Source organism: Dromiciops gliroides, chromosome 1, assembly GCF_019393635.1.
Source record: "Dromiciops gliroides isolate mDroGli1 chromosome 1, mDroGli1.pri, whole genome shotgun sequence".
In the NCBI taxonomy this organism is placed as follows: domain Eukaryota; kingdom Metazoa; phylum Chordata; class Mammalia; order Microbiotheria; family Microbiotheriidae; genus Dromiciops; species Dromiciops gliroides.
In genome coordinates, this window is record NC_057861.1 from 544,900,570 (window position 1) to 544,961,517 (window position 60,948).

The following is a 60,948-nucleotide window of genomic DNA, read 5'->3' on the forward strand; positions in this document are numbered from 1 at the left end:
ATCTTAGGTTATAGGATCATAGATATTGGGCAGGAAGAGACTTTGGAAGTCACTGAGTCCTATCCCCTCACTTTACAGATGGATAAACTGAAGCCCAAAGGGTTACATAATTTGCCTCAGGTCACACAAGTGATGCTTGACAGAGATGAGATTTGAACCCAGGTCTTCAGATTCTGGATGACTAATGTAGCTCTGTGGATAGAATGCTAGGCCTGGAGTCAGGAAAACTCATCTTCCTGCGTTCAAATCTGGCTTCTGACACTAACTAGGTATGTGACCTTCGGCAAGTCACTTCATCCTGTTGACCTCAGTTTCCTCACCTGTAAAAATGAGCTGGAGAAGAAAATGGCAAACCAGTCCAGTATCTTTGCCAAGAAAACCCCAAATGGGGTCATGAAGAGTCAGACATGACTGAAAATAACCAAAAAAATAACTTCAGATTCTAAATCCTACACTCATTCTGGCCATTAGAATGAAAGGAAATCTTACCAAAAAAAATTTATAGCCAGGGACCATTTGTGGTGGCTTTAGCATGTTGGATATATACTATGTGGAGAAGTAATATAAAGCCATGAACAAGAATCATACAGGATAAAGAAATGTAGTGGGGTTGCAATCTGAACCAATGGGAGAAGTATCTACATGAGAGAAATCTATTAAAGTCAAAGTCATCTTCAGATTTGGTGAACTTGCCATCTATAACTTGATCTGAGTTATTGATTAAAATGTTCAATACCACAGGTCCAATCACAGAGAACTGAGTTACTGGATGGTCTCTCTCCTGGTTATTACTATGGAGAGGCATTCTTTGACACTTATTCCCTGTGTGAACTTGGGCAGGCCCTTAATTTCCCTGGGCCTTATTTTCCTCATCTTGAAAACAAGAGTGTTCACTGACTGAAGTCCCTTCTAGATTTAGAGCTATGATACTATGACCATCCAAGAAAGAGACTGGCCTACACTTGGGAACACAGATGATCATTCAGCTGTAGTAGTAATAGTCTATAACTTACTGCACAGTACTCTCCATAATAGTTCAGATTTCAGTCTTGTTTTGTTTTGTTGTTTTAATGGCTTGTGAGTGCTTACTCCTCAACTCTAAGCACCTGTTTAAAATTTTTCCAGCCATTTAATGCCACTCAACTTCCTCTGTGTGTGTGTGTGTGGTGTAATGAATGGGGTTAAGTGACTTGCCTAGGGTCACACAGCTAGTAAGTGCAAAAGTCTGAGGTCAAATTTGAACTCAGGTCCTCCTGAATCCAGGACCATATCTCTTTTCATTGTACCACCTAGCTACTTCAACTTCCTTTCCTAAGTATCAACAACTTCATAGCCATATCTCCCTCCTTTTTATCCTTGCACCAACCTTCTATAGGTTTCACTAACTTTCCCCACCCACTGATCCTCTCTATTAATTTGCTTTACTCTCTAATTGTTCCACTAACCTTTTCTAACTTCCCTTTCCTCATCTTGAAACTACTTCCTTAGGGGCAGCTAGATGGGTACAGTGGATAAAGCACCTGCTCTGGATTCAGGAGGACCTGAGTTCAAATCTAGCCTCAGACACTTGACACTAGCTGTGTGACCCTGGGTAAGTCACTTAACCCACACACAAAAAAGAAACTACTTTTTCCTTATCCTTTTTAAATTTGATAATTCTTCAGATTTTACTACCTAATCTTATGCCACTGCTAAGTGGCATGGGGGATAGACTAGTGTCCTTGGAGTCAGGAATACCTAAGTTCAAATCTAGCCTCAAACAGTAATTAGCTAAGCAATCATGGGCATCACTTAATTTCTGTCTGCCTCAGTTTCTTTATCTGTAAAACGGGAATAACAAAAGCACCTATATCCCAGGAGGACAGCTAGGTGACAAAGTGGATAAAGTGCTAGACCTGAAGTCAGAAAAACCTGAGTTCAAATTCAGCCTCAGGCACTCACCAGCTATGTGATCCTGGGCAAATCACTTAACCCTGTTGACCTATTTCCTCATCTGTAAAATGAGCTGGAGAAAGAAATGGCAAACCACTCCAGTGTCTTTGCCAAGGAAACCCTAAATGGTGTCAAGAAGAGTAAGACACAACTGAAATGACTGAACAACAAACCTTCCAAGGTTATTGTGAGGATGAAACATATTTTGCAAACCTTAAAACACTATATAAATCCTAGCAATTATTAGTAGCATTATCATTATCATATCCTATTTAACTGTCCTTGACCATGCTCTTTTTTTCAACCCAGAAATAGAATGTGGATCAGCATGTAGGCTTGGAGACTATTCTTAAAGCTTTCCTTATTTTATCCCATTTCACAAATTTTTTTCTTGCCAAATTTAACCTCTGACATATCTCAGTGGTCAAAACCCTTTCAAGACACCTGACCAATGTTCCCCTCCTCATCTGGATTCAATTCTTCTCTCTTCTTACACTTTTCTCATAGAAGCAAAAAGTAGCCCTGTCTTTGGTATCTTCCCTGCCTATAGATACTCAGTGAATTGCTCACATACTGTCTTCATAATTGTGTCACTTACAGCATAAATTTCCTCTATGTATATTTGATCCAATCCAGTTACTTTTCCCACCTTGCTTCTCTTTAGTACCATTTCTACCTCCCCTATGAGTACAAGTGTGATGGTTCTCCTATCGTTATTGATGGAAACACGTTATAAAAAAATCCTGATACGGGATGACCCTGGGCAAGTCATTTAATCCTCATTGTGCTGCAAAACAAAACAAAACAAAACAAACAATCCTTATAAATTGTTTCCATTTTCTTATTTGTTGTTCTCTATCCTTTTTCATCTCTAAATTTTCTTGGGATGAATTTGATTAGATCTATTGTCAAACTTTCTTTAAATTGGTTCTAGTCTATATTGTTTCTCTCCCATAACCTTCACCGTTTCTCTCTGATTTATCAGTGGATACTGCTTATAATCTTCCATCATCCCTCTACACAAGGTTTTACAAATGAGTTTTATTTTGTTGGTGTTTCCTTTGACTCCTATTTCCTTCTCTTTGGTGAAAAAAATCAAGAGTTTGCTGACTACAGCACCTTTTAGGCTCTTTGAGTCTCCATTTTGTCATTAATTTGTATGAATTAAACTAATGTATGAAGTGCCTGTCTGAGACAATGCCCTCTCTACCATTATCACCCCTTTCTCGTTATCAATAACTTGTTTGTATAGGTCAGGATTAAATTGTTTCAATTGTATACCATATATTTTATTTCATTTTATTCTTTCTTCTTGCTTTGTATTAATTTTTGTCTTTGTTCTCACAAGTCCATAGTCTGACTGGGCAGGGATGACTCACACACTCAAAATGAATCATTTCTAGATGTTAAAAAGATAATCAATTTTTTGTGTTGCTGTGTGGTGCTCGGCATGTCTAGAGCTTAATAATTCTTTCACTTAAGAAAATAATCTTGGCATGTAGGCTTAAGGCTTCTTTGGATTCTCTCATTCTTTTTTGTTGGTCCATTTTCCCCCCAATGTATTTCTTGCTATTGTTACCTAGTCCTACCTTTGCATTGAAGTGATTAAGTGTCCAAGTGTGTGCTGATTTAATTTGGAAGATCTTATCAAGTTCATCATATAATTTTTCTACCTTTTCATTCCACACAATAAATATTAGTATATGTTATGATTATTTTCATAGTGGTCTTTTTGAAAATACATATCATGAGCATCATATTAGATGACTAAATATTCTATGTATTGATGTTTCTTATCGTTTTGGGATGCCTAATAAAACCAACTGCCGGTTCCTTTGTCTTTCCAAGGAATGCCTATGAACCATCCTTCTATTTAGCTGCAATTTATTTCGATTTTGTTTATAGTAAGCTTGTCAAGATAGATACTATTCAGTTCTATATTTAAATATGCAATGGTGGCCATCCCATGGAACATGCATGTAGCTGAGCTGAGCTCCCTTGGGACATCTCTGTTGGGCCACATATGCTGGGTTGGTGATAGGACTTAATTGTTTGGGATGATAAAACAATCTCATTATTGGTCCCTTGGTCCATCAGACAGTGGCAAGGGCTGCCTGCATCAAAAAGGGTTGGGCACTGAGCCACATTCATGTTTTCCAGCACATTATAGAAGAACCAAGAATCTACTTATTCAATTCTGAGGCTGAAAAGGAAAACCTTCAAGGCCATCTAGTTTAACCCCTTGCTTCTAGGAAAGATTATACATAAATTATCCTGGGCAGCTGTTTCTACAATTTTTTTTGTTTGTTTTTTTGTTTCTATAATTCTTAAAGATCTCTGTGGAGTGAAATTTAGAGTGTGTTTTTTCTCTTCCCTTTTTTACATTCCTTTCCTTCCCCATTCCCATCTCTCCACTACAACTCCCCATGTTAATCCCAACCCTGTCATGTATTGTACTGAGACTGGCAGCTTTTGAAAGTATCTGGCTTAGGTTCCAACTCTTTTCCCCTAGTTTTCTTCTCTGACCTGAATAACATCATGAAAGAGCATCTTCCCCATTCCTACCAATCATCCCATAGCACCCTTCACTCAATCTGACAGAATTATGCTGTGTTGGCTAACCAGTGTTCTGATATTTTGGCAAGGTCTCCTTTCTTTTTCTAAGTGAATAATCCTTTTTGGCAGAGACTGGCTTTTGAACCTTGTTCTATTATTCACTGAGAATTAGTGAGCTTCTTGAGTAAAATGCAAGGGATTCTGTGGTAACCTTACCTTGAGTAGCCATATGATTCTTTTCTGCACTTGGAGTAGGGTAGATAAACTGGATTCTGAAGAAATTATTGATGGCATTCTGCTCAAGGTTAACCCTATATGTAAATAAGTAGGTAGGCACCATCCTACAGGCATATGGAACGCTCACTGCCTAAAACTATTCTTACCTTTCGGGTTTGTAATCACCACCTGTGGATTATAAATGGAGTAGAGGACAAAATTGGAAAGGGCTACCATTAAGGTAGTTTACCTGGGAATGACTTTCAAGCCCTCATCCATGAACACATTGGGTAAAGCTAGTTTATTAGATCATCTTTGAACCTAATGAGAAATGGTAAGTAAATTTCAAAGAGAAGATAAGTAGAGAAAGTTTAGGGGTGAGGGAGTCAGGGAACAGCAGGAGAGTAGCAAACTAGGGGAGAATTTTCCCCATAATTGGGACCTGGGGAAGGGGGTGTTGATGTCAAAGTTGAATAGAACACATTAAATTTTGCTAACTTCACAACTCTGTCTAGGGACTGGCCTTGACCCTGACATTCCCCATAATAAGCATCTTTTCCATTTCCTTCCTCCTTTTCTGCTTATGCCTTCTCTCTACCTCTCTCCCACCCCTTTATTCCACACCCCCACCTCCACATTTCTTAGTCCTATTAATGGTCCTCAGTATTAAGCAGATTACTAATGCCTCAATTAGAGCAAAGAGAGATCATTGTTTAGACCTATGTTGGATGAAGCATTTCCATAGTCAGGTAAACTCAAAATCCTAGCTATAGCTTATTAAACTACAGCTCATAAATAAGCTTATGGCCCAACCTTGAAACTTGGTCTTACTACAGTGATAGGGAACCAGATCTTCAAGGAAAAAAAAACCCTTCATGCTGAGATTTCATAGGTGAAGAGAAAAGAAAAATTCTATAAACTGGAATTTATATTGGTAATATTCTTGGAAATAGAACTTCTTAAAGGTTGAGCATTTACTTTGGGGTAAAGGATTCATAAAATAATAGAATCACTTCTCCCCTACCCCCAATTCCCACCCATTTAAACTGCATTTTAAAACCATGCCAAATACATGGAATTGGTCCACTTGAAAATCTTCAACAAAGATGATTATGCATTTATCCTTAGCAACCCATTCCAATGTCTCTAGCTTATAATAGTCAGAAACTTATTTTTTGTTTTTCTTTCCATTTTAACCCAGGTCATCCTGCTCCATGCTAAATGGCAAAAAAACAAAAACAAAAACAAAACAAAACAAAACAAAAAAACCCCTAGTGTCAGCTCATTGGTTTTTTAAAAAAACAACAACCCTGCATTTCTGTATCTATCTATCTATCTATCTATGTCTATTATTATCATCATGCTCATTATTATTGAGATAGGCCTGTCATTCAGTATCGTACAACACAAGGAAGGGGTGCTAACTATAGGATTTCCTTTTTTCCCAAGGAGATAATTGTTTAAAGACTTCAGGAAAAAGCCATAGGATTTGCCCTGAGTGCCATTCACATTACTTCCCTATGAAAAAAATTCCCCAGGTAACTTGGCCTTTCTCACAATCTATAGCCTAAACTTACCCCCTGCTACAGATGATCTCCAGGGCTTCCAAGTTGCCATGGTAGGCTGCCAGGAGTGTGGGGGTCATGCCATCTTCATCAGAAAGATTGAGATCCCTCTTGGTAGCCTCTTTCAGAATTTCCAGGTAGCCATCAGTTGTGGCCTGGTGGTACCGGGTTGACATTTTAAATTAAGCTCTTCCCTTACCCCACTCAGCACTCATAGAGTGTCCTAAGTGTTCTGCCAGGCAAAATAGCCTACCCAGCAGCCCTGCCTCAATGGAGAGGGTTAATCAGTGACTATAAGCTGCTGTTCCACCTTCAACAAGGTAGAAATCTGAGGGCAAAGCTCATCACCTGTCAGCGTCCCTGGGAGGAAACCAGGAAAGTGCTTAGATCTGAAAGTGGACATTTTTATTTCCAGAATGGCTGTGCTATTGGTTATTTTATTTCCCTCATACTCCCAAGTATTTCACAGTTGGGGGGGTGGCACGGGAATGGGAACTGAAACAGTAGATAAGTCACTAGCTAATTATCATAAAGGTGACATAGGCAATATAGTCACTGAACAATAGAAGACAGTCATCATCATCATATAATCGAGCACTACTCTCCAGATTTTATTGGGAAAGTGTCCTTTTAAAGTCTATAACTATGCTTTCCTCTCTCCTGTCATCTCTGCCCCCAGATTTCATTGTCACAAAGAAGACTTATTCTAAGGGGCTGCTTCTAGACTTCACGTATCTTCCATTCTCAGCTACCTCCCAACAATAATTAGAGATGAAAGCTGCCCTTTGATACCTTTCCTGGTTGCCATGTAAATAGTAGGAGGAGTAGCTAAAATGATTGAGTCATTTAGTTGCAAAGAGGAATAAATTCTGCTAGGGCAGGGTAAATTTATTAGGACTAACTTAGGAATGAAGGAGGAATCCAGGAAAAATGTTGATTCATTTATGAAAAAACTTAATCTGTAGAATGTTAAACTTGGTATCTTTCTGATTTTGACTTCTTTTTTCTCTAGATAATGCCTCTTTGTCTCTCAACCAATGTAAAGTTTTTTAAAGACAAAAACAGGGGCGGCTAGGTGGCACAGTGGATAAAGCAATGGCCCTGGATTCAGGAGGGCCTGAGTTCAATTCTGGCCTCAGACCCTTGAAACTTACTATCTGTGTGACCCTGGACAAGTCACTTAAACCCTCATTGCCCTGCTCCCTCCCCCCAAAAAGACAAAAACAATATCTGAATCTTGCCCCCAAACCACGAGTATGTAAATAACATGGATTTCTTTGTTCTTGTATTTACTTTTCTTGCATTTCCCCTATTTGAAGTATTTATCAACCAAACAACCTGTTTGTCTCTAGTTTCTTATGAAAGAATGATGAAAATATCTTTCTTTGGGAAGGCTTTGAAAGGGAAAGGGTTGGAGAAGGAAATATCCTGAAATGAATGTAATGAAACAACAGAAAAGCATCTATAGTAGTTTTTTTACAGTCTCTTTTTATTTTTCTCTGTTAGAAGTCTATCTTTCTTATTGATGAATATGCTCCACGTTGCAGGATATGTTATTTGGGGGTGAATCCTAATGATTGCCTTTTGTGGGGGGTGGGGAGGGTATAGCATATTTCAGAGGTTATTTGAATAGATTTTTCTTAGCAACTAAAAACTTCTCTCTTTTCTGACTGCAATATCTGTTGTTGGACATTGAAATATTGGTGTTTAACTACTATGTTGCCCAGTGATTAAAGATTGAATTTTCTGTGCTCCAAGATTTTTTATTGATCAGAGCTCTGCCATCCATTTTCACTATTTCTAGATAACTTTAATGCATTCTTTCTACAGTGCTGTATTCAGACTTTTCTAATCAATAATAGTTTTCCAGGATATCAATGATCCTCACATTATCTGAGTCCTTTTCTCAAGGTCAGCTTGACTTTTACAAAATATGAATTCTGCCAATGATGGTGTCCTTTGACTCAAAATTTCCCTATCTATATTTTTGAATTCCAAATCTTTCATTCCTCTTTTTACAGCTTCTATTGCTTTATGGAAATTTTTTTATTGTCTGTGGTTTTGTATTGTAGGATAGTCTAAATGAAAAGCATCATCCCACACAAAGCTAATTTTAATAAACTTTACTGCTACTCATAAGGGAAGGAAGAAAATAGTTGATTCCAGGGAAGTCTTGATGTAGAAACTCTATGCCTGAAGTAGGCAGCACTAAGCAGAAGGGAGAGGAGGAAAGATTCATACTTCAGTTGACAGAAACCCTCAGGCTCAAACTTATAGATTTGTTTGAGAAAAGAACCAATATGATACCTTGTAAGGCTACCTTGTTATCTATAGAATTCGTAAAATGAGAGTATTTACAAAATTGCCCAATGAGGAAGGATAAACAGAGAACAGGGAACCAGAAATGAGAAGAGAAAGGGGAAATTTAATTCCATTTTTTACTTAATAGTATTTTTTCCAATTACATGTAAAGATAGTTTTCAACATTCATTTTTATAAGATTTTGAGTTCCAAATTTTTCCTCCCCATTCCTCCCTTTCCCTTTCCCTAAGATAGCAAGCAATCTGATATAGGTTCTACATATACAATCATGTTAAACATATTTTCACATTAGTCGTGTTGTGAAAGAAGAGTCAGAACAAAAGAGAAAAACTATGAAAAAGAAAAAAAGTAAAAATAATACACTTCAATCTGCATTCAGACTCTATAGTTCTTTATCTGCATGGGAATAGCATTTTCCATCATGAGTCTTTTGGAATTGTCTTTGATCATTATAGTGCTGAGAACAGCTAAATCTATCATAGTTGATCACTGCACCGTGTTGCTGTACAATGTTCTCCTGGTTCTGGTCACTTCACTCAGCATCAGTTCATCTAAGTCTTAGGAAAATTTAATTCTAACAGTACCATTTCAGGAAAAGGCTGAAGAGGGAATGTTCAATGTCTGGGGTTTTTTGTATACTTGCATCCTGGCGGGGGGGAGGGGGGGATATATAGGGCCTTATCTATCAAACTGGATTTTACCAGTAAACATTTATTAATTACCTACTTGCTCATTTGTTTTACTGAATTCTTCATTTAGAAGCTCTGGTTTATTCGCTAATCTCAGACCTATTTTCTATCCTTATTTCCATTCTAAATTTTCTTATTTCTTTTTTTTTTAATTTGTGTAGTTTCTTGTTGTTATTCCAATATTTCTCCTTTTTCTTTCTTTCTTTCTTTCTTTCTTTCTTTCTTTCTTTCTTTCTTTCTTTCTTTCTTTCTTTCTTTCTTTTCCCTTTAGTGAGGCAATTGGGGTTAAGTGACTTGCCCAGGGTCACACAGCTAGTAAGTGTTAAGTGTCTGAGGCCAAATTTGAACTCAGGTCCTCCTGACTCCAGAGCCAGTGCTCTATCCACTGCACCACCTAGCTGCCCCCATTTCTCCTTTTTCAAACAATTAAAATGTCAGAATTTCTTTTGCATTTCTTCTTTCAAAAATAAATTTTATTGGTATCTTTTTTTACACTACTCCTCCCCTTCACAGAGAGCCATCCCTTATAACAAAAATTTTTGTAAAGCTAGAGAGACATCAGTTCAACAAAGCAACACAATGGGGAAAAGTCCAACATCAGTATTATTTCTAACCCATAATCCCCCACTTCTTCAAAAAAGGTAAGGAAATGCCCTTGTTATATCTCTTCTTTGGAGTCAAGCTTGGTTGTTATAATTTTATAGCATTCAATTTCTTTCTGGATCTTTAGTTAGACTGAGTCTTTTATTTGGTCAGTATTCTGCTATCTCTTCCTAGTTCTGATATTCACTTACCTCCTCTGTGCTTTGAAAAGCTGTTCTAGGATTCTTTTGAGTCATCTGGGTGGCATGGTAGATAAAACTCTGAGCCTGGAGTCAGGAAGACTTGAGTTCAAATCTTGCCTCAGATGCTTACTGTGTGACCTTGGGTAGGTAAATCACTTGACTTCTCTTTGCCTCAGTTTCTTCAACTGTAAAATGGGGATCATGATAGTGCCTACCACCTGGTTTTGTTGACAGGATCAAATGAGTTAATATTTGTAAAGAATATAGGACAGTGCCTGGCACAAAATAGGTGCTATATAAATGCTATTCTTGTTGTTCTTGTTTTTATTATCATAGCTTGGCCAACCCTGCCTGATGGGATAGGTTGTTAATATTCTTCATGCCACTTCTGGCCATAGAGAGGGGTTTAAAAAAAAAGAGGATCAGTTGTCCTTAAGTGATCCCATCTTGGTAGGTTCTAAAATTTCCTCGGTTGGTACCTCCTCCATTGTGCCAGCAATAACTTTTTTCAATTCAGGGTTTGGTTTGCAGGGGGTTTTATTCCCACAGATTTGCAGTTCCTCCTGCAAATATAACTAAATGAAAGACAGCAGGTCTGAGCATGTACATTCTGGGTCAGATATACGAAAGAGTCCAATTCTAATTGACTGAAAGTAGCAGCAGTAAAATTATTTGATTAGGAACTGCAAGATATTCTATTCCTGTGTGGTCATTTAGGTGGAGGGTGAGAAGGGCAGAGAGAAGAAAACAAGGGGCATTACAAATTCACGTGTGTACAAATTTCTAATCCATCCTGAGAAAAACTTGCTAGCAAACTTCCAACTAGACTTTTCCCTCTTTGTTCTCTAAAGCCATTCACTGCTAATTGCAAGAGAAATTTAGTGGCTTGGGTGGCCCAGAAACACATATATTCATGTAATAAGTAGACTCTCTCTTCCCCTCAAGAGATCTGGTTTTCAACAAGCAGTTTTTCTCTGGTCTCTAAAACTATTCATTTCTAATTATAAAAGAAACTTGCTTGCATGGAGTAGAAACCCACACATATTTTCTTAATAAGGAAAAAGGTGATGGGAAGAGATCTGCCTTTCACAAACCATTTTCAATGAATGTTGTCTTGGTTTTGTATTTTATTTAAGGCAAAAACCAACAAGGAAATAAGGGAGTTTCAAAAAACTCCCTGTTACAACTTGACCCACAGGAACCTTGGAAAGCCCAAACAATACATCTCTTTTCTACCTTACAATCTGTTGTGAACTTGTGCATGGTCCTATAAAATCTCATTATCTGTTCAGATAAGCACATTGTTATCAAATGAACTCTCCAGAAAATGACTGCTAGATCTCTTTTTTCCTTTTTACCAATGGACCAAAACTGTTTCAGCCAACTTGAATAAGACTTTTCTTGCTCACAAGATTTCAGACACTAGGAATAACTGGCTTGTTTTCCTATTAAAAGGATGTAAAAAGACACTTTTTCCTCCCATCATTACCATTGCCTACCCATTCTTTTTTTCCCTTTCATATTAAAAAAATTTTTAAAAAACTAGGTGGGTAGATTGGTGGAATTTTAATGCCTCTGAAAGGCTCGTGGGACTTAATTTGTTCACATAAGTTTCAAACTATTCACAGTCCTATTTTCCTGCCAGAATAAAAAAGACAAAGTTGCTATTGTACCATCTGGTTTGCATGAGGTATTATTTGGCATCTCTCAACTGCACATTTTTAAAAATGCTAAATCCCAGACGGTATTACAGTCTAATTAGAACTGGAAACAATGAAGAGGGGCTTTTGTTTTTTGTTTTTTAAGCCCAGCCAAAAAAAAGAAAAGAAGAGAGAGAAATGAACCCTCTCATGATTTAGATGTGCTTTACGATGAAGGATAATGGAGAGGATGTGGAGAGGGGAGGCACTCACAGTAGATGCTATGAATTTTAATTCTACTTTTACAACTAATTGGCTTTTGTGATCTATGGAAAGTTCTCTTTCTTGCCTATTTTTCTGATTCCATACCTATAAATTATTCTGACCTGAAAGTCTCAATCAGGGTAATCATATACTTGTTACCCCTTTTTAAATAAAGGTCATAAAAAAAATGTAAAATTACAAAAGAGATGCCTACTTGAAAACTTTTATTGACTGCCATTTTCTTTCAGGATGGCAGACTGAATTATAAATCAAACTTAAAATGATACAGAAATGATCAATAGAAAAGGATGATAATGACTTGATCAGCTTCCTTGGCTTTTCTCCTAAGCAAATTTTCCTAGTGAATCATCTACTCACATGGTTTCAATTGCCATTTTTACCTCCACAGTCTCACATGTTATCTTCTCTTTGGTCCCTCATTCCTTCCTGTATACAAGACAACTTATGGTAGAGTGGAAAGCACACTGAATTTTAAGTTGGATGACCTGGTTTGGAATCCTAGCTGTGTTTAAATAGCTGTGACCTTCAACAAGTCACTTTCCCTTTCTAATTCTCTATTCCTTCATCTATAAAACTGCTGTAGGCTTTAGGGGTAGGTAAGAGGACCTCTAAAGTCCCTACCAACTATAAATCCTATGAACTATTCTACAAAGTAGATCCTTCTACCTAAATCAAAGTGTAGAAGAAATAGAGCTCATTAGAGTCTCTTCTAAGTTTTCTTCTCTAGGGATATGAAAGATGGATACATTAATGAACTGTTGGTAGAACTCTGAATTTTGAAACTATGCCTCTAAAGTCAATAAACTATGCATACCTTTTGATCAAGACATACCACTAGTAGACGTTTACCCCCTAACGAGATCAAAGACAGAGGGAAAGGACTCAACTGTATGAAAGCAGCTTCTTTTATTGTAGCAAAGAACCAGAAACCAAAGGAGTACTCATCAATTGTGGAATGGCTCAGCAAATTATGGTATAATAATGTAATGGAATATTATTGCATCATAAAAGTGATAAAATGGTTAAATTTAGAGAATCTTGAGAAGACTGTGAAAAAAAAATTCTCCTCTATTTCCTCTCCAAAATCTCTCATATTTAGTAGAGGAGAGTTCCAAAATTGCTCGGACAAATTACTTGACTACTCTTCTAAGCCATGTCTGTGCCACACCAACCATCATTTCCCACCAGAACCTTGTATTCTGCCTCTGGAATGACCCCCAATTCTAACAGGTGAATTGTTTCCTTATCTTGCTAGGGCCCAGGTCTCTACCTCACCTCCCCTAGGCCATGGCTCCTACACTTCTACCATCTGTATATGTATGTGTATACATATGTGTAATAAGTATATGTGTACACTTATTCCCCAAGCTATTTTCTATTTCCCATTTGCATGCTATCTTCCCTCATTAGAAAGTGATCTCCTTGAGGGCAAGGTTCGGTTGCCTGCTTGCATTCGTACATGCAGAGGTATCAAACATGCATTCCACAATGCTCCCAAGTGCTGCATGGACCAGATTAAAAAGTAACTGGGAAATATTTTAACAAAATAAATAAAATATAATAAAACATAAATAAAATTAATATGTGGTTTTCTAAATCAATAGGAGGCCTTCAAGGATCCTTATATATGAGTTAGTGGCCTCCATTTCTATTTAGGTTTGTCATGACTGCTCTGCTTTTTTTTTTTTTACGGGGCAATGGGGGTTAAGTGACTTGCCCAGGGTCACACAGCTGGTAAGTGTCAAGTGTCTGAGGCCAGATTTGAACTCAGGTACTCTGAATCCAGGGCCAGTGTTTTATCCACTTTGCCACCTAGCCGCCCCCTGACTGCTCTGCTTTTTAGGGAAAAACTAGGCCAGCCTACATGATAGGACCTTAGTGGTTGCTATGCCTACCACAGCCCTGAAGGGTTAATGTTTTACAATTATCTACTAGCATAGTTTGCTGGGTATTAGACATTAATTTTCATTGCATGGGGCAGGGCACTGGCCCTGGATTCAGGAGGACCTGAGTTCAAGTCTGGCCTCACACACTTGACACTTACTAACTAGTTGTGTGACCCTGGCAAGTCACTTAACCCTCATTGCCCTGCACCAAAAAAAAAAAAGAAATTCATTGCAGAGAACATATATGATTCATGACCCCAGTCACTCCTGTCTGGAATGACATGGAGCCTCAATTCATCCTGGGGGTGACCTGATCCCCCCAAAAAAGAATACAGGCATTTCTTTCCCTGGTTCATTATACTTTTATTCATTCCCAAAGTAGAACACTTGGGGGCAGCTAGGTGGTGCAGTGGATAAAGCACAGGCCCTGGATTCAGGAGGACCTGAGTTCAAATATGACCTCAGACACTTGACAATTACCACCTGTGTGACCCTGGGCAAGTCACTTAACCCTCATTACCCCGACAAAAAAAAAATGGAGAATACTAGGGAAAATTTCTAAACAAAGCTTAGGTATGACTCATTTCTCAAGTCTCCTCAAAAGGGATTAACAGGGCCCCTTCTAGAAAAGCTACTCAATGTACAAAATAGATATCAGATAGAGGACAGCTATTTATTTCCTCTACCACATACCGCCAAAATGCTTAAAAACATAAAAGACTTCTACTTAGCACAGTGTCCAACACACACTAAGCACTTAATACAAGCTATATGTATTTGTCTATTGTTGTTGTTGTTCAGTAGTGTCTAGCTTTTTGTGACCCCATTTAGGGTTTTCTTGGCAAAGATACTAGAGTAGTTTGTTATTTCCTTCTCCAGCTCATTTTATGTATAAGGAGCTGAGGCAAACAGGGTTAAGTGACTTGCCCAGAGTCACATGACTAGTAGATGTCTGAAGCTGAATTTGAACTCACAAAGATGAGTCTTCCTGACTCCAGGCTCTATCCACTACGCTGCCTAACTGCGCCTATTTATCTATGAACATATACTTAAAATACAAACAAGAACCCATCACATCCTTATAATTTCCCTTCAGATATAAAGGCATTTTGTGAGATTGCTGAACAGACACTTGACTTTCATTTCAGAACTGAACCATCTGAGTTACTCACGAAGTTGAGTTCTCCTGAGTAGCCAGACAGATAGCTCTTTCTTTAGTTGTTGGGTTTTTTTGTTTGTTTTGTTTTGTTTTTAGGTGCAGAATGATTCTTTCAGTAGTCATCTTCAAGAAGTGGTTCAAGTTTCAAGGAAGACCTCTCACCAGGCAGCCAGAACCAACTCAGGGACCCTGAAGGCTTGTGGAGTAATTACCAAAATTAAAACATCCATCTCTCAGGATTGCTGCCTGCTGCTTACAGACCTGTGCTCAAGGCACAAGGGGCACAAGGGGCACAAGGGGCAACCTTCCAGATAAGCACAAGTCCTCGATTACCATGAGCATAGAGCCTCAATTTCTGCTGGAGGGATAGGAAAAGAAATCCATTCCCTCACTCTCTGGAACTCTAAGGGAAAGCTGACAAAGTGATGTGATCATGAAACAAGAGAGCAGAACCACCCTTCAGCTATTTTATAACCTACTGGGGATTGGAGATTCTTTGAGACTCAGACATTCTGTTGAAGATTATTCACCATAGAGCCAGTCATTGGGACCAAAGGATCAAAACTTTTCTGTTTACCATGGGCCCAGCTCTATGCAGAGTGTCCCAGCCTGTCCTATTACATAGCATCTTTTCCCCCAAGTTAACTGGATGTAGCAAGAGTGAAAGGTCCCCAGGTGTAGAGAGACCCCATGTGTGACAAGGGGTGTAGTTGTGTGATTCAAAGGGAGGCCTTTGAACCTCTTTGAATCCTGACCCTTCTCCAAGGGAGACTTTAATTTCTGCCAGGAGGGGAAGCAGGAAGTTGTGGCTGGAGGCCACTCTGAAAGGGTGTCCCAGGCTAGCAGTATATCTATCTATTCCCTTAAATATTATTAGTCTAAGGTTCCATCCAACTTCTGATCACTTTGTCATTTTGGGAGGAAGGGGAACTCCAAGCTCCATTAGACAAGGCTTGACCCCTGTCCCACCAAATACCAAATAAAAAAAACACACATAAAGAATAGCAAGGAAAACCCAACTATCCAAATTGATAGCAAAACAAAAAGCAGAGGCATTATACACAGGAGAATATGTACCAGACAATGCAGAGTGAAGGCTCTCTCTAGCTGGGAACAAGATAATGCAGCTTAACCGAGAGAGAATGTCCTGGATCTCATCCAAGGGGAAACTCCCTGAAGTTTCTAGCATACCAAGCTGGGGACAGGAACATGACAGAGACTGTCAGCTCTTCTCATGTCTTCCCAGAATCTTCTTCTTCAGCAATCTGAAGTGGAGTTGGTCTCTTCCATCTTCTCTCTCAAAGCTGAAAGTCAGAAGTGCCCGAAGCAACTCACCCCTTTTTGAGCCCTCAAAGAGGACCTAAAGGAGACTGGCCAAGGCTAGAATTCTCCCTGCTTTTGACAACATCACCCTGCCTCTCATGAAAGTCAGGGTATTCATCTCCACCAATATATAAGAAGAGAATCCCATACCAATAGGTATTAGGAGAAGGGCTACATCAATTTCTTATTTATTTGTTTGTTTGTTTTGCAGGTCGATAAGGGTTAAGTGACTTGCCCAGGGTCACACAGCTAGTCGAGTGTCTGAGGCCAGATTTGAACTCAGGCTCTCCCGAATCCAGGGCCAGTGCTTTATCCACTGTACCACCTAGCTGCCCTGAGCTACATCAGTTTCATAGGATCATAGAAAAAGTGCCGGAAAAGACCCAAGGCCATCTAGTTCAACCTCCTCATTTGACAGATTAAAAAAAAAAAATCACAACTGAGGCCCAGAGACTTAAATGACTTGTCTGAGGTAGTAATAAGTGATAGGCTGGATTTGAACCTAGATCCTCTGCTGCCCAAGTTTTCCTTTTTGGTTCATGCTATTTTATACTATTTTATTCATGGCTGGTTACCTTTTCCATATTTCAAATTAATCATAGAATGTCTCAACTAGAAGAAAGGTTAGAGGTTATCTCAATTCTCTCATCTTACCCATGAGGATACTGGACCCAGAAAGGTAACATAACTTGAACAAAATCCCATGGCAAATTAGTGTCAGAATCCAAGTTTCTTTATTCCAAGTGCTGACTGTGGAATATTTCTAATTAATCTTTGCACTAGGAAGCAAAGTGGATTGTACACAAAGGCGGGCTGGATCAAGACCAGCTTGAGTTACACTGCTGACTGTGTGCGAAGCATTTAGGACTTTTGGCACAGTCCAATTTTGTAATATTGTTGGTATGGGGAATTCCCAATGAGAAAAAAAAATCGCTCTACTGATACAGATCAAAACCTGTTCTGCAACTTGCACTCTTGGTTTAGGGGCATGGAGGGGCAAAGTGTCTTGCCCAGGGTGACACAGTCACTGCTTGTCAAAGGCTAGACTAGAACTCAGGTCTTCCCAGCTCTGAGGACCACCTCCTGACTCATTACAGCAAGCTTCCCCCTGCAAGTGAAGTGTAGATTGTATACAAATGTACATACATTCAATTATTCTAGATCATTCAGTCAATCTGGTTTCTAGCTCCTTGTTTCATGAAGCAACAAGCCAGGTTGTTTCCATCTCTTTGGATCTCAGTTTCCTCATTTGTTTCTTTCTTTTTTTTTTTTTTGGTGAAGCAATTGGGGTTAAATGACTTGCCCAGGGTCACACAGCTAGTAAGTGTTAAGTGTCTGAGGTCAGATTTGAACTCAGGTCCTCCTGAATCCAGGGCCAGTGCTTTATCCACTGTGCCACCTAGCTGCCCCAGTTTCCTCATTTGTAAAATGAAACAGACTAGATGATCTCTAAGATCCTTCCTTCTAACTCTAAAACTGTCGGATGCTTAAGATATTACACATGCCAAGGATATTTTAATGGTAACAGAACATTCTTCAAGCTAAAAAAATTTTTAATCCCAAGGAAAAACTATCTAATGATGACGGTGTCTGGTATCATGGCAGGCCTGTTGGGGAGATTTTGGAGCAGAGGCTCTCAAATGAGACTAAACAAGCAACTGCCCACATAAAAGACCATTCTTGTTTAAAAAAAGAGGGGGGACTACCCTTAGATGCCAAATCCAGGGAAAGTCCATAGCGACTCAGCAGTAGCTAAATAGTCCTGAACTGCATCTGAAGGGATTTTTGGCTATATCTTTTCAGCAGCCGCCCATGAAATTTACGCATAAGCCAAAAAATTTTAAAAAATAAAAAGGCCAGCTGTTCACAGCATCCATATATAGAGAAAGAATCCTGGATTTGGAATCAGAAGCCCTGAGTTTGAATTTGGGTTCAACTGTATGACTTTGGGGCAGCCACTTATTCTCTCTAGGCTCAGTTTCCTCAGTTGTAAAATGATAGTTTATGACTAAATGATCTTATAGGTCTCTTCTGCATCCAAATCCTTTGATCCTACTGTAGTCATAGAAGAGCTAAGAGGCATCACACTCAACTTGTTTTCCTCTTATTTCTTTTCTTAAGCAGTCCATTTCCTTTCTTTCTAAATATTACCTCACTTGATCTTCACCACAACCCTAGAAGGTAGGTGCTATTATTATTGCCACTTACAGATGAGGAAACTGAGGCAGACAGAGGTTTAGTGACACACATATACTATCTAAGACTGAGGATTTTAACTCAGGTATTCCTTAGTCCAAAGGCATCGGGATATTATCTACTAGCCACCTCGCTCTTTGAAAACCATTCCCTAAAAAAAAAAAAAGTGGGGGGCAGCTAGGTGGCACAGTGGATAAAGCAGCGGCTCTGGATTCAGGAAGACCTGAGTTCAAAGCTGGCCTCAGAAACTTGACACTTACTAGCTGTGTGACCCTGGGCAAGTCACTTAACCCTCATTGCCCTAGGGGGTTTGGGGGGGGCACGAAAGTCATTCCCTTTCAACTGTGGTTAACATCATAGCTACCAGGTGCTAAAGACTGGCATTTTCTTCAGCTATTGCAAAGGCTTCCAAGCCACTTAATGTGGTCCCTCTTGGGCAACCTCTGGCTAATAGAGGCTTGCTGGGTGTGAAGGGGTTGGGGAATGCCTCAGATAAACTGCTGAACTGTGCAGATTCCCAACCTCCTTGCAACAGAAGCACTAGGCCTACTTTTCCCTTCTGAGAGGGCCCTGGACCCCACCTTCCACTTCTCTCTAGAAGGATTCTGTTCACCCTTGCCCCATGCTCTGCTTGAGCCAGGTGTTCTCAATGAGACTCAGAAGCCACGATATGAGTCCAGGCACCAGCTGTGGGGGATGGGGGTGGAGGAACAGGAGGAAGCCATCCCTACATAAATTCAGGCTTGAAGGGAGGTTTCTGTGGTTTGTTTTCTGTGAACAATGGGGAAAAAGGTCTTTGGGGTCAAGCTAACCGGGGCTGCTAAAGGGACAAGGTGAGTAGCACTAGATGTGTGGATTCTTAACTTGTGGTCTGAGAGTGGATTTTATGAGGTCTGTGAACTTGGATGGAAGGTGGGGAGCAGAGGGAAAGGGGGGAACCCTAACCACATCTATGCTTTCCTCAGTCCTCATTTTCCTTCGAAATCTGTTGTATTTTTATTTTATGCATTTAAAATGATCATTCTGGGCAATGGAGTCATAGACTTCACCACCATGCTAAAGGGGTAAGGACCCCTGAGCTAAGTGAAGATGGCAGAGATGCCCTCACTAAACCCAAGCCTCTGTCTGTCTCTGTCTGTCTCTGTCTGTCTCTGTCTGTCCTCCCCAGCTTGGAACCACAGCTTCCCTTGCTCTTCTGCCTTGTGACCCTGGTAACCTCCGCGGTGGCTGGTAACTTCTCAACTACCAGCTTCCCAGGTATGTCAGCAGATGTTTTTCCTTTCTCCTGTCAGTGGAGAGGCCCCTAATAAGCCTAGGGTTGGGTAAGGTAATCCCCTTCACTTTCTCCCATGTCAGAGTAGACATTCTCCCCCTTGAACCTGAGGATGGAGAAGAAACATCTGTTTGTTATTCATTCCCCTTTGGTTTCTAGGCATAGTCACTTGCTATGATGATGAAATGAAGATTGGATTTCCTGAAGATCTTGGTAACAAGTCTTGGCAAGCATATGTGGTTGGTAGGTCTCCCCGATTAGCTAATCGGACCCACCTTACTGACGGCTCTTGGTTTGGGCTCATCAAGATTGAACTTCTAACAAACATTATTTCGGTGACTACTAGTACATTGGGCTAGGATTCTTAGATAGGAAAATGGCAAGCCCTGACTTGAATGAGTTCACTGGGTTGTAAATGTCTCAGTAATTTGTAACTATTGAAATGTGAGCAGGGTAGGACAGCCTCTTAAAAAGCTGAGGAAGGTTGGTAATAGGGGAGCATCTGTTCCCAGGGTGGAGATAATCCTTTGTGCTTTTCCTGGAAAGAATAATTTGCTTCACAAGCCTCCACATGCTTTGCCTCTGGATTGGTTGACTTCTTTTTTTTTTTTTTTTTTTTTTTTTTTTTTTTGGTGAGGCAATTGGGGTTAAGTGACTTGCCCAGGGTCACACAGCTAGTAAGTGTTAAGTGTCTGAGGTTGGATTTGAACTCAGCTCCTCCTGAATCCAGGGCCAGTGCTCTATCCACTGCACCACCTAGCTGCCCCACTCTTAAAAACAAAACAAAACTACATAATCAATTTAAGAAAACAATTGGATTGGGAGTCATTTTATAGGGCAAATTCTACATTGAATACTAGCCAAAGTTAGGTACTTTGCTGAAACTTCTGCCATGCTCTGGGCCTTTTTCTGATTGCCTCATTGTTGCCTCTAGATTCCTTTGGCAATGAAATCTTGAATTGTACCCCTGTTATCAACTTGGAAAACTTCATCTTGAAAGCTGCGTATAAGAGTTGTTCTAAAATAGTGGTAAGTGTTTATTTTGGAGGGAAAATTGAGCCACTTCTGATTGGGGAGGCTATTTTGGTTGTGGCAAATGGGAAATCACTGTACCATGAGAACAGCTGTCAGAACTTCTCTGCCACCTGTAATGTTTATCTCCTAATAGACTAAGCCAGTGATATTGATCCCTTCTATAGCGAATGCTCCGTGATTTATTAGTGATTACCATCACTAATAAAAAACTAAGGAAGCCTTGGAAACCATGTATCCAAGGTATCCATGCTATAGGCCATTTTAAAAACTTGTGAGTAGCATGCCAAGAATTAACTGGAAAGTGGTAGGTTTGGCATAGTGATTCTAATTCCTCCATTCACTGAAACTGTGGGCAATTAAATTCCCTTTTGATTTCCTTGTCTGCAAAGCAAGTGGGTTATACCAGATACCTAAATCCTATGATCCAGGTTATTATATACTTACAATAACTTATTAAATGGGTGGGGTAAATATTACAGTTTTACAGATAAAGAAACTGAGACCCAGAGAAAAGAAGTTTCTTAAAATTCCACAACTAGTAAATAACAGCAGTGGTGGGTGAGCTAATACCAGTATATAATCAGGGAGTCATAGTTGAGCTAGAAGCAAACTTAGAGGACATTTAGTTCAACGCCCTGATTCTTAGGGAACTAAATTACATTGGTTTCCAAAACTAAACTATATCTTGTCATATCAGTTTGTTCCTAGGCACTTCATGCTTCTTTGACACTAACACTAATTTGACTAAAGTGAAATTGGACACATCTTAATTGGTAGAATAATGGGGGAGGGAGTTGGAAATGAGTGCATGATGTTGGTCACAAGGTGGGTACAGAAGAACATGCCTTGTTCCCTCTCTTCAAAGTAACCAAAGGAAAAGAGAAACTTTTAGACTGCAAAGAAGTCTGGGAGATAGGGTTAGAACATGGGAACAGATATCAAAGGTGTCAGGCATGGCTTGGAGGGTGAAATGTTACTCTTAAATTTATAGTGGGGATATACATTACTAGCTTGAGAAACCAGTAGAACTGCAGGTCTAGCTCTGGGTAGTTAAATCATGAACCCCAAAATATGCTGAGCTACTTCATTGGGGGGGGGGGGAAACATAAACTGCAAACTCAGTGGCTCAGGAGGCCTTCTACCAAAAGGTACAACCTCAGACTATCTGAAAGGGCTTAATTGTTCCTAGGACTTCCTCCTGATTGTTTTTTTTTTTTAACTTCTTTGGTTTTGGGGTGAGGCAGTTGGGGTTAAGTGACTTGCCCAGTGTAGCACAGCTAGTAAGTGTCAAGTGTCTGAGGCCGGATTTGAACTCGGGTCCTCCTGAATCCAGGGTTGATACTCTATCCACTGTGCCACCTGGACTGTTTAAAAAAAAAAAAATCCTTTGAGTAAGGTGGTCGGTTGATTCCAGGCCTCTGACTCGATAAATCTCTTTGACCTAGAAGTTGTTATAGCAGAATCCAATTGTCTTGTCTGTATTCAGCATGGTATGTATCAAGTGAACCTCAAATTCCTGCCCAACAAGACTGTGAGCAACCAGGTTGTGACCTACCAGGTCAGCTGTCCTGCCCCTCAAGCTGATAATCCAGGTGAAATTTTAGCAGCCACGAACTGTACCAAGGATTTCATGTCTGTGAGTATGGCAATCTGATTATCCTTCCAGCTTGTTGCTTTCAGAGGGCCTCTCGCAGAACTTTGGCTTTCTCTATACATGTGGTAGTCTAAGAAACCTCTTGGGGTTTTGGTTTTGTTTCAGAATCCTGTTACCAGTACTAGGTAGTAAGCCCTTTGAACGCAGGGATTGTATCTCCATGCTTTACTCAAACACTATATACAGATGTGGATTTGAAACACCTGCTCAGCACCAGAATGTAGCTATTCATCTGAGCCTACAATTAAGGCCAGGAGCCACGTCTTTTTTGAAAACCCAATAGAAGATTTTAATGAAATATAATAGAACAATAGACTGAGGGTTGGGACGGTTACTTACCTACTTTACATATTTGTAAAGTGGAGATGAGGATGATAATAGTACCTATCTCCCAGGGTCATTGTGAGGATCAAAGGAGAATATATGTAAAGTGTTTTGCAAACCTTAAAACTTTATACAAATAATAACCATTATTGCTCTGGGTGGTGGCTGATTAGTGTTACAGGAACTCCAATTAGCCATGATCCTGGGCAAGTAGCTTCTTCCCTCTAGGCTGCCAGTTCTTTGACTGAAGGCAGAGCAGAGGTAGGAGTGAGGGAGCAGGTATACTCTACACTGCTTTTTAAAAAATCTCCATTATTTGGACACAACTACAGGATTTAAAACTAACATTGTATTAATTTTCTTCATGGTAATGGGTGAACCTTGAGAATGCTTTAGGTACCTTAAGATGAAAGGCTAGAGACCTTTTACCTCTAAGGTTTTCAATTTTGTAGTCCAACATCAATCAATCAATATTTATTAAGCACCTACTACGTGCCAGGCATATAACTTTACAAGATTAGGAAGCTGAGGTACAGAAAGGCTCATTGACTGACCCCAGTTCAATTAGCTTGCTATTAAGCCAGAATAATGACCTTGGGGTCCATCTTTGTAGTTGAGACCTCATATTCTCATGGGTGCATGGACTAAGACTTTGTGGTCCAATGGAAATATGCTAGGTTTGGAACCAAGAATAACTTCATTCAAATTCTTCCTTTCATACTTACTAGCCAGGACAGTTTGGGCAAATCATTTAGACATTTTTTTTTTTTTTGCAGGGCAATGAGGGTTAAGTGACTTGCCCAAGGTCACACAGCTAGTAAGTTGTCAAGTGTCTGAGGTAGAATTTCAACTCCGGTCCTCCTAAATCCAGGGCCGGTGCTTTATCCACTGAGCCACCTAGCTGCCCCTTGGGCAAATCATTTAACTTTGCTGAGTTTCAGTTTCTTCATCTGTATGATACAATGATGGTAATAACTTTTAGTTCCTACCTTCCAGAGTTGTGTGGATCAAACTTTAAGGATTATGTCAATATGTACTTTTTTTTCTTTAGAAGTTAGAATGACTTTTTTTTTTTCAGGTTTCATTTTCACAGATCCTACCCAGTTTTGATGATGAGACTATGGTATGGGTTATTTATTTATTTTTTAAAATAAGGACTTCAATGTAGTTTACATTTCTCTGTTTATGGGCATTAGCTTCTTTTAAAGAATTTTAAAGATGAAGTATCATTTGAATTAATGGGTTTAATCTTGTCTAAGACTCAATTTAGGCATAAACCTCCAAAAAGGCTTTTTTGATTTCAGGATAGAGAACCTCAGATAGCTTGGACTGTCATTGTGGGTGATAGCCCCAGAATACAGACCCTCACACTTCAGGAAGCTATGCAGCAGGGCTACAGTTTCATCATTGAGAGCAGTAAGATCATCTTGCAAGTGTCATTCAATGCTGCTGGAGTCTCTCACTATGAGGTAGGGTGTGTGTGTGTGTGTGTGTGTGTGTGTGTGTGTGTGTGTGTGTGTGTGTGTGTTAAAAAGATTCTTAATGAGAAGGTAATATTAAAACTTTCCTTTTGTGGCAGGGATTTTTTTGTTTATTTGTTAGTTTCTTTGTTTTGACCTGGACCTATGATTTCATTTAGTGTGGAGAACTCTAGGCATATAAACTCCCTCTACAGATGTAGATAAAGATTGCCAATTCATCTTTTTTTTTTAATTTGGATTTTTTCTCACTTAATAATACTTTATTTTCCCCACTTACATGTAAAGATAGTTTTCAGTATGGATTTTTGTAAGATTTTGAGCTCCATTTTTTTCCCTCCCCCTTCCAAAGACAAAAAGCAATCTGATATAGGTTATATAGTACAATCATGTTAAACATTTCTACAACATTAATCATGTTGTGAAAGAAAAGTCAAAAGAAAAGGGAAAACCTATGAGAAAAGAAACAAAAACAAACTCCCCAAAAGTGAAAATGGTATGCTTCAATCTGCATTCAGACTCCATAGCTCTCTCTGTGGGTGTAGAGAGAATTTTCTATCAAGTCTTTTGAAATTATCTTGAATCATTATATTGCTGAGAAGAGCTAATTCTATTACAATAGATCATAACAAGATATTTCTGTAACTGTGTACAATGTTCTTTTGGTTCTGCTCTCTTCACTCAGCATCAGTCCACTTAAGTCTTTCCAGGTGTTTTGGGGTTTTTTTAATCTACCTGCTCATCATTTCTCCTAGCACAATAGTATTCCATTACATTTACATACCATAACTTGTTCTTACTCTTAAGTTTGCTGTTCTAAGTGACTTGTCCATGGTCAAATAACCAGTAAATATTGGGACTTAAAACCCAGTTCTGGCCCAAAGGTTGGCTCTTCATCCATTCTGTAACACTGTTACTTATTATAGCTTGCAGCTATAATGAGGCATATAGTTTTGCTCATATTTTGTGAAGGATTCCCACTAATCATTATTTCATACCTTAAAACTTCTACCCACTACTCTTGGTGTTCTTTGTTCAGTAACAGAAAAGCATCAGGCAAGTTTTCATGCTTATTGAACTGGTGTTTCTGAAATGCTTACTGAGATTATAAAATTAGAGCACTTTTTGTATGATTTTTCTAAAGTACCAGGTACTTAGTTTCTCCCCTACAATGAAAGCCATTACATCAAAATGGTTAAGATTTGTCTAATCCACTCTATAGTATCTGCAAGTATACTAATGGTGCTACGGATGCTTTGGTTATAGAAAGTCAGTTTGAATTAAACGTGCTTTGTTTTTAACAGCAAGAAAACAATCACCTATATACTGTGGCTCTCAAGCTTACATATGGACCTCCTGAACAGAGGCTTACCCTCTCATCCCGAATGGTTTGCATATTAGGTGAGGCTACTGGAAGCTAAAAATTGTTGTTGGTTCTTCATCCTGGAAGAAAACCATGACGTGGAGAAGGGAATCATATTTAAGTGAGGCAAGGCTGTGCAAAGTCACCAGCCTCGATCTCTACTCCAGAGTCATCTATCTCCAATACCAAGATATAGATCAGGATGATTGGTGATGGACTGGCATGTAGTGGGAGTCTTTGGCCTTTTTAAGCTAAGGTCTTTCCCAGGTCTCAGCCCAAGATAATGCCCATTCGATGATTAAGGCTATTTAAGAAATGAGGCAAAGATGACCTCATTTTTAGGTGGAAGATTAAGATTGATATAAGCAATACTGATGTTTTTTCCAGGCCCAGTCACCTGTAATTCGACACACGTGACTCTTGTTATACCAGAGTTTCCAGGGGCATTAACAGCCATAAATATTGAGAATTATAATGTTCCCATGAATATGTCAAAGACCAGTGGCATTGCTGTAGAATTAAAAAATGGCTCAAGACTACACTTCAACAAAAGAATTCTGAAATCTAAAGTAAGTTTCTTAAATTTTGCATGACTTCACAGGCATAATTGATATTACTTTCCTTCTCAAGAAATAGGAGGGAGAGAGTTTAAAACAAAATTTAAAAAACTCTTTAGAGTTTAAAAAGTAATTGGGAAATACTTAATGAAATAAATAAATTATTAAAGTAAGTTTCTTTTAACTCGGAACAACTTTTAGCTTGTGGTACTTCATCCCAAAGGAAGATGGGATAAATAAAGTATACTATCTTACTGGTGGCATGAAGGGATCTGGACCCTTCATTAAAATGAAGAGATACATAGTAACACTTCTCTGGTACAGTGAATGACTTATTTGCTAAATGAATTTTCCTGGTAACCTAAGGTCATATACCTTTCTCTCCCCACAAGTAGCAAACCTTCCATTTTCTACTCTTAATAGAAATCCATCTAAAATTCTCTATTAAAGTAGAGAAGCCTTTTCTTGAAGATTTGTTCACTACTATTAACATTTGTCCTTATTATGGAGGTATAGTAGAAAGAGCTCTAGACACCCCACCCTCCCCTTATGGAGTCATCTCTGCCACTTAGTGGGTAACCTTGGACAAATTGTATAACCTTTCTGGTATTTAGTGTCTTCATATATAAAATAAGGAGATTGGACCCTATGAACTGTAAGGTAAAGCTGTAATAAATATGCTTTGTGACTGATCATTTAATCAGTAGACATTTCTCCTTACACCAGTAGCTTCCAGGCATTTGTTAACACCATTGTCTGGGTAAAGACCCAAGAGAAATGTGGCCTCTCCTTTAGAATAGAGTGACTGGCTTTTGATAACTGTAGCCCACTTACACAGCTTCCTAGTATGTCCAAGATGGGATGATTCTTAGAGATAATTCAGTTCAACCCCCTCCTCTTAGATGAGGAAAGTGAAGCCAGAGAAGTAAAGTGAGACACTCGGGGTCCCATAGCAAGTGAATTTTTGAGCCAGGAATTCGTCAGGCCTTCTTGTTCCTGCGTCTAATACCTGTTCTGCTATCCCATGCTTGTATTTCTCGGTACCCAGATAAGTGTGGTGGTTTGGTGGGGAAAGGAAAGGAGCTTGTTCTGCTGCTGCTGTTGTATACAGTCTCTGCTCTTCCTGGTCTCTTATGTTTGATCTTGGACTTAAAACATTGTACCAAGGGAAATAAATAATCCCTGCTCTCAAGAAGCCTTCAGGTCTAATGAAATGATCTAGAGCCCTTGACCTGGTGACACTTTTTAAAAACACTTAATGGCAAATCTATAAACATCCTGAGTGTTACCTTCAGTGTTGACCTCTGGTTCCTCATACTAGCCCTGACAACCAGTTATCAATCTTGAAAGTATTCTCTCTTCAGGTGTCTGAGAACGGTGCAGGTGTTGAGTTTTATTTACCTTCAATAAAGCTGACTTTTCTGTATTATGGGGAGATGGTATCTGTGATCATCTATCCTGAATCCTGTGAGTCGCCTGTTTCAGTAGGTAAGGGCATTTATTTGATGATTTTTGCCTTTTTGTTGGGTCTTTTTTTTTTTCTTCTCCTCCCCATTCTAGCCATACCAGCCTTTATGAATGTATAGTTCAAATGGGTTGCCCAGAATTGAAAGATATTGAAATTCTAGGGGCAGCTAGGTGGTGCAGTATATAGAGCACTGCCCCTGGAGTCAGGAGTACCTGAGTTCAAATCCGGCCTCAGACACTTAACACTTACTAGCTGTGTGACCCTGGGCAAGTCACTTAACCCCAGTTGCCTCACTTAGAATTTCTCTCTCTCTTTTTTTTTTTTTTTAATCAAAATGCCCCGACTACTGGAAGTCTTAAAGCAGCATTTTATCTGATAACTCTCCCCACTGGGAAGAGATGAAAGGAATAAGCATTTAGAAAGCAGCTACTATATGTTAGGCACTGTGCTAAGCACTTTACAATTATCTCATTTGATCCTCACAACAACCTTGGGAGTTAGGTGCTATTATCATTGCCATTTTGCTGTTGACAAAGCTGAGGGAGACAAAAATTAAGTGACTTGCACACAGCAATATGGGTGTTCCTGACTCCAGACCCAGTGCTCTGTCTTTCATTAACTAAGTAGCTGACAAGTTAGTGGCTTATAAAGTTTATTCAGGAAACAAATTTTTAGTCTCTGGAAACTGTAGTTACAGATGGCACATGTACCCAAGATGGCTTTATGGACTTTGAGGTCTACAGCCACCAAACGAAGCCAGCCTTGAACCTGGATGCTCTCCAAGTAAGAGACACAGCCTGCCAACCCGATTTTAAGGATCCTTCTCAGGAGATGGTTCGGTTTCACATACCCCTGAATGGGTGTGGAACAAGAGCAAAGGTTAGTAACATGAAACGGTAAGAGATTGAAACCTGCCCCTCCTCAAGTTAATCAGTTACTAATAAACTCTTCCTTAAACCATCCTGAAGTTTGAAGGAGACCAAGCTGTCTATGAAAACGAAATACATGCTCTTTGGGCAGATCTCTCCCCAGACAAAATTACTAGAGACAGTGAATTCAGGTAAGAGGCTCTCAACTGGGAAGTAAATTCCCTCTAGGTCAGTATTGAGTCAAATTGTTTAACCTGGAAACACTTACCTCCCTGTCTTCCCTCCCCCTCCCCCACCGTTCCTTAGTCTGACAGTGAGATGCTATTATAGCAGCGCTGACCTCATAGTCAGAACAAATGTCAGCAATCCTCCTTCTCCCATTGCTTCTGTGAGACCAGGACCACTCTCCTTAATCCTGCAAATCTATCCAGGTAAGAGTAAGACAAATGCTAAGCATAACTACATGGCACTCAAATTTCCCCAAAATAAGACCAGTTTCCTATTGTTGATCACTTTTCCATAACCTAAATGCGTCTCAGCCCCTGTTGGCAAAGTGCCAACTAAATTTTATATAATCCTGGATATGCTTGAGTAGCTATAGTCAGTGGTCTCTATTATGATTATTAATAGTAGTAATATACTATAATATTAATAATAATATTCTAATATTTTATGATGCTTCAATATTTGTAATGCAACTTTGGTTCTTGCAAGAAACCTGTTATCAGGACTATTACAGAGGCACTTAGTGTTGCATTTGGATAGAGTGTTAGGTCTAGAATTGAAGACCTGAGTTCAAATAGGACTTCACATATTTACTAGTTGTGTGGCCCTGGGCAAGTCATTTAACTTCTACCTGCCTCAATTTCCTCAAATATAAAAACAGGATCATAATAGCAGCTATCTCTCAGGCTTCAAAAGGGGATTAAATGAGAACATGTATAAAGAGTTTAACTCAATGCCTGATACATAGTAAGCACTTAATAAATAAATGTTTATTCCCTTTCCCCTATTTTTCCATTTTATAGATGGGAAAACTAAATCTAAGTGCCCAGGGTCACAGCAATTAAGTATTTGAGGCAGGATTTGAGTTTGGGTCTTCCTGAATCTCATCTGTTACTATGCTACTTGGTTTCCTCATATTTCTACTCTGCTCTTAAAACTATTCAAACATCCTACAAGAAGTTTTCCCTTCTTTTCTAGACAAGTCCTATTTACAGCCTTATAGGGATGATCAATACCCGATAGTGAAATACCTGCGTCAACCAATTTACATGGAAGTACAAGTTGTAAATAGAAATGATCCAAACATCAAACTAGTCTTAGATGACTGCTGGGCAACGGCATCAGTGGACCCTGCCTCTCTTCCCCGATGGAACATCATTGTGGATGGGTAGGCCTATATAAGATAACTTTAAGCTAGTTGGTTCTTAGGTACAGAATTCTGATTAACAGGCCACCTATGGAATAATGCAAAGTCATTCAGATTCATAGGAAAGGTGAAGTTGGACTGTCTCCTTAAAATGAATGATTGAAAACAGCGTTTACTAGGCTCTTGTTATTGTCTTAAGCACTGGGGATACCAAAAAGCCTAAATTCCGAGGAAGACAATACCTATAAGGGAATGATGGTGAGGGAAGGGAACTTTCCTCTGGAAAGTTACAGAAATAGTGAGACTATAGGGAGGGACTAGATTGGCACAGTCCTTCAGGAACTATGACAGTTGATTTGATCATGGTGGACAGCACCAGGACTGGGTAATGGGGGGAGATATGGAAAGAGGAAATATCAGTTGGCTGATAAGGACACTATGGAAGAGGTGGTGGGAAAAGGAGAAAGTGAAGTAAAAGCATGGCTAAGGCTTTCTTGAAGTAGGGGTTTATGAAAATAAGACCCAGGTCCTCCTTTCTGAAGTAGGCAGCAGCTATTGAGGAGGATCCCTGGCTTGGAGACGAGCGTAATCAGGTGACTTTATTTCAAGCATCTTTTTCTCCCTCCTTAAATCTAAGACCATGTTCGGAGCTAGCATATCCACTTAAATGCTCAAACAGCAATGGAAGCTGGGATTTGTGAGCCTAGGGCTTACCACAGTGCCTGGCATATCATAGGTGCTTAATAAATGCTTATCAACACCAGAGATATGTCTCCTGGAGTAGCTAGAAATTCTGTAATAAACCTTCAGATGGAATACATCTAAACCAGTGATATCAAACTCAGAAATAAATGGGCACCATTAATCCATGCATAAAATCACCAGGCCCCATGCTGATTTAGTTTTAAAATGTAGTATCTAGGGGGCAGCTAAGTGGCGCAGTGGAGAAAGCACCGACCCTTGATTCAGGAGTACCTGAGTTCAAATCTGGCCTCAGACACTTGACACTTACTAGCTGTGTGACCCTGGGCAAGTCACTTAACCCCCATTGCCCTGCAAATAAATGAATAAATAAATAATGAGAGAACTCATTGGGGAAAAAAAATGTAGTATCTATTTTTATTTATTTTGTTTCAAATTTCCCAATTACACTTTAAATCTGGTTCAAGCTGCACCAGGGCCTTGTGTCTGAGGGGGGTCAAACCAAGGTAGATTTATATCTTGTCTCCTAGCTGTGATTATCCACTGGACAACTACCGCACGAAATTCCACCATGTTGGCTCTTCAGTGAACTATCCTAATCATTATCAAAGGTTTGAGGTGACAACTTTTGCCTTCGTGTCTGGTGGCCAAGCTCTCTCTAGCCTGGTAAGTGATCCAAGTTGCTTTAGCCTTCCTGTGAGATGGGCCATTGCTCTGACTAAACTCCTTTCTTTCCCTTGTTTATGTCTTTTAGATTTATTTCCACTGCAGTGTCTTGCTCTGTGACCAGTTTTATCCAGATTCTCCTTTGTGTTCAGTGACTTGTCCTGGGTCATCTAGGGTAAAAAGAGGTAAATACTGAAAGGTTTTGTTAAAGTTTTTAAAAAGTCTTTCCCTTCTTTGGAGGTAAGAGAACTTCTGCTGTTCTCTGATCTTGAATGGAAAGCCCAAGAGACATAGTTTCTGGGTAATGAGTAATCAATTTATTTAGGCTACCAGATAATAAATTGAGGTCAGTGGTTTGGCACAGGTATATCACTCTTGGGTACCGATTGTCCCTATAAGGCTGTAAATAGGACTTGTCTAGGAAAGAAGGAATAGCTTCTTGTAGGTTATTTGAAGAGTTTTAAAACTGAAGTATAAATGAGGAAGCCAAATAGCATAATCAAATATAATCATATTGGTAACGTTGTACCTCTTGAGCAGAATTTACCTACTTTCAATGTGTATTTAGCTATTTGCCTTACTCCAAGAGGTCCTTACCATTGCCTCTTAAAAACATGGAAAGTTACTTGCCTAGAGCCATAAATTAGTTTAAAAAAAATCTTAAGAATACCATCTTACATTAGAACCATTGTTCTGAATTTGTTTTGGGGGCCATTATTCATCAGTGGGTCTTGTCTTTTGTAAACATGGTCATAATTACCACCAGAATCTCGAATAAGAAACACATTGAAACTCATTTAAAAAACAAGATCAAAGTAGTAATGTTTCCACTAATTCTAATAAGGTCCCTTGCAGTGGTATGCAGAGGACAAGGCATTCCATAATGTTTGCTCTCATTAACCTATGTTTCACCCACTAATATGGATGACCAGATGCTAACACTAATTATACATGTATGCATACATACACATACATATATATTTTCTCTCTCTCTCTCTCTCTCTCTCTCTCTCTCTCTCTCTCTCTCTCTCTCTCTCTCTCTCTCTCTCAAAGATATTGAAGAAAAGCCTACAATAACAAGTCTTCCTGGACCTGTCTTCTTGGTATCAGATCAGGCCCCCTCATTTAGAGGTATGGCACAAGGCATCTGAAGAAACTAATTTTTATTTACTTGGGTTATTTAACTCGAGGTTCAAATATTGTCTTGGGGTCAAATTCCTAAACCAGTTAACTATATATTTGTTTTTAAAAGTACTCACCTGAGGGTCAGCTAGGTGGCACAGTGGATAAAGCACCTGCCCTGGATGCAGGAGGACCTGAGTTCAAATCCAGCCTCAGACACTTGACACTTACTAGCTGTGTGACCCTGGTCAAGTCACTTAACCCTCATTGCCCTGCAAATAAAAAAGAAAGAAAAAAGAAAAAATACTCATCTGATTAAGAATTGGCTTCATCCTTTAGCACTGGAAATTTAGCAATCAGCAAATGAAAATTTAGTTAAGGACTGATTCAGACAATTAGGCATTTTAATATTATGACAGTATACTCAAGTTATCCAAAAAGTTTAACTTACAATCAACTGCTATTAAGACTAACAGTGTTATTCTTTACCATGGAAACTTTAAAGAATGAAGACATTGATTTTAATGTAGGCATCTGACTCTTGAATCTGTTTGCCTTGTTTTTTAGGACCCACAGACACCGAAGGGCCTTGGTATGAAGGAACAAGTGTTGGCCTTCAAGTAGGCTCTATCCTAGTGGCAGAGATATTGGTGGTGGTGGTAGTGGTTTGTCTGGCTAAATGCAGGCAAGACAAGAGCTGTGAGATAACAAATGAGCTTGCTTAATAAAGTCATCCAAGCATCAGTTTTATTTTGCTTCTTAAGAGTGAAGGTAGGGGCAGCTAGGTGGTACAGTAGATAGAGCACCAGCCCTGGATTCAAGAGGAACTGAGTTCAAATCTAGCCTCAGACACTTGACACTTACTAGCTGTGTGACCCTAGGCAAGTCACTTAACCCCAATTGCCTCACCAAAAAAAAAAAAAAAGAGTGAAAGTAATTGTGTGTTGAAGGTTATAGTCAACAGTTGTCCTCTTTCTATAGCTCTCTGAATCCATGCTGAAGAATACTTCTAAAATTGTATCACTACTCATACTAGAAAAAAAGTAGCATGAATTATAGTACTTGAACTGGAGAAATGTTTGCAGTTTGTGGTTAAATGCCAACTCCCTTTGTACTGAAACAAAGAGGGATCTTAAGCAGGTCATGCACATGAGGCATCTTTAAGTATATCTTTACATCAAATTCAGTCCATAGGTATTAAGGAAGCTAAGGATACTATGTTTTGTGACCCAAAAATCCCAGCAACAACTTCATGGGATCTAATCTCTTCCTCTGGTCTCATGATGGCGTTGCTAATAGAATTTATTATGGTGTGGACATTAACTGAACTGGTCAGCATAAGGAGTTACCTTCTTTTATATGTTCCTGAACATATCAAAGCCCTTAAATTCCACTAAAATACTCGATCATTTCTTATACATCTCTGTTATCTTGGATCTGTGAAGTTAAAAAAAGAAATACAAGTATAAGTCATTTCTCTAATGGCAAATTTTCTTAATGGTAAGTGTCTGCAATGGAAGCCTCGCATTCTGGCCTATTGATATCTTTGCATCTTGACTCTTAGCCAATGTGTTGGCTGCCTCTCCTGCTTTTATGGCACCTGGTGTTTCCTAAGCTTGCCAACTATCCCATATTTGAGACTGATAAAGATATTAAGCATGAAAGGAGATTATCAAGTCTTTCCCCGGGAAACTCCATTACAAGCTAAAACATTAATAACTTCTTTAAATGTAGCCATTGAGGATCCATGCAACTGTACTTTTTTTTTCTTAGTCTCCATTTCTATTTTCCATAAGGATAGATAACATGGAGGGAATTTTGTTAAATTTCTACCACTCTCCGCTGATCTAGACTAAACCCTATCAAAAACCTAAATGAGTTAGGCTAGCATCACCTGTTGGTGGCAACCATGTCTGCTCTGACTTGTTGCTGCTGCTTTTGGGATATTCATTAATCATATCTTTAAAGTATGTCCTAGAATTTTTTTTTTTATGGGAACCAAAGGCTCGCTGACCTATACAATGGATTTTTCCATACTCTTGGAAACTTTTTTTGTTTGTTTGTTTTTGAAAATCAAGACACTTCTCTTTCAATACTTTTTCATTTGGGGTGGGGGAAGTATAACAATCGAACATATTTTAATAACCAAAGAACAAGAAGATTCTATACAAACCCATGAATTTGTTGTATATAGCTTTTTCCTTAAATACTACTTCCATTCTCCACAATCCTTCAACTCTCACTGACCAGGTCTAAACAATCATCTACCACTTTCTTACTACCCAAGACCCTCATTTATCTGGATCAGGTGACTAAATTGATCAAGAGCATCTCAGTATTTTTATCTTATTACTTAGGTTAAAAACTCCATGAGCCATTGTTATTCTATCATTTCTACTGCAGAGTTAATTTTCTTTGGCTAAAAAGACCTAATAAGAATTGAACAGCTCTGTCTCCTCTGTGAGGAGGTACTGTCCCATCTATTCTCCAGAAGGGAGGTGGGTAGTATGTTTCATCATTAGTCCTTTGAGATTGCATTGGATAATTGTATTGTTGAGACTAGTCATTCACAGTTCTTTATCACACTATTGCTGTCACTGTGCACAACATTTTCCTGGTTCTGTTCACTTCACTATATATTGGTTCATGCAAGTCCAGGTTTTTCTGAAATCATCCTGATTGTAGTAGGATCCTTATAGCACAATCATATTCCATCACAATCACATACCACAGCTTGTTTAGCCACTTCCCCAATTGATGGGCATTCCCTCAATTTCCAGTTCTTAGTCACCACAAAAAGACAGCATATCCCTGATCCCAGACCTCCCCATTACTCTATGACCTGAGACAAGTCGCCCAATCTCCCTGGGTCTCAGTCCCTCCATTTGTAAAAGGAGGGGATCCAACTAGCTAACCTAAGATTTGTCTCTTCCACCTAAAAATTTATGATCCTTATGAACTGGCAACTGCTGCCTAAGCCCTTCTCTTTAACAACTATATTCTCTCAGTAATGCTATATGACTGCAAATCATTGAACATCATAATTTCAGAGGAATAGACAATGGGCCATGAAAAGAGACTTGGTGGGTATAAGCAGACTGTACCTATGACTGATGATAACTGGTGCAAGAGAGGGAGAGTATAATTGGGAAAGGCCATCCAATGAGAATCAGAAGATAGAGGGATGCCTTAAGTGCCTTTAAGATACTCAAAGCATTAGAGGAAAAACTCTAGGCTGTTGGGAAGATCTATAAAAAACTTGGGGTAGGATATGGGGTGAAAATCACTTAGGATTTCCACCCCTATTGATAGAGGGAGTACCCACACCAATAACAGAGCCATCACAGTATCAAAGCAAGTTGGAAGTGTAATGAAAACAATATTGATATAAACCTTTTCACTTCACAGAAGAAAAAACTGAGACCCAGAGATGTCAAGTGATTTCTTCCCCCCCCCCAAGTCTCCCAGCTACTTAGTGGCTGAAAAGGATCTATTATTATTATTGTTGTTGTTGTTGTTGTTTTTATTTTTTTCGGGGCAATAAGGGTTAAGTGACTTGCCCAGGGTCACACAGCTAGTAAGTGTCAAGTCTGAGGCCAAATTTGAAGTCAGGTCCTCCTGAATCCAGGACCAGTGCTTTATCCACTGTGCCACCTGGCTGCCCCCATGTTATTTTTTTAAACCACAACAACCCTAGGAAAACTGAGTGAAGTTTAGGCAATTAAGCAAGTTAAAGCAATAAAGCAAATAAGAAAACTGAAGTTAAAGCAATTAAGGCTGAATCTGAACTCAGGGCTTCTCACACCAAAGTCTGTATGCTTTTTACTGTGCCACACTACCTCTTAAAACTGCAAAAATAATTTTTTAAAATAATTCTAGAGGGAAGCTAGGTGATACAGTGTATAAAGCACTGGCCCTGGATTCAGGAGGACCCAAGTTCAAATTTGGCCTCAGACACTTGACACTTACTAGCTGTGTGACCCTGGGCAAGTCACTTAACCCCCATTGCCCTGCAAAAAAAAAAGTGAATATTAAATTTTTTTACATGTAAGTGAGAAATGATGAAATAATTAAAACTATATATTTTTAAAAAGATAATATATGTAAGGTACTTTACAAACCCTAAAACTATATAGTTATTATTATTGTTATTACCACTCTTTGTGATTATTAGAGCAAGTCACACCCTATAGGCCTTAATTTTCCTCTGTAAAAGTGTGAGGGTTGGGGCAGCTAGGCAGCACAGTGGATAAAGCACCAGCCTTGGATTCAAGAGGACCTGAGTTCAAATCTGGCCTCAGACACTTGATACTTACTATATGTGTGACCCTGAGAAAGTCACTTAAGCCTCATTGCCCTGCCCCCAAAACAAAAACTAAACTAAAAAAAAACAAACAAACCCAAAACATAGTATAAAAATGCGGGGGTTAATTTAGATGGTGTCAATGATCCCTCCCAGTTCTAAATCTATGTTCCTTTGTTAGTCTGCATCCCAGGCCATGGCCAGTTGTCCTGACTTTTATCTTGCCACTGGACTTCAATGACTGTAAAAGAGATCAAGGTTGATGACTTTGGACCATTCTGCCTCACTTTAATTGCAAGCAAGTCAAGACATCACCCTAGTGATATCATTCATCCTCTCCAAAAAATGAAGGACAAACAACAGTAGGGATAGGGCCTGGGCCTGTGATTGCAGTTGCTAAGGAACTGCAAGGTGAGGAAATTCAATTCATCTCTATCAGCCCCATCTGTTTGACTCAGTAATAGTTCTTAACCTCCCTTCTCAGGATAATGTTGGAATACTAAGGAAAGTCAATTATATTGAAATACAGTTATTAAAATATTTTAATAAGTTCACAGACCCCAAGTGAAGAAGCCTTGTCTTTCTTAGAATTATTTAGAGCACTTAAAGGTTAGACAACTATTTTGGGTCACACAGCCAGTATGTATCAGAAGCAGGGCTTTGACCCAGGTTTTCCTGGTTCTTGGTCTATTATATCATGCTGATTAATGTATAGAATATAACTCTACAGCAAACATTCATATATAGTTAAGAGGATGAAGTGAGCTATAACCCCATCACAGAACAAAAGGAAGGAGATTTACAATCAATGTTGTGTACTTCAGTGAAAACAAGGAGCTCGAATCTTGCATCTGAGAAGCAACAAAAGAATAGCAATGCCTAAATTTTGCTATTTAATAGCAACCAAGGCAAATGTTTGTTTCCATGGAAGCCCAGAAAAAGTAAAATCCTGTAAGTGAAGAGAGGGTAACTTTTTTTTTTTTTTTGGGTAAAATCAACTTTCTCAATTCAGGAATGTACAGACCACATTGTTCTCATATCTACAAATGGAGTTATATTAGCTTGGGCTCTTTTGAAATGAGAACAGAGCCCGTGTGGGAGCAGTGGGAGCAGTGGGAGCAGTGGGCTTGGTGTTCTAAGCCTGATTTTTTCACTTTCTTTCCCCTCCCTATCGCCCCCCAAAAAGCGTTTAATGCTGAGTGGTCAAATTTAACCAAAATAGTTCACTTCATTCCATGAAAAATACTAAAGCTTAAAAGTTTTTTTTAATTAACAAAGCATGTTTTCAGAGAAACAAGTCCAATAGGCTTTGGACTTCTGGAGGCAGAGCCAAGATGGCAGAGGAAAGACATTAAATGCACAGAGCTCCTGACACAATTACCCCCAAAACAGCAATGAAATAACCTCTGGAGCAAGAAAACCCACAAAAAGATGGGGTGAGATTATTTTCCAGCCAAAGACAGATTAAAGGGGGCTGTGCTGGGCTGCAAACAGAGTCAAACCCCATGATCGCACCAACACAGACCCCAGGCACATTGAGCCAGAGGAAATTACCCTTGAGCCTCCAAATCAGCTGCAGCATTGGCATCTTCTGGAATTAAGCTTACCTTCAGGTGAGAGGACCGGGTGACTGGCAAGGAGGGCAGGGAAATACAGGGGTGTCTGTGGAGCCTAAGGAGGAGTTCAGCTATCCTACTCCAGCAGGGAACCAGGAAGAAATCTTGAGTGTTGGGAGGCCTAGGTGGGGGAGGGGTGCCGCCTTGTAGAAACTAAGAAACAAAGCACACAAACTTTTGCTGGCTGGTTAATTAGTAAGTTGGCTTGACATTATCTTTGGACCAGAGAACAGGCCAGTCAAGAGGAAAACCTGCACTTCCTCAACCCAAAACACCTGGGACCCTCTGAAGCTTGGGACGGTGTAGCTGGAAAGTAGGGCCCGACCAGATGAGGGAGTTAAAAGTCAAGTAAAAGACGGCAAGATGAGCCAGCAAAGAAAGTTGAGAATTATAGAAAGTTTCTTTAGCGACAAGGAAGATCAAGGTGCACCCTCAGAAGAGGATAACAACCTCAGAGCCCCTACATCCAAAGCTTCCAAGAAAAATATAAATTGGTCTCAGGCCATGGAAGTACTCAAAAGGGACTTTGAAGAGAAAGTAGGAGAGAGAGAAGGAAGATTTAGAGAGGTGAAGGAAAGAATGGAAAGACAAATGAGAGCAATACAGGAGAGTCATGAGAAAAAAGTCAACAGCTTGAAAAGCCAAATGGAAAAGGAGATATAAAAGCTCTCTGAAGAAAATAATTGCCTAAGAATTAGGATTGAACAAATGGAAGCTAGTGAGTTTATGAGAAAACAGGACACAGTAAAGCAAATCCAGTTGAATTAAAAAATAGAGTGCAATATGAAATACCTCCTTGGAAAAACAGCTGACCTGGAAAATAGATCCAAGAGAGATCATTTGAAAATTATTGGACTACCTGAAAACCATAACCAAAATAAAAGTTTAGACAGCATCTTCTAAGAGATCATCAGGGCAATTTTCCCTGATATTCTAGAAGCAGAAGGTAAAATGGAAATTGAAAGAATCCACTGTTCACCTCCTGAAAGAGATCCCAAAAGGAAAACCTCCTGGAATATTATAGCCAAATTCCAGAGCTACCAGGTCAAGAAGAAAATATTTGAAGAAGCTAGAAAAAAGGAATTCAAATACTGTGGAGCTACAATAAGGATAAAACACGACCCAGCAGCATCTACATTAAAGGATCAGAGGGCAAAGGAACTGGGACTACATCCAAGAATCACCTACCTAGCAAAACTGTCTATAATCTTTCCGAGGAAAAAATGGGACTTCAATGAAAAAGAGGACTTTCAGGCATTTGTGATGAAAGGACCTGAATTGAATAGAAAATTTTACTTTCAAATACAAGACCCTAGAGAAGCATTAAAAGGTAAACAGGAAAAAGAAATTATGAGGCATATTAAAAGATTAAACTGTTTACATTCCTACATGGGAAGATAATACTTTGAACTCATAAGAACTTTCTTAGTATTGGGGTAGCTAAAAGGAATAATATATTTAGAGGACACAGATTTGAACTGAATATGAAGGAATGATATCTGTAAAGCATTTATTTTTGGTTTATCCTTGTTCTTTGTGGGGCAAGCAGGGTGGTGTGTCTTATGTCTGGGTCCAGATTTGGGCTTGGGGCCTCCTAGGTCTAAGGCTGGTGCTTTGTCCACTGTACCACCTAGCTAACCCATGATGACTTCTTTAAAATGGGGTTGAGAGGTAGGAGGAATACACTGGGGGAGGAGGAAGAGGAGAGGTGGACTAGGGAGAGGTAGCTCACATGAAGGAAACAAGAAAAAGCTTATGGAGGAGAGGGGAGGGGGAAGGAGTGAGTGAACCTTACTATCATCAAAACTGGCTCAAAGAGGGAATAACATACATACTCAAGTGGGTGTAGTAATATATTTTTGCCCTGAGGGAAAGTGGGAGGGGAAGGAGATGGGGGGGGTGGGAAGAGAGGAAGGAGGGAAGGGCAGATTGGGGGATGGAGCAATAAAAAGTAAAACACTTTTGAGGAAGGTGATGATGTTCTACATAACTGCACATGCATGACATATTGAATTGCTTGATTTCATAGAGTTGAGGAGGGAGGGAGGAAGAAAAATTTAGAACACAGAATTAGCTCAAAGACCTTAATCTCATCTGAGTGGGCTCAAGGAGAGAATAACATATGCATACAATTGGGAGGAGTAATCTATTTAACCCGACAGGAAAGTAGGAGGGGAAGAGTATTAGGAGGGTAGGGTGAAAGAAGGGAGGGCAGAGTAGGGGAGGGGACAGTCAGAAGTAGAACACTTTTGAGGAGGAATAGGCTAAAAGAAGAAAACAAAGTAAATATCATGGGAAGGATGGAGGGAAATAGTTATAATGATTGATTATAATGGCAAAATGTATGGTACCTACTTTGCTGGGCTATTGTAAAGAAAATTCTTTGTCAAGTTTAAGGTACTACATAAAAGTTACAATGAACAGGACATTATCAGAAAAACCTAGAAAAACCTACATGAACTGAAGCAGAGTGAAATGTACTGTATACAAAATAACAGCAATAGTGTAAGATGATCTGCTGGGAAGCCTGTGGTTATTTTCAGCAAGACAATAATCCAATATAACTCTGAAGGATTTATGAAAATTGCAATCCATCTACAGAGAAAGAACTGATGGTATCTGAAAACAGATTGAAGCACATTTTTTTTGACAATTCCTTAATCTGAAGTTTTATTTTTATTTGTTTTTTCTCACAACCTAGCTAATGTGGAGATGTTTTCCATGACTACTCATGTATATCTTATATTGAATTGCTTGAGTTCTTGGGGGATGGGAGGGTGGGAAGGGAGGGAGGAAGAGTTGGAACACAAAGTTTTAAAAAATTGATGTCAAAATTTTTTACACGTAATTTGCAAAATAAAATTCTAAAGAGAAACAAGTCCAATAACTCTAAGATTTTAAAATTAACATAAATACATAGTATTTTACCCTCTAGCCTCTTCTGAAGTAGAACAGGAAATAAATGCAGTACAATCTCCCATCCATGCTCAGTGTCTTTTTTGAATTTGCATAATTTTCATATCTACTTTCAAAACAATCAAAAACTTTGTACTTCATGGATGAAAGACAATATATACAATTTATTATTATGGTATACAAAATACATAGCTGTCAACAACTGATTGTCTCCCAAATTAAAAATTTAAGCCCTTTGTAACTGCATAAAAACTCTTTGTAAATCAGTGGTGAATGCTTATAGATAACAGATATAATAGGAAAAATTTCACCAAGTATGTATTGGGCATTTCAAGCTGAATGTGTTAAAGCTATCTTAACCACAGTATTAAGGGGCAGCTAGGTGGTGCAGTGGATAAAGCACTGGCCCTGGATTCAGGAGGACCTGAGGTCAAATCTGGCCACTTACTAGCTGTGTGACCCTGGCCAAGTCACTTAACCCTCATTGCCTCACCAAAAAAAAAAGAAAAAGAAAAAAACCCACAATATTAAACTCAAGTCTTCAAGAGCATCTACTTCAGTCTTCAGTAGTCTGAAGTTGCCACATCATTAGAATCATGGGGAAGACCAGAGGGAGCTCTTGGTTTTTCTGTTTTCAATTCTGAGGCTGGTGCTTAATGGCTATTGACTGTTGAGGGTGGTGTCAGGAGGAGTAGGGAATTGGGCTGTGGACCCAATAAGATCTTATATTCTTTTTTTCTATCCCTTCCCACTGCCTAGATAAGGGATAGGAACTACACACCATCATCACTTCTCCAGATTCTTAGCTCTCCAGGGACTCCTATTTATACAGGAGCAGCTTGCCTCTTTATTCCTTAGAGCTATGGTCTCAAACTCAGACACTGAACCATGCATATGGATTCCTGAGGGTCACACAGCAACTTGGAAAACCACATATTAATTGTATCTATTTTTTAAAATACTTCCTAATTAACTTTTTTTTTTTTTGGTGAGGCAACTGAGGTTAAATGACTTGCCCAGGGTCACACAGCTAGTAAGCGTTAGGTGTCTGAGACTGGATTTGAATTCAGGTTCTCCTGAATCCAGGGCCAGTGCTCTATCCACTGCACCACCTAGCTGCCCCTCCCAATTAACTTTTAATCTGCTTCTGGCTGCACTGAGAAGTGGCCACATGTTTGACACTTCCAGCTTTGAGTTTTCCCTCTCTCCCAGGAAGTTTAGACTCGGGCTGTAGTTGGTTCTACAGCTTACACTCCCTCAGGAGAATAGAGTACTAAGACTCCAGATTTGATAGGACCAACCTGAACCTAACTAAATGGCCAAACTGAACTCAATCAAGCTTAGAAGACCTGATTGCTGATGTTTTGTTCCTTAGAGTTGTGGGTTTTTTAAAAATTTCAGTTAAGTCACTCACTCGTGACTCATGGCTCAGGCCATGAGTGTTACTGCCTCTGTTGATGTCCAGCCCACGTGCTTGACACTTCTGCCCTGCAGTGCTTGGTTAATTATTATTGTTTGTCCATTTTCAAAGAAGACCAGCGGGTGATGTCTTGACTCATACATGAATTGGATTTAAGTGAGGCAAAATTGCACAAAGTCATCAAACTCACTGTCTCTTCCAGAGTCATTGAAATCCAGTGGCAAGAGGAAAGTCAGGCCAACTAGTAACAGCCTTGGTTAACGGCAGGCATTTGATAAAGATTAATTCACATCCTCATACTCTCCTTTCAGTTAGGCTTGACAATATCTTTGTGGTTCCCAAAACTTGATGCTGGGTAGAGTAATATCTCTTTCTAACTAGGACTTGATTTTCCCAAGTTTCTCCCAGTTATATGGCCACCATGTACCACCCCCCAACACACACACACACACACACACACACACACACACACACTTTTCTGCTTATTAATGGATCAGCTTTAAAAAAAAAAATCTCCTTAACTTGTACTCCCTCTTCTGGTTAAGCAAAACTAATGCATTCAATTTGACATTTTTGTCTATCTCTTGCCCCAGTATAGCTTCTTAGGCTTTGAATGGGAACGGGGAAGGCTAGTAGCACAGTTAAAACAGAAGTAAATGAGCTCTATACTGGCACCTTGTCCAGGACCTTCTCCAGTTTTAAATTCCCAAATACTGCAAATATAGAAAGTGCTATAACTTTGAAACTTTTCAATTGTCTCATCTTCTCCTTTAACCAAGTGTAATGGAAACCATGGTACTTTTAAATGCCCAAGATTCTAAGGGAAGGAGTCCTGGCCTGAGTGACAGGAGGCCTGACTTCATAGGAGCCTTAATCTAATCATTTAGTAAACATTTATTAAGTGCCTACTATTTGTCAGGTACTATGCCAAATACTGAAGATACCAAAATAAACCAAAACAAAATAAAATCCAGTTCCTGCTCTCCAGAAGCTTATAATCTAGTGAGGAAGACAAGACACAAAAAAGGAAGTTGTAAACTCTAGCTGGAGGTCACAATGAGCTAGAGGGAGACAATGATCTTTTGGAGTTAGACTTAGTCCATTTAATCTTAGACCTTTTGGGCATGTGTGTGTGTGTGTGTGTGTGTATTGGGGATGGGGGGGTAGGAAAAGGTCATGGGCTTTATATGATTATATATTTTGGGCAATGAGGGAGTAAAGAACAGAGGAACATAATAGACCAATAAATAGTGATTCCAGAAGGAAAAATCACCCAGTTTGTTGAGAAGAGGAGGAGGACTTCAAAAGAAAGATAAGACAAATAAAGAAGAAAACAAGCATTTATTAAGTGCCTACTATGTGTTATACACTGTGGATAATAGTTATCTTAATTATGCCCACTTTACAGGTGAGAAAACTGACAGAAGCAAAGGTTAAGTGACTTGCCCAGGTCACACAGCTAGTGTGAGGCCAAATTTAAACTTGTCTATTCTGTCCTCGGGCACAATACACTGTACTACCTACCTGCCTCTAATAAGGAGAGATCTATTTTGATATTACCTATGCTTTTACCACCAGGCTTTAATCAACCTAAGATTACTTGGTAAGGGCTTTTTCCTCCCTCTTAGTAACTTGACAAAAATTACAAAAAATAGAAAGCCAATATTAGAGGAACTGCAGGAAGATAGGTATGCCCATACATTATTGGTAGAACTGTAAACAAGTTTTCTTTTCTGGAAAATAATTTGGAATTATGCTAGAAAAAAAAGGAATAAAACATTTTTACCCTTTGAGTGAGAAATACCATTTCTAGGTATATATTTCAAAGAGGTCAAAGACAGAAAGATAGAAAGGTCTCATGTGTGTGTGTATACATATATACACACACATTATATATTGGTTTTTTGGGGGGGGGTTTGCAGGGCAATGAGGATTAAGTGACTTGCCCAGGGTCACACACCTAGTTAAGTGTCAAGTGTCTGAGGCTGGATTTGAACTCAGGTCCTCCTGAATACAAGGCCAGTGCTTTATCCACTGTGTCACCTAGCTGCCCCCCACACACATTATATATTAATAGGAGCACTTTTTGTGGTAACTAAGAACTGGAAACAAAATAGATATGCACTGAATAGAGTTGTTGAATCTTTTTCAGTTTTATCTGAATCTTTGTGACCCCAATTGGGGTTTTCTTGGCAAAACTACTGGAGTGGTTTGTCATTTTACAGTGAAGAAACTAAGGCAAACAGGGGTAAATGACTTGCCTAGGGTCATGCAGCTGCTAAGTGTCTGAAGCTAGATTTAAACTCAGGAAGAGGTGTCTTCTTGAGTCTAGGGCCAGTGCTCTACCCATTGAGCTACCTAGGTACCCCTATTGAATGGGGAATGGAAAGGTAACAAATTATGGTACATGAGTATAATAGAATATTGCTATGCCATAAGAAATTATGAATGTTTATAAAAGTTCAGAGAAACATGGAACAACTTATATGAACAAATATAGAATGAAGGAAACAGAAACAGGAAAACAATATACTTAATTATAATGTAAAAAAGAGCCCCAGCCTGAATACAGAGTAATTATAATGCATAAACTTTGGCGCGTGAGAAGAGTTGAGAAAATGTATTGTCTTACTTCATTGCCAGGGTGGGGGACTATGGGAAAAGAATATTGAATACACTGTAAAAGTTGGTCAATGCATTGGTTGATTTTTGCTGAGCTAATTAATTTTTCTTTCAAAATCTGTCATGAGGGAAGACTTGCCAATCAAGGGAGGGAGAAAGGAATATATTTGGTAATCAACATTATGTAAAATACAGAAGCAGTTGTTATAGTTCCTATTCTCAGAGGGACAAAAGGCTTAGTCCTGGGCCAAGACCACATTCCATTGAGCAATGGGTGATTAGTCAAATGGGAGAGTATTTGGAATATGCCTCAGTGTTGCTGCCAAGAGAAAAAGCTCCAAGATAACACTATATTCCAGGGGACAGCTTGTTCCCATTAGTATTTCTGTCTACCCATACTAACCTGTGCAAAGTTGACAGGTCTGTGATCATGGACAACACAAGTAATCTGGATGCACCATGGCTATATACCATCTTAATGGACAAGGTTTAAACCTGGTCCTGTTGAGAGCTTTCAGATTCTGTCATTGTGCAGGCTGTTGAGTTCTAAAGTCTGTTTGAAAGGTGTATTATCATCTTCGTTCTCCCCTCTAAAGTTTTAGGGGTTTTGTTCCAGACCAGTGAATACAACAGTGTTGGGAACTATCAGTGTAGAATCACTCCTCTTTCTTATTCCAAGAGAGTAGAATAGGGGCACCAAGACATTAAGTGACTTGTGTCCCTGGTCACACCTCTAATACATGGCACAGGTAGAATATGAACCCACGGCTTTCTGACTCTGAGTCGGAGGATTGAACACTAACCCTCTATCCATTATGTTAAGTTGCCTCTGTTTTTTTTAAGCATTAGCTCCTTTAATCAGACAATTTGTAAGGGGGAATTTTTTTAAAGAAGTCTAAATTAGGGGAAGCTGGGTGGTGCAGTGGACAAAGCACCAGCCCTGGATTCAGGAGGACTTGAATTCAAATCTGGCCTCAGATACTTGACACTTACTAGCTGTGTGACCCTGGTCAAGTCACTTAACTCCAACTGCCTCACCAAAAAAATAAACAAACAAAAAACAACAACAACAACAACAACAACAACAACAAAAAGAAGTCTAAATTACAGGACTGTCCTCAGTGGGAGCTTATACAAGAGAAGCCTGTTTGCTAAAGAATTCAAAATTTACTGTGATTAGACCTTTAAAAGCTACTAGCATGTTCATGGTTTGAATGTTCATGAAGCTTGCTCTTTAAATATGATTATAATTTGACTTTTTGCAACTGTGGCAAGGCAGGTGGACCTTCGAAGCAGGCATGTCTCTGGGATGCCCAACCTGTAATGGAAGGGAAACAACCATGGAGCCAGAGGTAGGGAAGCGCTCTTAACAAGTACAGGCAATGCTGGTTTAAAAACTCATTTCATTGGGGGCCCTTGCCCACTGGTGGATGTGAAATTGTAGCTATTACTTATGAATCACTGTAGCTTCAGGTTGGAAGGGACTTACCTCAGGGGCCAACCCCCCCCCCACACACACACAATGTCCCTCCAAAGTGGGAACCCCCTGCTTCTCAAAGCAGCAGAGTCCTAGAGAAGATTTCATTATTTAGTAAGTTTTTCCTTATGCAGCTTTTCTCCAGATTCTATTCCAGTTCTGCCTTCTGAGGCTAATTATATTCTCATATAATTTATAATATGTTATAGTATATACTATGTACATAATATGTAATATATCAGTATCACATGATATATAGTATATCATAACAATATATGACATAATATATAATCTAATAAGTATTTATATAGTGCTTTTTGAGGTTTGCAAAGAGTTTTACATATTTTAACTTTTTTTTTTTTGGTGAGGCAACTGGGGTTAAGTGACTTGCCCAGGGTCACACAGCTAGTAAGTACCAAGTGTCTGAGGTCACATTTGAACTCATGTCCTTCTGAATCCAGAACTGGTGCTCTATCCACTTCGCCACCTAGCTGCCCCCATTAACTCATTTGATCTTCATAATTACCCTTTGAGACTGGGGCTATCGTTGGCCCCTGTTTTACAGATGAAGAAACTAAAGCATTGAGGTTAAAAGACTTACCTAGGGTCACACAGCTAATATGTGTGCAAGGCTGGATTCAAACTCACATCTTCCTGTCTTTGAAGTCTTGTGTTCTATCAGCTTTGTTTTCTTGTGCTGGTCTTTCCAGGACTTAAAGACAGCTACCATTTCCCACTCCCCAAATCTTTTCTCTGATCTAAAACATCCCTAGTTCCTTCAACTAATCTTCACATTGGGTACAGAAGAATCTTCCTTCCTCCTTCTCACCACCCACCTTCAGCTGAAGGTGATCTCTCCCCTCCTTTAAATTTGTAAAGCACTTTATTTGGAACCCCCACCCCCACCCCATCCCCTTTGCATGTATCCCACCCTACCTTACAGTGTAATTAGGATACTAGATTTAGAGCTAGGAGGGACCTCAGAGCCAATCTAACTCAACCCCTCATTCTACAGGTGAGAAAATGGAGACACATAATATGGAAATCTGCTTTGCATGACTTCACATGTATAATGGGTATCATATTGCTTGCTTTCTTGATGGGTGGAGATGAGGCTGGAGGGAGAGAGAGAATTTGGAGCTCAACATTAAAAAATGAAGACAAATGAATGAATGGATAGCTAAAATAATTTTTTTACCTTTATTTATTTATTTGCTTGTTTTTTATCTTTATATCCTTAGTGTCTAGCACATTTTGGGATGATACTGATCTGAGACTTAATGGGAGTAGATTAAGAGCACTCCCACTGAAGAAAATCTCTCTAACAATATAGAGAAACACCTGCTCTACAACTCAAATTCCTGGAGAGCTGCCTGGGCCACGAAGGGGTTAAGTGACTTGCCCAGAGTCCCACAGGATGTGAACCCAGGTGTTCCTGACTGTCCATGGCCAGCTCACTATGAACTGCACAATGCTGCTTTTCTACATATGTGTGTGTATGTATACACATATACATATGCATATATATATATATACACAAATACATGTGTGTATATGTGAGTGTGTGTATGTATATGTGTGTATATATGTACATACACATATATGTATGTGTGTGTGTGTATCTATATAGAGAGAGAGAGAGAAAGAGAGAAAGAGAGAAAGAGAGAGAGAGAGAGAGAGGGGGAGAGAGAGAGAGGGAGAGAGAGGGAGAGATTGAGATTAAGGGCACCTAGGTGGCTCAGTAGAGCCTATTATTCCCTATCAGAAGAGTACCAGCCCTAGAATCAAAAGAACCTGAGTTCAAATTCAGATTCAGACACTTACTACCTGAATGACCCTGGGCAAGTCACTTAATCCCAATTGTATCCTCTGTGTGTGATAATTATATTTCAATAAGACTTCCTTTGTAATCCTATGTAATTTACACCTTTAAAAAATGTTCTTCTGTGAAAGCATCTCTAGGTTTCACCAGTCTGCCAAAGGGGTCCATTTCACATGCAAAAAAGGTTAAGTACTCCTGAGTTTTGGGCTCACCAAGTGACATCAATATCATGAAATTAATTAAAGCCTCCTCAGTAGTGAAACCAACAAAGGCTGCCCAGCTTGTCTGAAATGCAGACTACTTAGTTCTATAGAGACACTGGCTAGCATCCAAGCCCCCACTTAGAAGAGATTAAAAGGCAAAGTAAATAAATAGAATTTAGTTTAATAAAGTAACAGGCAAATAATGCATTATCATGGGAACAGAAGTGCTAAAGTGTGTCCTTTTACATACATTTTCCAGGAAATAGACTAATAGAGCAAACTCTGAAACAATACTCCCAAAATACATAAGTATTTTTTTCAAACTATTAAAAAGATTAACAGTACATGTTTGGAGTGCATCCCTTTTAGTCCTTTCAGTCAAATATCTTCAACAATAAATTCTAATAACAGAATTTCAGTCTTGAATAAGTAGCTGCTAATGTTATTATTCTGATAAAAGTAATTAAGGCTTGTGTTTCTTTCTCTCCCCATACCCAGATCCAAATGGAAGAACTCAATCCCTTGCCAATCTGCTTTGAATAAAGTCCCACATTTAAAGACATTGAGCCCCTAGAGGTAAGTCCTAAGGCTTAGGTTTTGGCTTTTTCAGAATACTAGCAGCCTCTCTATCCAGGAGAGGATTTTTAACTCTTTTATTTATTGTTTTACTTTGGAAGAGGGATGGGGAAAGAGATGGAGTTGTGTCATTTCCAAGACTTGCTGGTATTACTCTTGTGGGTATAGCCCCATGACAAAGCCTTTCTGACTGCTGCTGCATCGACACCCCGAAGGACCCTGTGAATCTTGTTCTCCCAGGGGTCCTGCAACAATCAACCCTGAAAATACTAAAGAATATTTCTGTGGTGGTGATCACCTATTAGTCCTGCCCCCTGACAAAAGCTATAATCCAATGTCATAAACAACATGTCCCAAAGCCTTTTAAAACAAAGTACTGCTTTCACTCAGTCGTGCCTGGTAGAATCGGGATACTGGACAGTCATTGGGCGCTTGCTTTCAAGGATATGGTGATGTTTCAGTGAGCTGCAGAATAAGTAAAAGGGAAGAGTCAGCTCTGAGACTGCATTAGAGTGTACATAACTAAATATTTAGCTTTTTTTGCCACTCCTTGTAACCACTCACATGAGGTGGTTGTCATTGTTAGACCCACTTAACAGGCAGCTAGGTGGCACAGTGGACCTAACACTAGACCTGGATTCAGGAAGACCTGAGTTCAAATTCAGCCTCAGAGACTTACTTGCTGTGTGACCTGGGCAAGTCGGTTTAACTGCTGCCTGCCTGTTTCCTAATCTATAAAATGGGGATAATTATAGCCCCTACTTCCCAGGGTAGTTGTGAGGATCAAATGAAATAATATTTGTAAAGTGCTTAGCACAGTGCCTGGCACATAGTAACTGCTTTGTAGATATTAACCATCATTATTATTTCTCTGTCTCTTTGGGTTTATTCTTTCCTGCTCTTCAGGGAAGGAGTATTGCACATGGAATGGAGCAGGCTACAATTTTGTAAGATCTCAAAAGTCCCAGGGATGGGAGCCCATGACATAGTTTGCTATCAGCATGGCCATAAGGAGCCACCTGTGAGATAAGGCTTAGCAATGAACCTGACTAGCAGTGGAGAAGCCATTTACCTCATTTACTGGCTATGTTACACATGGAAATTGAATTTGGTGGGGCAAATGCTTTGTAACAAATACTTTAAGAAACAGGGTGGTATGGGGAGAATGGGTCTCCAATTGGGGGAGGTGGGGGATGTTTTATACTTCTTTACTTATTATATCTTATCAGTAAATATCCTTTTATAACAACTAATTGTTATTAATTGATTAAATGAAACTAAGGCCCAAATCAGTAGAGGGCATCATTGATATATATGGGAGGTATTAATAGCCATGTATTTAGAGTAGACCACATGGGTATAGAATAGACATGGAGAGTGAGTAGACCACACCAGAATGAGGTTTCAAGTCAACAGCATTAGGACACCTTCAATCTCTCAGGGGTACCCCTGAAACTATGAGAGAGGGAGATGTGGTCTTGATCTAGGAACCCTAGTCATCAGAGTGGCCTCTGGGATAAGGAACCCCAGAACTAGGAAGGGACACACACACACACACACACACACACACACACACACACACCCCTTGTCTGGCATGTGTCAGAAGTAGTACTTGAACTTAGGACCTCCTGAGTCCAAGGTCAGTTCTCCAATACCATGCTGCCTGCTGCCACTCTATATATTTAAAAACACTGTCCCATTGGTGCTGCTACTATAGCAGTTTGTTCAGGAACAATGAAGAGCTTAAAACTCCTTAATTATATATATATATACACGCATATATATATATACCTATAGAGAGATATAGATATATAGATATTAATTATATAATGATGGGTCGACATTTCTATTCTTTTCTCTGTTCTGACTGATGCAAGAATGGGAAGTATCTAATAAAAGCCATATAGCAACTACTTAATATATATGTTAACATATAATATCTATACTATATATTATCATAATACAATAATATGGTATATAATGATGTTACATTACGGTGTAATGATATATCAATATAATATGTAATATTACTCCCCTTCACATACCCTTTAGTCCAGCTAAACTGGCCTTCTTGCTGTTCTGGCACATAACAGTTCATCTACCCTCTCCTTGACTTTGCACAAGCTGTGCCTCATGCCTAGAATGCATTCCCTATTCACTTCTGCCTCTTCAAATCCCCCTTGGAATGTTGTTCAAAATTCAACTCAAATGCTTGCTCCTACCATGAGGCCTTTCCTGATCACCCGTGCTAGTGCTTCCTCCCTGAAAAGTTCCTTTGTATTTATTTTATATATCTTCATATGTGTGCATGTCATTTCCTTAAGCTCCTAAGGAAGGAAATGGCATTTTTGTCTTTGTATCCCCAGTGTTTAATACAGTATGTGCAATATAGTAGGTGCCTAATAAATGGTTTCTGATTGATTCTAAAACTAATGGATCTTAGATTTAGAGCTAGAATGGGCCATAGGAAGGACTCTATAAATGGTCTTTCCATATAAGGTTGGAAGTGATCCAACTGACATTATAAACTGCTTTTGAGCTTGATGTGTGGCATGTGATAGGAAGCTCCTGGCCTTTCCAAGAATTCTTAACCATTTTTGTGTCATGACCCCTTTTGGGAAGCCTAGGGAAGCCTATGGGCCCCTTCTCAGAATAATGTTTCTCAATGCATAAAATAAAATTCATAAAAATCACAAATGAAACCAATAATCATAAAATACAATTATCCAATTTTTTTTTCTTAAAAGTTCACAAGCACTAGGTTAAGGACTCCTGATCTAGAGAGTAACCAGAAGCTGTTTATATATATATATATTTTTTTTAAACAAGGCAATGGGGATTAAGTGACTTGCCCAGGGTCACACAGCTAGTGTCAAGTGTCTGAGGCTGGATTAGAACTCAGGTCCTCCTGAATCCAGGGCCAGTGCTCTATCCACTGCGCCACCTAGCTGCCCCCTATATATATTTTTTTAAATCCTCAAATAAGGAAGTTATATTCTTATGTTAATATTTACCCAAAAGAGAACCAATAGTTGATGAGGCTCGAGAGAACCACGTAGCACACGCTGAGGGTCCCAGACATGGCCAGTGACACGAAACCCAAGCCACACAGCACACAGAGCAGGCTGAGACCGCCTACAGATATAACGACTCCTGGAGAAAGGAAAAATGCCAGTTACCAGAGGGCTCAGCCAAGTTACAAGGACTGCATTTGCACTCAGTGACGCAGATATGATTGATATTCTTTGATGGTGACTGGGCCTTAGTTAGAGAAAAAGTTCTCCAGAGTTCTCCCCTTCCCCTAGAGCAGGGGGAAGGAGGAGAAAGGAAGGCAGAGTATAAAGATGGATACCTTGTATTTTCAGAGTACTTGCCATCTGAAAAGTCTAGAATGTTTTCCTAGATACTTTCCAGAGAAAAATAAAGAAAAAATACGACAAAGAACTAGCACAGAGAGGCATAAAATCCCCTCTTCCAGGTCAAACAGCTACTTAAGGATTCCATCATAACAAATAATTTCTAATTTGCATCAAGAACTATAAGAGGGCAAGATAAAAGTCTAAAAGGGACTTCTCAGCTTAATCAGAAGCACTTGGTCTAAGAGATTTTGACTAGAACAGACATAATATTGTATACGATTAAGTGCTCAATAAATTTTATTCAACTGAGTGGCCTTAGGCAAGTCACTTGACCTTTGGGATTCAGTTTCCTCTTCTGTAAAACTGAGGGTGTTGGGTTAGACTTCCCTGGCTTCCTTTAATTCCAACTAAAATTTCATCTTTTACAGGAAGCCTTTACCATCCCCTCTTCTTTTTTTTTTTTTAAAGACAATAGGGGTTGGGTGACTTGCTCAGGGTCACACAGCTAGTAAGATTCTGAGGCTGGATTTGAATTCAAATCCTCCTGACTCCACGGCTAGTGTTCTATCCACTTCGCCACCTAGCTGTACTGTCCCCCATCCCCTGCCTCCCCATCCCCTCTTAATTCTAGTGCCTTTCCTCTGTTAAATATTTCCTATCTATCCTGGATATACTTTGCTTTGTATATATTTGATGACATGCTATCTCACCTATTAGATTGTAGACTCCTTGAGAGCAGGGACCTTCTTTTGCCTCTTATTTTTAATCCCCAGTGTTTAGCACAGTGTCTGGCACATAGTAAGCACTTAATAATTATTGATTGGCAGATGATCCTTTAAGGTTCCTTTCAACTCTCCTTTTAGCCTCCTATGATTAACCCATTTTATGGAGAGAAAATATGAAATACCTTCCACTAATATAACTCCAACACAGGCAGCCAGAGACATCAGGACCACAAGCAGTAGAAAGATTCCAATGGGAATGGCAGATATCATAATGAACATCAGCAAGGTTAAGGCAACAAAGGGATGTTTATCGAGGTATCGACCAATTGGAGAGTTCATAAAAGCAATCACCTGTGGACAAAGGGGACACAAAGTTACTACATACAAGGTCACGCTGTCATTTTAACTACTTTAGGGGGGGGACAGCATCTCAAGGTCTTTTCTCCTGGTCATATTCCTAACATGATTCTATTCTAGGTCAATAGTCGAAGTCTGGGTAAATAGTCAACCAAATTATGAGTATGGAATGTCCTGATAGATATGACAAAGCCAAAGAGACTTAAGCCAAAGGAATGGTTTGGGGTTTTTTAAAGTAGCATGGCATGGTCTGAACCTGTTGTTCGTCTTTTGTTTCAAAGAGGACCAATGACATCATGGGATGATGTTTTAACTCAAGTGTAAACTGGATTTAAGTGAAGCAGAGTTGCACAAAGTCATCAGCTTCATTCTTTCTTCCAGAGTCATTGAAGTCCAGTGGCAAGACAAAAGTCAGGACAATAGTTAATGGTCTGGGATGCAGTAGATGACTTTGGTGTCTTCGATGTCTGACCAAGATCTAAGCATTCCACAGCACTTGCTTCAGCCACCTTTGTGACCGTTGGAACAAACTGTTCTTATCCATCCATTCTGACAGGGGAATTCTTCACATACTTGGGATAGATATCCCCCTAACTCACTGACCGTTACCCTCAACTTGATTTAGCTTGTCTGCCAAGATGGTTTTACTGGGGTGTGGCTGCTTCTCATGCTTCAGGTTCTTGGAGCATGCAATAAAATATAGCACCTACTACAAAGCAGATACACATTGAATGGAATTGTTCAGTCATTTTCAGTCATGTTTGACTCTTCATGACCCCATTTGGGGTTTTCTTGCCTTTCTTTCCTTAACTGTCAAATGCCAGGTTGGCCTCCATGACCCTGATGGTTCCTTTCAACTCTAAAAATAGTTGGTATAGAGCACTTTGCTAGGGACTGGGGATACAAAAAACAAAGAAAGAAAACAGAGCCTATCCTCAAGGAGTTTGCATTCTCTTTGGGGATACACCCAAACATCACTCACGTATGTTCCTTTTTCTCATCTTTCTTGGGGCTTCAGGCTCTCATCACCTCTTCTCAGTTGAACATCCTAGTTGGTTTCCATTCCTCAGGTTTATTGCCTCTAAATCTTTCTCCACTTTGCACCTGTAGCTCTTTGGTTTCAACTCCCCAGAATAAGATGCCCCCTCACCCTTCCTGGTATCCCCCTATAAAAGGGTCCATTTATATTGAGTAGTTTCTATTTAGAGTTAAGTAGCTTCTGTACTTAACTCAAAGGCAGTCCTATAGTTCCTTTTATTAAAGGTTCATTTACATTAACTATTTAAATAGTTTCTATACTTAACTTAAGGGCAGTCTCATAGTTCCCTTTGTTCTGTTACCCTATATACCCCTTCCTCAGTCCCCATCTTTGGGTATTACTAGCAATCTTGCTTTGTGATACTCCGAGTTATAGCTCCTCTGACACCATTAAAGACCTTATTTCTCCTGTATTGATTGTTTCATTAATTTTCAGGTTAACACCCCTCACCCTCCTTTTCAGCCTCCTTTGGTATGTTGTCTTCCCCTGTTATATTGTAAGCTTCTTGAGAGCAGGTACTGTCTTCCTTTTTCTTATTTATATAATATTCATATAATAAATGTTCCTTGGATTGAGTTAATCCAAGATACAACCAGCTGCCAAAGTGTCTTTCCTAAAAACCAGGTCTGACCACATCACTTCCTTACTCAATAAATTCCAATGACTGTCTGTTGCCTCTAGAATCAAATATAAGCTTCTCTGTTTGGCATTTAAAGCACTTCACAAATGGGCCCCAGCCTATTTCTCCAAAACTACATATTATTCCCATTCCCACACTCTATGGTCAGGCCAAACTAGCCTTTTTGCTGTTCCTTATACACGTTCCCCCTCCCCCATTATCTTGTGCCTTTGCACTGATTCTCTCCTATAGCTAGATTACACATCCCTTATCACTTCTACTTCTCAGAATCCCTAGTTTACTTCAAAATTTGGAATTCAAAACTATAAAAATATTTAGGGGCAGCTAGGTGGCACAGTGGATAGAGCACTGGCCCTGGAGTCAGGAGGACCTGAATTCAAATCCGGCCTCAGACACTTGACACTTACTAGCTGTATGACGCTGGGCAAGTCACTTAACCTCAACTGCTTCACCAAAAAAAAATGTTTATTATTTTAAAAAATACCTAAAAATGAAAACCCACTAACCTTTTGAGCTAAAAACATTGAGTTTAAAATAATAATATTTTTAAATCAAACTTTTACTCAAAGTACTTGATTTGCATTTAAAACAAGCAGTAAGTCTGATATATGAACTGAAATATTCTTATAAATAAAACAAAAGCATTTTAAAATTAAATTCATTGATTTTTTTTTTTAAAAAAAGATGTACACCAGGATGACTAGAGATGGTCCCAAATGTTTAAGGCAATTGGAGTTAAGTGACTTGGCCAGGGTCACACAGTCTGAGGTAAGATTCAAACTCAGGTCCTCTCAACTTCAAGGCCTCTATCTACTCACTGCACACCTAGCCACCCCACCTCTACAGATACAAAAAGAAGCAAAAGATAGCTCCTGCCCTCAAGATACTAGCTGTGTGACCCTGGCCAAGTCACTTAACTTATTTGCCTCAGTTTCCTCATCTAAAAATGGGGATAATAACAACACCTACCTCCCAGGGTTGTTGTGAGGATCAAATGAGATAATGTTTGTAAGGCACCTAGCAAAGTATCTACCACATAGCAAGTACTATATAAATGTTAAGTATTAATTATTATTATTGCTGTTCTTATTACAGTAGTAGTAGAAATATCCCCACAGGAAGTTCTTACACACTAATGAAATAACAGCTCTATACCAAAATAAGAAATATGTTTATATTATAGATGTGTGTGTACACATATTTATGCAGCAACAAATCAACAAACACTTATTAGGCACCAATTATGCGCCATGCACTGTGCTAGGTGCTGGAGATAGATGGGTATATATATATACATACACACATGTATGTATGTATGTATAAATATGCATATATATGTATGTATATGTATAATTACAGACACAAAAACATTTGTGTGACATGTGTTTATATACATACAAAGTGCTAAGGAGAGAAAAGTTTTCTAAACCCAAGGGTTAAAACCATTTCTAAGGCACTGTCCCATCTGCATCTCAACAAGGGTATGAATACACACAATGCTTTGCATACCTGGAAATAGAAGAACCAACAACAAAAACAGCATTGGTTCTGGGCCACTTCTGAATTCAATAGCTGTTTAGTGGGTCCTGAGTTTTCAGGAGAAACTGGTCTTGACTTGTTGCCCCTTATTAAGCTAGCTCCACTCTTTGATAAAGGGAACTAGCTGGACCATTAAGTGTGAATCACTCAAACCGCCAGGTTGGAGGCTACCATATAAGGAGGAAAAGGAGGAGTCCCGTGGGATTTAGGACACTTTGCTGATTGTCAGCTGATCTTTCTTACTGGTGAGGTGGTGGGGGTAGGGGTGGTTAGGGTGGTAAATAACATACCAGATTGCTCCCCTTCTCCTAGTGATCCATGCTCCCTAAAATAAAGACCCTGTGCTTTCTTTAAAAACTTGACCACCTTATTGCTCAAGAGGGAAACAAGGGGACACCTTAAAATGTTTTCCCACTGCTGTACCTAAAACTGCCTTACTCCAAGAGGGACTAGGTTGGTCTATACCAAAGTAACTGAATGCTCTACTTAAAATTATCATGAGCATGGCCATAGGCAACTAATTTACAGGAGTTACAGTTCTGTATATGTGGAGAAAGTTTACACACCGGGATTTCCTTACACTCTGGAAATCACTGGACCAGGAACACAATACTGTAGAATCTGATTGTAAAAGACAAATTTGTTTTGCAAGAGTATACATATTTGTAATAGGTTTCATTTTTCTTGCCTTCTCATTGAATGAGGGAAGGAGAGAATTTGGAACTGGGGTGGGGGGAAGAATAAATAAGTCTCAATACTTAACTTTTTTCATTTTTAAAAAAAGAATGTAGAGGCAGCTTAATCTTATAATAAAGGGTCATGTTCAGGCAACAGGCAGCCTGAGGATGATTCAAACTCACCTTGGAGTTGCTCTGGATGGAATTGATCAATGAAGCTAGCTTCTTCTGCAGCTCCTGCAAATCTCTGGATGTACTGGAGGTCTCCATTTTCATTATCCTTCTTTCCTACCTGCTCAAGCTTCCTCAGTCAGGTGGCAAACAAAATAACCCAACTCTATTTCACATGTCTCTGTTTACTTCTTGCTGTAATTAAGAGAAGAAAGTCAATTCTTCATCAATTAAGGGGTGGCAACAGATCAGATCAAAGTACTGTAGCTGCTGAGCATAACCTCTAACAAAGGTCCTACTTTCCTCCATGAAGGGCCTATCTGACCAACTCCCACTGACACCAAACTCACCTTTTTTTTTTCCTTTTTGCAGGGGAATGGGGGTTAAGTGACTTGCCCAGGGTCACACAGCTAGTAAGTGTCAAGTGTCTGAAGATGGATTTGAACTCAGGTCCTCCTGAATCCAGGGCTGGTGCTTTATCCACTGCACCATCTAGCTGCTCCTCAAACTCACCCTTTGTAGACGCCCCCTGCCATTTACTAACATACCACATATTTGAGTTCTGGATTTGTATTGTCTTGAATTTCACTCTAATTGCTTTAAATACCCAGTCCTCTCAATGTCTCTAAAAACTGATTGTGCCCACAGCACTATGCTAGCCTCATAGCAGGTTTTCAATACATACCCATTAAGAACTGAAATGACATCAAACCTGAATGGTACAAAGGTGAACTGAGTCTAAAACCATGCTCATCCTCTTTTTCCCCTATCTCCAAGTGACCCATTTGGTTTGTAATATCAACCCGAAAATGATCTTATCTCAAGTCCTGTTCTACTTGAGTAGTTCCCAAGCTTATTCAAGATTTATTTGATTTCTAAAGCTCTTTTATATCAAAAAGCCAAATTCGGTAGTGGTTGTATCTAACATTACAAAGCCCCTAAGAGCTCCTGATCAACAAGTATTTACTTAATTCCTGTCATAGAGACCGGATATTTATAAATCAAATCATACCCCATATGTACTAGAGACATTTGATACAGTAATAATACAGTAAAGCAAAAAAGTATTTTATAAAGCAAATATCCCCTTCTGATCTTATGCGTCAAGCATAGATTTTCAACTCAGGTCTGCCTAAAATAATCCTTCAGCAATAGCTCCAGGTTTAGGGGCATCCTATTGATTCTGTTTATCTCATCTCTGCTCTAGGCAGCCTTGTCCTCCCCAGGCCACTTCTTCATGAGCTGAGAAACTGGAATCATTACATCAATAAAGCTTTCCCCTCCCCATCTGTCACCAAGCCCATACAGGCATCAACACCAACTCCTGTTTCTAAGGTTCTTTATTACTCCGCTTTGGTATCTAGACAGTGATTTTCAACCTTTTTTTTGTATGTCAAGGACTCCTTTGGAAATCTAATAAAGCTTGTGGCTTCCTACTCAGAAGAATGTTTTTAAATGCATAAAAATACATAAGATTACAATGGAAACTAATGATATTGATATAGTTTCACATATATATACACATATATGGTTATATGGTTATAAATAACATGTAAATACATACATGCAATATGTTTATATATGTACATGTTATAAGCAAGTGTATTTATATATTATATACATGCATATATGTATATCTGCATATACACGTATATGTATAAAAACAATTTCACGAAGCCCAAGTGAAGGAAGTCTGGCTAGGCCATTTCATCCAAAAAAAAGGAATAAACCCCAGCAACTCCCAGAGGCAACAACCCAACCCCCACAGGGAGAAGACAGGGCCTTACCAATCTGTCTGGACAAATTTTATAAGTTAGAGTTCAGGGAGGGAAGCCAACATCCTACTCTCATTCCTGATCCCCAAAGTAAATACTGCCTCTTTCTCTCCCTCACTCTACCCTTCTCCTGGGGGCCAAACTGTCACCCCAACAACATTCTAATCCAGAGCTCAGAGCTGAGACTGGGCAGAATTGGGCTGGGGTAGGATCGCGATCTTTCCAATGGAGAAAGGAGCACCAGGGCTCCCCTCTGTACCTCTCCCTTCTTAGATCCTCATATACCAGTATTTCCTCCTTCCCAAACCTCAGACCCAACTCAGGGCTCTTGGTTCCCAAAGGGCCCCGAAAGTTAGGGAGCAGAAAGACCCTAGTTCCCTTTAGGGCCGCAAGGAGAGAGAAGGGATTGAGGGAGCGGTCACCCCTTTCCTAAACACAATGTATGTTTTGTTTTGTTCCGGGAGCGGGGGTGGAGGCAGCCAGTGCTTCCCGCTCCCCCAGCTCCCTCCCTTCCCAGCTCAGACACCCAGGACTCTCACCTGGTCTGGACTCCCTCCGCAAGCTCCAGCCGCCCCAGACCCCGCTGCCCATCCGCTTTGGCCAGCGGAGCAGAGTCCCGAGGGTCTCCCAGCTGCACGCGGGAGGAGGCGGGGAGACGGTAAAGGCGGAGGAGAAGTCGGATCCAAAGCAGACGCACGTAGGGGGAGGGAGCTGGGTGACAGCCGACCTCGGCTTCTCTCCGGGCCCTTCCCCGCCCAATCCGCCTCCCGCAGCCGGCACCACCCCTTCTCCGCTGGGTCCCCTCTTAGCCTAGCCAGGAAAGGAGCTCCACCCAAGCCTGGGACGGGGTCGGTTTGGAGGAGCTGTGGACAGCCCGGGGCGGAGCGCAACGCTATAGCTGAAGGAGCGCTAGGAGAAGCCGGAGAGGTTTGGGGCGAGCGGGCGGAGCAACTGGACTGGGATAGTCAGGGGGAGACAGCTGGTGCTCATTGTGGATGGTGGTGGCGTGTCCGTGCAGGGCCAGCTTGTGGTGTTGGCTTTATGCACGGGGCAGTCCCTTACAGTTCCCTCCCCGCTGGGCTTTGGTGGAGAAACCAGGGTACCAAATAAATTCACTAACGTCTTACTATGAGTAGTACTTCCTTTCTTACAAAAGGCGGGGGAGGAGCCTAAAGGAATTCATCTCTAATGGGAGAATTCTGAGCCCTAAAATGTCCTTCTCAATGTCTTGGAGTGTGTGTGTGTGTGTGTGTGTGTGTGTGTGTGTGTGTGTG

At 39.7% G+C, this 60,948-nt stretch overlaps 3 protein-coding genes across 3 annotated transcripts in view; 1 reads left to right on the forward strand and 2 right to left on the reverse strand.

Annotated features, from left to right (window-relative positions):
* ANKS4B (ankyrin repeat and sterile alpha motif domain containing 4B) overlaps positions 1-6,445 on the reverse strand; it is a 14,661-nt gene extending 8,216 nt beyond the window's left edge. The window contains exon 1 of the mRNA XM_043977697.1: positions 6,282-6,445. Coding sequence (XP_043833632.1) covers positions 6,282-6,445 — 164 coding nt within the window. The remainder of the gene's footprint in view (positions 1-6,281) is intronic.
* Positions 6,446-19,334: 12,889 nt separating this feature from the next.
* ZP2 (zona pellucida glycoprotein 2) lies at positions 19,335-34,051 on the forward strand. The gene is made up of 19 exons (XM_043998550.1): positions 19,335-19,387; positions 19,723-19,811; positions 19,987-20,070; positions 20,762-20,856; positions 22,349-22,498; positions 23,919-23,963; positions 24,145-24,309; positions 25,623-25,719; positions 26,069-26,250; positions 27,603-27,726; positions 28,398-28,585; positions 28,675-28,766; positions 28,882-29,006; positions 29,779-29,968; positions 31,180-31,315; positions 31,404-31,500; positions 32,369-32,446; positions 33,005-33,136; positions 34,002-34,051. The coding sequence occupies exons 1-19, from the start codon at positions 19,335-19,337 to the stop codon at positions 34,049-34,051; spliced, it is 2,172 nt and encodes a 723-aa protein (XP_043854485.1).
* A 14,930-nt stretch (positions 34,052-48,981) lies between these two features.
* Positions 48,982-60,648, reverse strand: LDAF1 (lipid droplet assembly factor 1). The gene is made up of 5 exons (XM_043975343.1): positions 60,214-60,648; positions 57,912-58,094; positions 53,659-53,827; positions 52,407-52,545; positions 48,982-49,857 (listed from the first exon to the last, which is right to left on the reverse strand). The coding sequence occupies exons 2-5, from the start codon at positions 58,002-58,004 to the stop codon at positions 49,779-49,781; spliced, it is 480 nt and encodes a 159-aa protein (XP_043831278.1). The 5' UTR covers positions 58,005-58,094; positions 60,214-60,648; the 3' UTR covers positions 48,982-49,778.
* Between the last annotated feature and the right edge of the window lie 300 nt (positions 60,649-60,948).

Coding starts and splice junctions, on each gene's coding strand:
- ZP2 (XM_043998550.1), top strand. CDS start 19,335: ATGGGGAAAAAGGTCTTTGGGGTCAAGCTAACCGGGGCTGCTAAAGGG. Junction 24,310..25,622: donor CTGGAGTCTCTCACTATGAG/GTAGGGTGTGTG, acceptor TGTTTTTAACAG/CAAGAAAACAATCACCTATA. Junction 33,137..34,001: donor ATGCAGGCAAGACAAGAGCT/GTGAGATAACAA, acceptor CTTGACTCTTAG/CCAATGTGTTGGCTGCCTCT.
- LDAF1 (XM_043975343.1), bottom strand. CDS start 58,004: ATGAAAATGGAGACCTCCAGTACATCCAGAGATTTGCAGGAGCTGCAG. Junction 53,828..57,911: donor CCATCCAGAGCAACTCCAAG/GTGAGTTTGAAT, acceptor CTTTGTCCACAG/GTGATTGCTTTTATGAACTC. Junction 49,858..52,406: donor AACTATTGGTTCTCTTTTGG/GTAAATATTAAC, acceptor CTTATTCTGCAG/CTCACTGAAACATCACCATA.